This window comes from Pelobates fuscus, chromosome 3 (assembly GCF_036172605.1).
Source record: "Pelobates fuscus isolate aPelFus1 chromosome 3, aPelFus1.pri, whole genome shotgun sequence".
Taxonomy (NCBI): Eukaryota; Metazoa; Chordata; class Amphibia; order Anura; family Pelobatidae; genus Pelobates; species Pelobates fuscus.
The window spans coordinates 372,898,196-372,959,143 of record NC_086319.1 but is presented as its reverse complement, the minus strand read 5'-3'; the positions used below and the strand labels follow the sequence as shown (position 1 = coordinate 372,959,143).

General features: G+C 43.5%; 1 protein-coding gene across 1 annotated transcript; it reads right to left on the bottom strand.

Annotated features, from left to right (window-relative positions):
* Window positions 1–369: 369 nt before the first annotated feature.
* On the bottom strand, window positions 370–41,279 carry ETFA (electron transfer flavoprotein subunit alpha). Its single transcript, XM_063445918.1, has 12 exons — window positions 41,170–41,279; window positions 39,962–40,111; window positions 38,469–38,550; window positions 29,396–29,478; window positions 29,144–29,243; window positions 23,962–24,072; window positions 22,935–23,036; window positions 22,430–22,498; window positions 18,487–18,569; window positions 9,517–9,582; window positions 2,664–2,744; window positions 370–580 (listed from the first exon to the last, which is right to left on the bottom strand). The coding sequence occupies exons 1-12, from the start codon at window positions 41,203–41,205 to the stop codon at window positions 542–544; spliced, it is 1,002 nt and encodes a 333-aa protein (XP_063301988.1). The 5' UTR covers window positions 41,206–41,279; the 3' UTR covers window positions 370–541.
* Between the last annotated feature and the right edge of the window lie 19,669 nt (window positions 41,280–60,948).

Here is a 60,948-nt window from a genome sequence, read left to right as displayed (position 1 = left end):
AGCAAACAGTATTATGACATTCACAGTTAAAATGCCATGCAGAACTAAATTCTTTAAAAAAAGAATCTTAATTTCTCAAATTTTTCTAGATTTTATTCATAATGAATTATGTCTCCTAAATGAATAGTTCATGTGTAATGAAAGCCATGTTTCTCCTGAACAAAGTAACAAAATGATATATAATAAGTGTGGGTGCATTTAATATGAAAAGGGTGAATTACGCTTGAAGAGACATACAGCACAAATTCCAGGTTTTGTTTATGTTTTGTTTTGATCCCAACATGTACAACTGGCACAGGTCTGGAGCAAGAGTCAGTCACAGTTTATATACCAACTTTTAGGCAAACAATCTCGAAGACACACAGTTAAAAGTTTTTCGTTGTATTTATTGTTGACTATTCAGACGGACATTGTTGGTAAAAAAAAAAATACTTTGTTGCATGAATGTATAAACAGTTTTGCAGAGACCGTATGATTTTAATTTTCATTGTTAATTAGACTAACATTTACTAGGAGAGTGAATTTTGCCCATTAAAAAATTTCATTTTTTCTTTAGCAATTCAGTCATTTCTGGAACCACCTAAAAGAAAAAATATATATATATTTTTTAAAGTAAATCATAACAAAAACACAGTATTATCTGGTCATAACCTATTTTATAAAGTAGCATATAACAAACAGGTAATTATACATTTCTAGAAGTCCTCTTATGTTGCAATTATTGATACCACCTATTATTTATGGAATTAGTTAAGCACACAAGAACAAGTTTATGTGAGGTTTACTATATAATAATATCCAACATATATAAACGGCAACGAGAGGCTGGCTATGTGTGTATATATAGACACATTATAAATTTGGTCTAGAGACATTTCTGGGTGATAAAATAAGATACACCCCCTTTTAGTGCTAAATTTAACCTTTTTAAGTAAATACTACTATGTGGAAAAATGGCTCAACTTGTCACTCCAGATGTTTAGAAATGACAGATGTTAGACTGGTTCTGCCTCATATTAACCGTAGTGACCAAAGTTAGCCATCACTGCTCAAGGGGGTTTATTCACTAATCAGAGATCAGAAGAAAGCTGACAACCAAATAGAAAAAAAATATATAGGTCAGAGTGCCTAGGTTTTAGAATTCAGGGGTCAAACGCCAAGTCTTTCCTCACCCCCACAGTGTATGAATTCATAGCGTGGTTTGTGTGTGGACAACTGTACAATATTAACCAATATCTATACAGTGTAATAAAACAGAGTCTGTGTTCAGAGATTCTGTCCAAGCACTAGCATGGTGTTAACCCATGAATATCAATTGGGTATTCCTAAGGGGGGGGGGGGGGGGGGGAGAGATGAGGTGTCCCGCTGTTCTCGCTTAAAAATCCTCTCTGATGAAAACATTCCTTTAATTATTTACAATATCTACATTTCCATCAGGTGGAATTAATACGCTACTACAAAATTTATTGAGGAAGTTGTCTACATGTTGTATCCTGCAAGTGGCTCGGTCTCTGAATGTGCCAGCAGGCATCAGTTCAGGAACCGCATTAAGTGCTGGCACTACCACCTGATTTCCCTCAGTAGACTGACAAAAGACTTGTTGTGTGGGGCCAAGCAGCTCATCCTGAGCTTGCCATGCTTTGTACAAGAAAAACAAACAAAATGCAAACTACATGAAGATATTAAACATCACCATAAATGCAAAAATTCCAATTACTGTTTATAGGAGATCAATTATTTGGCTTCTTTGGCATAACACGTTCACTGGCGCATATTGGAAACAGATGTTCATTTGTTTGTATGGCAAAACATCTAGTACTAGGCATGCCACAGTCAAAGTAGTGAATGACTATTGTGGGAAAAACCATTAAAAATAAATAAATACGCTTTACCCCATGCATGCACACTGGAAACTAGTATGAGTGCCAGGCACTGCTGAGACAGTGTGATTGGCTAACAGTTTTAAATTCAATTACATGGTTACTTAGGCTGAAAAGAGTTCGGACTCTCTCACATCTGGTTTTGTTGTTGATCCAAAATCCAAAATATAGATCATATAGGTCATATTTTATTTATTTTCTAGGGAACCTTTGTCATTAAAACATTTATGTAGCTTTGCAGCTATTGTTAAATATAAAGGGATGCTCCAGACCCGTAAAGTGCCTTACATCTGAAGAATGTGTCCTTTTTTTTTATTTTTTATGAAGTGCAGATTTCAAAAGAAATTTGGACTTTTCATAAATGAACCTTGTTACACCCTCCTGGCTGCCAATCAGACAACCGGTTTGGTTAGTTCAGTGAAGTTAAATCGGCCAGAGCACCCGTCTTGAAAAGACTTCTCTTCAAGCTGCATTGGGAAGCCTGTGATTGGACAGCCATGGAAAGTTTGGATTGGGGAGGAAGGGGAGGGGATAATAAGCGATTTGCATATTTTGCAAGCTGTGTTTAAATATATCCCCACTGACAAAAATACATACACATAAATGTAAGAATGTTTTGTTTTTGTATTTGGACAGTGGAATGTTAATGGATAATAATGGATAATAAAAACTTTTTTTTTTTTTTTTTACTACGGTGGGAGCACTTTTAATCTCCGAGAATAAAATGAACAATGTGATACTTGCATAATATGACCCAAACAATCAGAGAATATATTATATTACCTTAAATAAATCTGCAACCAAACCGTAGTCAGACACCTGGAATATAGGAGCCTCTGGATCCTTGTTTATGGCAACAATAGTCTGAAAACATAGACCATGTGATAGTGAGTACTTGTGGATCAGAGAAGCAATGAAGGCAGGCTTAGAGAGCAGTAATTAAAGGGATTTTTTACACTAAAGATTAGGGAGGCAGGTACACAGTCAAAAATCACACACCTATGGCCTGCTCAATAAAATAAAAGCGGATACAAGCAATAAACAACTTTTACAAAGAAAATTGGATCATTTTTAAGTTTAAGAAGCTTTTTCAAGTAAAATGCAAACTCAAATCCTGGACTTCATCTATCATGGAGTAAGATAAAGGATCCAGAGCCACCTTTCCCAGGTGGGATTATGCTCCACATACATATGACAAGAGCTTCTCCAGCACAGAGGACCTGGGACGTAGTACCTAACTTAACTTTATTTGTAATTAATGCTGATTTACGGTTGGGACCAGTCATTCAAGATTGGGTTAACTGAGCAGGCATCCACAATGACTCACACAGTTATTTGCATTTTATTTTTAAGTGAATTTAAAGCGGCACGGTCACGCCGAACTTATCTTTCTCCTATTGATTCCTCTTCTCTTCCTCCCTCAGGATTGTTTTTTCTTTAAAACATAAGACAAAGTGGGGACTACGGGTGGGGGCAAATGTAAAAATAACCCCCTAGTCGTGTGTGTGTGTGGGGTAATTTTTTACATTTAGCCCCCACCTGTTGCCCATGGATGGGGGCTGGGGTCCTCCCCCTATTGCCACTTGGGGCCCCAACCCGCCACTCATGGGTTGGGGGGACTATATGTCCCCCCCATTGTAACTTAGGGCTCCCACCTACCGCTCATCGGTGGGGGCCAGAATAATAAGTTCTCCCCCTATTGTCATGTAGGGCCCCTACCCGCTGCACATGGGTGGGGGCTGGGGTGAAGGACAATAAGTCCTCCCCCCTATTGTCATTTAGGACCCCCACCTGCTGGGAGAGGAGATGCAGTAAGTCCCCCCCCCCCCCCCCCCGCCTATTGTAACTTAGGAAACTGACCTAACGGAGGTACGATCTTATATAGCAGTCCAGAGAACAATAACAGAAGGTAAGTGTAATCAACCTCTATTAACCCCTTAACACCGCAGCCAAATGTACAAGTTGTGAACGAAACAAAATGTAAACAAAACCTGGCATTTGCGCTATATGTCTGTCAAACCGTAATTCACCTCTTTCATATTAAATGCACCCCCCCCTTATTATATATCATTTTATTCAGGGGAAACAGGGCTTTCATTTAATATCAAATATTTAGCTATGAAACATAATTTAATATGAAAAACATGGGAGAAAAAATGATTTATTTTTATTTTTTTAGTTCTACGTGACATTTTAACTGTCAATGTCATAATACTGTTTGCTTTTACTGCAATAAAATACACATATTTGGTAGTATCTCGCAGTCAGTCCGTCCGGGCCTGGGCTTTTGCCTTTTGGCAGAGTTTTGATAGCGAGGGACAATTCATCTTGGGAGAAGGGCTTGTCTAGTGTGAGGGCTGTGTCAATAGGGATGGTGTGTGGGAGATTTGAGGCGACATAGTCCCTCAGGTCATTGGGCTGCTGGGCCGGAAGGACCAGATTGTAGAGGTCTTTGTAAAAGGTGCTAAATGTTGTGGCTATGTCTTCAGTCGTATTGCATTGTTTCCCTGTTTTGTCGGTAATTCTATCAATAAACGATCTCTGGCGTTTAGCTTTCAGTGCACGGGCCAGTAATTTCCCGCTTTTGTTTCCTTGTGTGTAAAAGGAACCTCTAGTCAGCTGGACTGCCCTGTGGGCCTTAAGGGATAGTAGTGAACACAGTTCCATACGTAGGGCCGTGAGCTTTTGGAAACGCTCGGCCGTAGGATCTCGTTTGTGTAGGGATTCAGCAGATTGTATATTTGCTGTAAGAGAGTTAAGCTTTTGTGTGCGTTCTTTTTTAATTCTAGATCCCCATTTGATTAGTGTGCCTCTCGTGGCCCCCTTCTGTGCCTCCCAAACCCATTGGTCAGATACGTCTGCTGTGTCATTATCTGTAAAGTAATTGCTTAGTGTCTGTCTTAGGTCGTCCATTACTCTAGGGTCGTCCAGCAGGGTGTCGTTCAGGTGCCAGTGTGTAGTGTGTTGGATGTCTTTCTGGAGGGTGATAGATAGAAATACCGGGGCATGGTCAGACCACGTGATGTTCCCAATGGATGCTTCCCTCAGCAATGGAAGGTGTCTATGGGTAAGGAGGAACATGTCAATCCTGGAGTAACTGTTTGCTACTTGGGAGTAATACGAGTAATCCCTCTCTTGTGGGTGTAGTAGACGCCAACAGTCCATTAATTGGTGGGTATGGAGGACATTAGAGAATAGTGCCCGTTGGTGGCGACGGGAGTCAGTGGTCTCTGATGAACTGTCAATTGAGTGGTCTAGTACCATGTTCCAGTCCCCCGCTGCAATGACAACCCCCTCAGCAAAACTTTCTAATTTGGTTAGGCAAGAGCGTATAAAGGGTACTTGGTCTGAGTTTGGAGCGTATACACTCGCCAAAGTTGTAAGCAAATACAAATCTACCCCTTGGGTCAGTTTTGACGCTGATCTCGGTAAAAGCAGCGCTGGATGTAATCAGAATCGCCACCCCTCTGGATTTTCGCTTTGTATAATTGCTATAGTAGGACATTTGAATACGTTTTGTTCTGAGTTTTGGCTTAAATTCTCCCTTGTAATGGGTCTCCTGCAGGAATACTAGGTCAGCTCCCTGCCTGTCTATTTCTTGTGCTAGCATCATTCTTTTCATCGGGGTATTCAGACCCCTAACATTCAGAGACATGAGCTTAGTGTAGGCCATGGTGTCTGTGCGTGTGGCCATTTGGATCAATGTGCAACCATAGGAGTGCGCTTTCTATTGTAGCGCAGATTATGATAGCGGAGGCAGAGGTGGAGTGGGCAGAGGGAACTGGGGTAAAACTTGGACTATATACAAAATGATATGAGAGTGTCATATCAGTAGAGAGTTTGGCGCTGCACGTGTGGGTGACGCTGTCGTGTCCACAGGCAGTGGTAGGTCGCCTCTCTGGGGGTGGTGACCAGGCGGTCTAACCGAGGGCTAGTGGGGATACTCCTAGGGTGGTTGGAAAGCTGATGACAATGCCCCCATTCTTCTAGGGAATAGGACAGTGGAGGGTCTGTGTGATAACATCAACCTCCCTAGGGGCCAGGTCTGCTAGAACATACATATAAGCGTGTTTCTAATATCTGGTGCCAGAGGGCCTGGTATCGGCATATTCTACATTCTATAACGTAATATTGGCAACAAGAAAATATAACATTCAAAACAGGTATACAGTTCAGTGCATGGTGAAGGCATTAAGTTGAGATTTAATGTAAAGGATATGGTAGTATAGCTCTGCCAGAGCTCAGGCCGCTCGATCTCTAGGTGAGGTAGGTACACTAGCACCGGAATTAATCCCCCACTTTCTTAAGACACTTAATGGCTTGACCCAGGGTGACCCGCTACCGCCCCCGATGCTGAATGCGTCGATCACAATTATCCCCAAACCCGGCAAAGACCCCACGCAATGTGGGAGCTACAGGCCCATTTCATTAATAAACCTAGATCTAAAATTAATGGCAAAGATGATCGCTAATCGGCTTAAACCCCTATTGCCAGACTTAATACATCCTGACCAGGCCGGCTTTGTCCCGGGCCGCGAAGCCAGGGACAACACCACAAAAATATTAAACGTCATCCACGGGGCGACAGTGAAGGACACACCAACACTGCTTATGGCGATAGACGCAGAAAAGGCCTTTGACAGGGTGGATTGGTCTTATCTGTTCATGGTCCTGGAGGTCCTGGGGACCGGTCCGAGACTGAGGAACTGGATACAAACCTTATACAGGGGACCGTCCGCCCATGTCAGGGTCAATGGCCATTTATCCACACCCTTTCAGATTAATAACGGTACGCGCCAGGGATGCCCTCTTTCACCCCTCTTATTTGTTCTCGCTATGGAACCCTTTTTAACGGCTATCAGAAACAACACTAACATACAAGGGTACAGGTACCCTGGAGGTGAGACGAAGGTTGCAGCATTTGCGGACGACGTCCTCTTCACGATCACCGACCCAATAAAAACCCTCCCGCAGATACAAACTGAGATAGGACTCTTCGGGGCCCTCTCTAATTTTAAAATAAATGCCGACAAATGCGAAATCCTAGGGATTTCTGTACGACCGGCCCTACAGACGCTCATACAACGCACTCACGCCTTCCCATGGACACGAACCGGGCTGACTTACCTGGGAATCAAACTAACCGCACCGTCCAAAGGCCTATACAAACTCAACTACATTCCCCTCCTAAACAACATCAAGCAAGACCTCCATAAATGGGACCTCCCCCACTTCTCACTCATGGGTCGGATCAACATCTTGAAGATGATGGTCCTCCCGAAAATACTTTACCTATTCCAGGCTCTGCCAATTCCACTCCCTAGAGACTTTTTTAGACAAATGCGAACACTGTTTCTCCACTATACCTGGGGCAACAAACCGGCTAGAATAGCCTACTCCACACTAACATCCACCATAGAGAGCGGTGGCCTGGGTCTACCCCACATATACAAATATTATGTTGCGGTATTGTTCACCCGTATAAAGGAATGGACAAACACTAGTAGGAAAAAATCATGGTACGACCTAGAACAGAGCTTTGTACAGCTCCCCCTCCATACACTACCGTGGCAAACATGTTCACTTAAAAGACTATCACCAACTCATCACCCACTCACACACAATATCCTAACACTGTGGAGGCGTTACAAAAACACATGGGGTCTATCCCCAGGACTCTCAAGATTTTTCCCCCTGGCAGATAACCCAGATTTCCAGCGAGGACAGGGCAGCCCCATCCTATCAAGACTCACGGGATCGCCAAATCCAGGCATCACAGAGGTACTGGAAGCTGGTAACCCACCTACATTAAAGGCTCTTGCCAGGCGAAACAAGCAGGACACGCTCCTCGACATAATGGGCAGAACACAACTTAAAAACTTCTTAAATAGGTCGGTCATCCCCTTCTGGCGCCCAAGGGAGGACACCCCCTTTGAAACCCTATGTAACCCAGAAGTCACCCAGGAGGAGGAAGATCTGCCGCGGGGGGGCTCCCTGGGAGTCCCCCCAACCGCGATCGCCGGCGTGGGACCACCGGCGACCGGGTAAGTAAAAAAAAAACGGCAGGCGTATATTTACGTCCTGCGGCGTTTAGAGCCGCTTTTAAAAGGACGTAAATATACGCCCGCCGGACTTAAAGGGTTAACGGGATACTGTAGTGCCAGGAATACAAAGCTGTATTCCTCCCCTCCCTGGTACATAAAGGGTTAGAACTATTTATTTACTTATCTTATTCCAGCACCGATGTCCCTGCTCCATCTAATGCGCATGAGCGGCAAATTGATTCAATGTTTTCCTATGGGGAAAAATCTGATTCTGGAGGACCTCATGCAGAGTGTGAGGACGTCCAGCATCAGATAACGGACCGAAAGTTTGTTTCGAATCAGGAAACCATCTAATGGCTGTATGTTAGACAGCCACAGAGGGCAGACTTAGAGCTGTAATGTAAACCGTGCAAAAGGGACCTGAAGTGGTCTGGGTGCCTACTGTGTCCATTTAAGCTTAGTGTACAAGCAGTTTTGCAGAGTGAATGAGGACATATTTTTCATTGCAAGGATAGAAGTCTCATACAGTTTTAAGAATTATTTGCCGATAGGGGCTATATTGAGAATCACTGCAAGAATAACCCAAATCCTTCATGATGTCCTATGAAATGTATGGAGGAAGAAAGTATTCATCAATGAGCAATACACACAGAACCCTAAACATTATTTATTAGTCAACTTTGAGCAGGCAGGATTAAAAATAGTCTAGCACTCTCTCATTACTTATTCATTATCAACATAATATTAAAGGGGAAATTCATAAATATTTATTGTAGAATGAGCCTCTAATGACATACAGACACGCAGAGACAAACACTCACAGAACAAACTCACAAAGTAAATAAAAATAAACATTAAGTGAGCTTGTATCCCATTTGGTTACCTTCTCATGTACTAATGTGAGCTCATTCTTTGCAGTATAGTGGGGGAGCCTAAGAACTAAGCATCTTTGTGTCAAAATAGAAGGAAAGTCGAGGCACTCCAAGATACAAATCAGGCAATTTTATTGAACCCACTCCATCTGGTACAATGTGGGGCCTTTAAGTTAGTAGAGGCTGGAATAGGACAACCAGCACATCATCCTCTTTTTGCAGACGTGATTGGCACGCGGATAATAAACTGAGCCAGAAAGAGCTCCTTTCTCAGATTCCCTTGCAGGGCACATCAGGACATAATCCCCTGATCTCCCTGCCAGTTGTAAAGTGCCTATTGCTGCAGGGCATTAGTGCAATGCATGAGCTCCCTGGCAGTGTTTGACACATGGTCACTAACAACTGGCAGCTGGTCAGCCCACAGTAAGGCGTACCGGGCTATCGTACTGAGCAGTGACAATGTGGTGGGTAGCCTTCTCTCTGGCACCCTGTGCATTTAAACAGGTCACACATACCTTGGATCTACCATGTACAGATTAACTATGAAATTGGAGAGAAATCTGTATAATAATCCCACAACAGATATGTTTGTTATCAAATGAAGAAACACAAAACAATGTTATTTTAGGTTCTACAGTTTGCAATATATTATCAGGGCAAGTCCCATTCCCATGCTTCTGTGCCGGTATTGTTAAATAGTTCAATATATTATAAAATTACCTTGCTATCCTTCATCCCAGCCAGATGCTGAATGGCCCCAGAGATCCCAACGGCAATATAGAGCTCCTGAAAGGAATACAGAATGTTAACATTGTAATACCAGCTGTGCACGACATGGCAAGAAAGGTAAGAGATCAGATCACATCCTGAAACCCAGAGGTACTGACACTTCACCGACATACATAACCCGCAAGGCACATTGCGTTACAGTGTTATTCACCGGTTTTGGGAGTTTGTTCCTCAAGAAGTAGACACAAGGAGAATGCAAAAACAGAATAGTAACCAGACATTCATAGAAGGAGGCCTCATTGTGATTACTAATCAAAGGTATACTCCAGTCCAGGTTAGCTTGCTGAAGCACTTAAAAGGGACGCTCAGGACCCCCTGAAGCGCTTTAGCTTGATTAAATGCTATATGTGTAAAGAGTGTGTCCTCTTTTTCATTTTACAAGAGGTGCACATGACAATAGACATTGGCACGTTTCTAAATTAACCTCCCCATGGATACCGCGGTACAAAACACACCACTCAAAATACCATTTACTATACTGAAGATCAACCGTTATTGCAATACCCTACCACGCAACCAGGATCTCCACAGAAAACCTTCCAAGTGCAAGTCTTTATGCTTACAGGGCGATAGACTGCATAGAGGCATATTCCAGCTGTACAAACAGTTGATCACTTGCAAACAAACCTCACCTCCGAAGTTTATGGTGCAGTGGGAAGATGGACTTGAGACAGTATGTTCGGAGAAACAGTGGACTAAAATGTCCCTGTTCCTGCACTGTTCATCATTTCAGCTCCACCATTCGGGAAACTAATGTCCTGAATGTCGCAGTAGTACCAAACGCCACACCTAATCCATACATTTTTCCAGTAGGTACCAGACAAAGGCTGAAGATGTGTCTCTGGAGTGGAGATGATGCGCCACAAATGGTGGGTTTGCCCAACCACAAGGCCTTTCTGGAGAAAAATTTATGAGGTCACGACGTTTATAGTTGAGAAGAGATCACCATTTGCTCCAGAGAACATGTTGTTTAACCACTTTCCCCTCTCAATTTCCAAATACAAAAATGGGGGGGCGGGGCCGGGCCGCCAAGCAGCATGGCAGCAGAACACGGAGGCTCCGAGCTTAAGCCCTAAAAAACGGCATAAAACTTGCTAAAAACCTGCCCCAGGACCGGATTACATGCTGCAATACAATGGGGCACTACCCGAACACCCATATGATACCAGATTACGGCCAAAAATTCACGGGGAGCACCGAAACTGATGAACCCGGCCTACACACCTGCATAAGCCTGCTTGAGGGCAGCTGCAGACAGAGAACAGATGCCTGATTGCCTGACCGGAAGAAAAAGCACACCAGCTATGTGGACGCTGGTGGAGATTTACACGGGTGAGAGCAGCGGCCCCGCTCCGCCCCCCCCCCGGCCGGTGGGGGTAATCCCGGCCTCATGGAGGATGCAAGCCCTGGGACGGACGCAGCCGCCCGGGGTACACGCTGGCCTCCTGTACAGGCAATGACTGCCTAACCGCGGCCGCCTGCTATCTCGACCCGAAGTCAAGGGACGATTATTGCCTGTGCTACAGGATCAACACACACCCTGGACTTAACGGCCTACAACAGCCCTGTCTTACCCTCAGAAGCTGTCTCGTGGATGAAGGAGACGCACCAGGAAGGTCTGGCATGGGCGACTCGCGCTGGCCCCGGCAGGACCAGGTACCGGACGGATCAACCAGGCCGTGACCTCGACCGCGGGAGAGGTGGGTGCCCGGGCATCAAGGTCTGGGGTGCCCGGGAAGCCTAGTCCCTGGCGCCGCGAGCCCGGTGGGGCGGGATTGTGCCGACCCCCTCGACGGACCGGTGGTCGTGGGGGGCGGATGCCGGCTCCAAGTATGTGGCCGGCGTCGGGTGAGACACAGGGACACACTCCTCAAGGGAACCACGCAGAGCTGGGGAGGTGCAGGGAGCAGCCGGCCGGAGGGTTTTTGTGGTGGGGCCCAACGAACAGCCTCAGCTCCTGAGTGCCCACGGAACTGTGGGGGACCCGACCGGTGAGCGGTGATCGGACTGGGGGTGAGGGAAGGAGGCCTGGCACCCCGGGGACAGTGTGGGGGTAGCACCATGGGAGGCCTTCCCAGATGGACATGGGAATTCACACAGCGGCCCTGCGGATCACGGGCCTGCATTTGCAAGCTACGTTTATTTCTTACTTATTTTATTTTTAAGTTTCCACATTTTGCATATAATATGTTATGCTAGTTGGTATATGCGGTATAAAGGCGACCCTCTTGATAGGGCGATCCAATCGACTGATAACTCGCATGTGTATTATCAAAGTTGCAGTTATATCGTGTGTCTTTGTACATGCCTTGGCGGTGTAGGCTGACTTGGTGGCGGAGAGCCGGCGCCGCATTGGCAGAGTGGGTAGTTTAGTCCATAGTGCCCATAGGGGCCATAAGTTGATACTGTTCACTAATGTATATTTAATGACTGACTGCTGCATAATGGTTTGATCTTAACGCTTTTTTAAATTCACGATTGATGCAAACATTTTCTCACTCTGTCATTTAGTCACAGTTTAAGCTGCTTAGAAACCGGCAGTAAGTGCATATATATATGGCTTAGAATGGCAAAAATTACACTAACAGTTTAGTCACTCAGCCTTATAAGTCACTGCTACATTGACATACTTGAGTGACTCTCAGCATTAGCCCCAGAAAGCATACGTCATCTATGGTCACATATTGAAAGGGCCGGACAACTGCAATGTACAACGTACACCATTACGCCTCATCCTAATTATAGACATACCTATGCCCATTGCGGCGTATATCTGAACACTAACAGCTCTGATGATATTGCACTCAATCTGCGACATGGTTATTCGTTTAACTGGCCGCTGCCATAATGCTTATAGATAGGATCATACACTACATTGTGACGCCTGCCTTTTCTAATACTGTTTTCATATATGATTACCGTACTGCACGCTGTATTAAACTCTCAGAAATGCTTGTTCATTCTGATTTATATGCCTTTGCGCAGGCAATTACATACTACATATATCGCTTTAAATTGTGCCTGCTCATGTTCTTTTGCGCAACCAATAAAAATATTCAAAACAAATACAAAAATGTAAGTATGGAAGTAGTGATACTTAAAAAATAATAATATCATAAAAAAATAATAATCAGAAGCATTGTACTGGCAATAGCAGTGAGTGCTGTTCATGTGCCCTTTATCGCCAGTGAGAAGTGAGAAGCGGTGGATTAGACCAATCATCAGTAATGATGGCCTGGACTAGAGAGCATAGACTATCTCGGCAGGGGGGTGGGGTGCATGAGTTTACTTGTTTTAATGAATAGGTGGGGGTACCTAGAACTAAAGTAAAAACGTCAATGTTAAAAATAAACATGTCTGTTTTTAACGTCAGATTGCTCCTTTACAGGGACATTTCAAGTTTATAATTCCCCATTATCATACCAGGGTAAGACATTATTCAATGACTGGGATTTATTATCTTAAATATAACAACTCTTATCGGGAAGACCGTAGGTGCCCGACAAGAAAAGGTTTGAGGATACTATGTGAGGATGATGTGTTTTGGGGTAACAGCATGTTAAGCGCCCAGGCGCCTGGTCGCTAATTAAATTATCTTTCTTTTAGTAAATTATACCAGGGCACCAGGATTGTGCAATGCATTGTGTTTGAAATGACTCCCTGTTGTGGACACTGTATAGATAGCCGCTTGTCACCAATAAAGTGGGTCTGTTCTACCCTGCATCAAGCCTCAGCTGATGATTAGGGGGAGGAGCTATAATCACTTGTGGGGACTTTGGTGGTTGCGAGATTCCAATAACTAGGAGCTGTCCACCACACAAACATAATACTGAAAATCCTTGGAGTGGCAGTTCCCCTGGGCAAGCATTCACAATCTAGTAACCACCGTCACTGTGTAAGATGGATGACACCATCATACAACAATATTGACAAACACTCCATTGGGTGTCGAAACGTTGCAGTGTTCCACTTGCCTGAAGACAATGGAGTGCCTGGACATTTTTTCTAATACTGGTATTTATTATCTTCTGGGCTTATGCTGGTCCTTGGTTCAGCTAAGCACCATGTCTTAAGTGAATTGAGTGCAATTCTTTTTCCATTTTTGCAATTTAACTATCATACAACAAGACAGCAATCTGTCACGAAGGCAATACGTTCATCCAATTAGGGATCAACCGATTATTGGTTATTCTGTATTTTCAGCAATATCGACCAATAAAGATACCGATATTGCCGATAATGCAGACCAGGGCCGTTATCAAGGTCCTGGGAGGCCCAGCAACACTCTTACCTTTCCAGCAGCTCCCTTCAGCTCGCCTGTCTAACTCTCGCGAGTCCCGCGGCCATCAGAGCGTTAGACAGGGGACAGGGAAGGTAAGTAAGTGTTGCTGGGCCCCCCCCCCAATTGAATGCCATACGCCCCTCCATGGCCAGGTAAGAAGCAGGGGGGGGGACTAAAACAAAATATTAAAAAATATATATATATATTTTAAAAAAAATTTGTAAAAAAAAAATAAAAAATAGAAATGCCCCCCCACCCCATTTTACACACATTACATAACTTCACAAACACTCACTGCACAAACACACACACACACACTGCATTCACTGCAGACACATTGACGAACATGCTAGAACGCCGAGTGTGTTTGTATTTCCTCCTACCTTCTAAACCTGGCTACTAAATAAGGACTTCAAATTTTAAGCCCCAGAGTAATATCAATGTAACCAATAAGAACAAGTCTCTAAATTAAACTGACAGATCTAAGGGCCAATGGGGTAAAAGTTTGAAAACTGTCTTTATGCCACTTCACAAAAAAAAGCACGTGTATAGAGAAATAATCATACAACATGATAAAACATGACAGCCTCCTGAAGCACTATGTATGGCTTTCCCTTCATAACATTGGCTCATTTAGGCTGTCCCTTCACTCCTTTTAAAATCCCCCTCCCCCAGCTCCTGACTCACAATCTCATTAGTCAAATTTATTTCTGGGAGCCGTTTATGTTTCTACTTTTCCTTAACTTTACTGTCTTGGGGAATTACCATTCTTTTACATTAGGATATTTATTCTGAATAATGGTTCAACACACTTTTAAACCCCCACAGTCAGACACAGCTTATATCTTATTTATTATTTATTTATTAGTGGTATTTATGAAGCGGCAACTGATTCCGCAGCGCTGTACAATTAGTGGAGAACGTACAATATACACAGACAAATACAGGAGGTAGAGAGAGCCCTATCGATAAGCTGATAATTAGCCATTTAAGCTCTTTTATACAAAGTGCTTCGCTAGATAGCCCGTGAGCTTACAATCTAAAGGATACCGTGAGGATTTGAGACATCTTGTTGTTTCGATGTGTGCATTCTATACCGTGTACACGATACGTCAATCAAATGTCTGATTGTGGCATTAATAAAGAATAGGGGGGGAAGAAACTATTTCACATTTGCCAGTTTTTAAATATATGATAAAATATTTGATTTAAAAAGTTACATCATGAGTGCAATTTCAGACTGGATTTTGTAATATTCACAGCTAAGATAAACGTTCTGATCAGTGCTTTGTTTCCCCTCATCTGTCTCCAGTACAAAATTGTCTAGAGGACAAATACAATTGGGGAACTGAATTTCCTAATCACAGTAACAATCAGAATGGGATGTCTCACAAAGAGTAATGCTATTGAGAACACAAGCAGTTCCCTGAATACTGTAGCCAGCACTCTCTGAAAACATGCTCCATACGTATGATAAACCACCATTCATTCAAATTTAACCCCCAAATGCCAATTGTATAAAAAAAATACACAATTTCCTTAATAGTTAGGAATTATACAATTTTAAGAAAGTCATCTTAAAGCAATCTTGGTTTAAATAAAAATTGCGCGAAGCTGGTGTAGGATGAGATAAGAACCTAAACAGAAATGTTTTTAGGACCAACAGAGTGTGAAAAAAATCCTATGCATAAAACTTTAAGCAGATGGGAGGAGGGGAATGGGCCTGAGGTGGGGTGGGTGGGTGGGTGGGTGGGGGGAGATTTTACTTTCTTATTAAGCCCTTTAAAAAGCTCTGGGCTGACAGCCTCTTTCATACTGAATTATCCAGCTCAGCCCATAACTGCAGGAGAACAGCGTTCACAAATTGATTCGGAAGTCCTTTGGGGAACCAGAAAAACATTAAATTGCTGTAAAATATTCATATGTCAGTGCATTTAGCTGAAAGCAGTTGATGTTCTGCTCCCTGGGGGTTAAATATAAAAGCAATTTGGCCAGCACGGTTTGTATCCCCCTTTAATCTTGCTCATTAACCCTTCTGAAGGCAGAATGACGACCTACTACACGGCAAGCAGTGTCTAAAGACACATACAGCATAATCTGAACTAGGGACTAACTACACACAGACTTGATCAAAGAGCCATACATTTAGCACAGATTCATCTCGACTTTTTGCCTAATAGATCATCAGTGAAGCACAATATACACCTTAATAAATCCTAACAGGCTTCAGCCTAGTGCCCGCACATGAAAAAGCAGGGATTAGACAACTTTCACAGGGTACACTTGGCAAAAATAAATATATACATAAATAAAATAAATAAGAATACTTTGACTTAAACAACATTACTTTTTTGAAATTATTTAGTAGATGATAGGCGTCAGAGCGGAGAGGGCGCAGTGAGGAGCAGATCAATAATCTGTCATAGCGGACAAATTAGGTGGCCGACTGGTTACCTTAGGGTGCCAACGAAGTGGGCACTTCTTCAGTGGGCACTTCTTCAGTAATGCAGAGTAGGCATCAGCTTATCCCACACGGCACTCTGCCGAAATAAACCGGGGAGGAGAAGAGGAAGGCGGCAGAGGCGGCAAGCGCTGATTATGTGTTTCCAGTTCCTCACTGCTCCCTTGCGTGCCCTCTGAAGTTAAACAGACAGCCAAACTATGATGCCACTCCGGCACGCATCACTAAACAGCATGAGGGAGCAGTGAGGAATTGGAAGACTCTTGGTAGAAGATCCCCATTGGGCCCCTGGGGAGAAGATCCATTCCCCATTGGGCCCCTGGGGAGAAGATCCATTCCCCACTGGACCCCGGGGAGAAGATCCATTCCCCACTGGACCCCGGGGAGAAGATCCATTCCCCACTGGACCCCGGGGAGAAGATCCATTCCCCACTGGACCCCGGGGAGAAGATCCATTCCCCACTGGACCCCGGGGAGAAGATCCATTCCCCACTGGACCCCGGGGAGAAGATCCATTCCCCACTGGACCCCAGGGAGAAGATCCATTCCCCACTGGACCCCAGGGAGAAGATCCATTCCCCACTGGACCCCAAGGAGAAGATCCATTCCCCACTGGACCCCAGGGAGAAGATCCATTCCCCAATAGATCACAGGAAGAAGATCCATTCCCCACTGGACCCTAGGGAGAAGATCCATGTCCAAATTCTATGGTGACATGACATATCTCCTCCTCTTCATATAATGTTTGCTTGAATTATGTCAGCTGAATTTGATTTATGTGTATGAAGCATTTATTGTGTATAGAACACCATTTATTGGACTGCATTCACTATTCCTGCCCAAGTTGGGAAATTATCATGCTTGCCCAAGCAAAGTCGACAAGCTAGCAATATTATCTTTTGGCTGAATGAAAGGTAATTTTGTTATGGAATAAATTGCAATTTACTGTGGTTAAGGTGGGGCTGAAGCTTTGTGGCAAGGTATATAGGCAACAAGCTGAATTTGTAAAATGTATTTTATTTTAATTGTGTATACCCGTGTTTGCACAGTTGTCCCCTATTGCTTTCTATGGACTGTCTGACAGACCAAAACGGTCCTTAGCAGAGAGGCTTGTCTGTCGCAATGGCTGCCATTACAGTAATACCGTAATGTAGTGTCATTAACCATGAGAGAGAGGCTTTACCAATATTATCAACAAACAATTTCAGGTTTACGTTCACATTTACAAAAGAAAATTTCTGCGCACGTCAACTACGAAAAATTAGAGGGAACACTGTAGGAGAACATTTAATTGTCCAAAAAAACCAAACCTTGAAATATGGCCAAAAAAATTAATAAAACTTTATTCTGCTCTTGTATACCTGTAAAATGCTGCATTGATTTAGAACTGTACGTAGGAATAATAGCAATCTTTGGCTAACAGGACCATGATTTCTCAAGGGTCTCATTTTATTTTGGAATTATTGTCCAAGGACACAAACCTCAAGGAAGAGGAGTATATTTTAACATGGGCCTGGTCTGTGTTTACATTTCACCACAAGTCCTATTATTAATCATAGACAATAGCAGCTGCAAATGGATGTGAGTAGTTCCTATTAGGACTTGTGAGCACCATGTCAGAGCTGGTTTAAGGAAGATCTTAAAATTTAAATGGCAGTGAAACGTTACTCAAAATGGGCGCATAATGCCTAACCACTTTTTTTTTTTGTTCTCGAGGAATACTGAAATTTAAAGAAGATTTTCTTTTACATAATCTGACAGCTAGCCAACCATTAGCTATCTGCTTTGTGGCTTTAATTCTGCACCATTTAATATTATTTATTTAAACTGAATGCCTCACTGCCATGGGGCAGCCAGAGCTTACGATACCAAACTGCTTTACCCCTGAGTTGCCACACAAGCAGTATGGCTCTATGGGAGGGATATCCAATACGCTCACACAGCAGATGCAGAGTCCAACCAAATAATCTTGGAGTGATGGCACTGCCATAGACACAGAGGTGTGTTTATTACTTAGCTCTGTAAGCGTGTCAAAAGCAGATACTGATTTAAAGGTGTAATGGCAGCGGCGAAACGGCCATTAGAGTTAAGTAAACAGATATTTTTACCTTTAAGTACCATAAATCAAAAACTAAAGTAAAAAGAGTAACATACTTACAGGAGCAACAATTTTTCCTGTCTGCCCAACCTGCATGTCATTGGGGACAAAGCCAGCATCCACAGCAGCACGAGATGCACCCACTACAGAAAGACATGTATTAATGAGAGTCATGCCCAACGGAATGATGGACCATACCAACATATATTGCAGGGGAGGGAGAGAGGTAGAGCAAGGTTTTAGCTGCCTCGGAAGGAGGAGGAAAAGGATATATGAACATGGTTGAACGTGGGAGAAATAAAGGCATGTGCCCTGCTCACTCCACTTACTGACCTACATGTATGACTGCTTATACAATATATGAAACCACATAATTATTATTATAATGCATATAATTATATTGTATATTTATACCCCTAAATATTTATCTGGATGTCCATGTTGAAAAGTGCTACAATAAATTAACAGGACTAACACTTTTGGAAGCCTCTCACGCATGATTCCAAGTCGCTACTTACTCGGGAGTTCCTACCAGATGTATCAAAGAGGAATTTAGCTTATTCAAAATACGACTTTTTTTATCCATATTAACTTTTCAATACCCAAAACGAGTATAAACATTTTGACGTATTTTGCAGAATGAAATCTAGTTCATTTAAAAAAAATGTATTAAGTGGTAAATGCACAAAATATACATGCCAGTCAGATTTTATGTTTTCAGGAATATTTAGTGTTCCTCTCCCATCCCCTCCCCTCCTTGTCCCTTAGTGTTCCTCTTCCCTCCTGTCTCTTAGTGTTCCTCTCCCCTCCCCTCCCTATCCCCATAGTGTTCCTTTCCCCTCCTGTCCCTATCCCCTTAGTGCTTCCTCTCCCCTCCTGTCCCTTAGTATTCCTTTCCCCTCCCCATCCTTCTCCCCTCCCTGTCCATGAGTGTTCCTCTCCCCTGCCTTCCCCACCCTGTCCCTTAGTGTACATCTCCCCTCCCTGTCCATTAGTGTTCCTTTCTCCTCCCCTCCCTTCCCTGTCCCTTAGTGGTCCTTCTTCCTTCCTCACTCTCCCCCCCCCCCTTAGTTTTTTTTTTTTTTTTAATTCTTTATTTTTGCTGTGCGAGAGTGAACATAACATCCTGCATCGTCACAATAACGAGTGCAGGTACATGCAAAATTCACAATGGAACAGATTACATCAGAAATTACATCCTAAGAGTGCTTACTTTGTTTCATTTTGCTGTGTATGCACAATTTTGTTAAGGTTAAAGTACAAAAGGTAACTTCGCAAAATAGCCAGGGCACAGGTGGTACATGCAGGTGCGATGAGTATAAGTGTATGTTTGAAGTAGCATTGGTGAGACACTCTGATGTGTGCGGTTATGATATAATGACCTTAAACATCTGACATGGCTATAAAACAACACTCGTTTGATAAATCTAGTTCAATTTCTACTACTGTAGTTGTGGCGTCTTAAAAGCTTTTGCGGAAAACGCTGCTTTTATAAATGCTGAACTGTAGGAGATAAACTTTTTTTTTAAAAAAGGAAAACATGGAACCAATAACATTATTAGGGCTGTCCCATACCCTGAGGCGGCGTCGCTACAAAATCCAAAGGTTAATACAAACAATTGTTTGGACAAATCTGCTACGACATTAGTTAATAATCGCTAATCAGACAAGCTTTACCTCGTTGGTGCTGTGAGTAGCCTAGTGCAATTGGACCGTAGGGTAGCAATCAATCTGGGGCAAGTCCATCACTTTAGAAGCTAGTGGCTGGTGAGCGTACATACGTATTGCCTAAAATCGGGCACTTGATAGTAAAAATTCTGGCACAACGTTTAGGGAAATAATATCGCTGGAGGCTACCTGTTATTAGCCCTGTGTGGCTATTTGTAGCCCTATGGTTCGGGAGGCCGGGTTGAAGTCACGGTCCGATGAGGGTATGAGCCGGCTCGGCCATTATAACAAGGTTGTTAGTGGGTGAGTGTGGGGTCGTGCCAGGCGAGATGCAGTGCGGGGGTGCTCATGTGTGTGCCTGTGTGCTCAGTGATGAGTGGGGGGTGGGGGGGAGGATGAGACGACAGTTATGTATGCCAGATCTAATTAGGTAGGACGTCTGAAGAATGGAAAAGTGGAATGATGTATCAGCAAATGTAATATAGTCTACACGAACAAAGAGAGAACAGATGTTAGTGAGACCATAAGTGCTAACTATGAAACCTTGAAATTGTTAAATAGTCCTGTGGGTCACTTGAGTCTCTGTTCAAGTAGTGACCGCTGCGTAGGATTCAGGTGTTCGTCCCTGTGGGATAAAGGTGGCAATTCTTGCTGGATCCCAGGTATGGGGCGGAGAGGTTGCAGCGGTGGGCCCTTGGTGCATCAATGAGTCCCTGGACAGGCCCATGTCTTGTAATAGAGTTGTCGCGCTCTGGAGGTCCTGGATGAGGTACGTTTCATTGTCTCGTTGGACCTTTAGGATGCGAGATTGGTGCCAGCGGTAGCAGGTTCCATGTTGTTGGAGTAAGGAGGTGAGTGGTCGCAGCGTTCGTCTCCATGCTAGCGTGCCGCTTGACAAGTCGGCATAGAATGAGATCGCCATGTTTTCAATATGAAGGGGTGATTTGTCTTGTAACGCCGTGAGGACCGTTGCTTTTTCCTTGCCGTTGTGGAAGGTAATGATCAAGTCCCTGGGGGCTGTGGTGGGTGCTTTGTTGGGTTTAGGGATTCGAAAGAATCTTTCCAGTGTGATAGCTTTTCCCTGCCTCTGTGGCAGTATAGCCGCCAGCATGCGTCGCAGGAAATGTGGTAGGTCCGTGTCGGGGATGCTTTCCGAGACCCCTCTAAGTTTAAGATTGTTTCTTCGCCGTGAGTCCTCTAGGGCCGCAAAACGGCGTTCATGTAGCAGATTCTGTTGCTGCAGGGTTTGTACGGCTTGATGAAGCTGGGTGATGTGTTGGGTATTCGTTTGGGATGCTCCCTCTAGGGATCCAATGCGGCCTGCCAGTCCCTGCAGATCGCTGCGTACTGCTGTGATGTCTGCCGAGAGATTCCTTTGCAGGTCTGCCAGCAATTCTTTTAGGACCGATATGGTCACAGGTGAGGTATCCGACCCTGATTTGGTGCATCTCGGCTTTTGTAAGGGAGCCGGTCCTGGGACGAGTGGATAGTCCTCTTCAGCGTCGCCGGACAACTCGTCCGAGAAGTCCGAGCAACCGCCGGATAGTGCGGCCATTTTGGGCCCGTTGGCGCCATGCGCCTGTCTCCACATGTCCCCAATGGTAAGTCCCGGTGCGGGTTTGTCTGCTGGAAATCGTTTGGTCTTTCGCCCCATGGTATTCAGGCTGACCTGGTGGGTATTTGTGGGCGAGTTTCTGTCAGATTTACCCCGGGTTTCAGTCGCTTTTACTATTGTCTCCCCCCCTTAGTTTTAATCTCCCTACCTGTCCTTTAGTGTACCCCCTCCCCTTAGTGGTACTCTCCCCTCCCTGGTACCTCTCTTGTAGCGTGGCCGGGCGGAGGGGACCGCGGTACATGAGCTTCAGTTTCCTGTACCCGGCCGGACTGACAGGAAGTGCTCTCTCAGTGAGCACTTCCTGTCAGTCCGGCCGTGTACAGGAAACTGGGTCACCGCCGCCTCTGACATTAATCGTCAATATCGGTATCAATAGTGGCCGATACCGATATTTGCCAAAATCTGGAATATTGGAACCGATAATCAATCTGTAGTTCATTTCCCCAATATTTTATGAAGTATAAGCAAATAAGAGAAAAATAAAAATTGTATACATTTACAATCTATAATTTGCAATCCATACATGAAATTGCTGCTAGGATAGGTTTACATGCTAGCAATGCATCCCTTTCTTCAATCAAAAAGTGCCCCGTAGTGAAAGTGTCAAGAAATAATTCCATACCTATATCAACTTATAAACTCACACAAATGTATTCTAGAAAGACATGCATGTACACATATTACAACACACAAACACACACATTTTATAGAGGTCCTTACCTGCTGCGTGCAGCTGATCTGCCAGGTCATATAACAATTTGAAGTTATCACCACTCTTCAGTCCACGGCCTAGAAGTAAATGCAGACAGGGCCATAAATAAACTCCAATGACCAAGTCAGTGACAGCAATGTTTACAACAATAAAAAGGTAGAATGTATTAGTAACAAAGACCACGGTCTATCCTAGGTATCGCCACGTAGTGATAAATGCTACAACAATCTGATGCTGTAAAGCTAAACAGTCATGATTAGAACAACATGAAAAAACACAGTTACCAGAGTTCCAATATTGATTTAAATCCATTACACAACATTAGGTTAGCTCTAGGAAGGGAGTAGAAGTACTGAAACTGGTAATACGTTTTAGTATATAGTTCTATGTTCTGGAATAGCTCCATGTGTACTCTGCTAGGATAACATGCTGTGTCTGACAGCTAGATGCACATATCTACACATAGTTTTGTATATTCATACTTAAGTTGTGCATTTCTACAGCCCATCTTACCTCCTGAAACCACAATCTTGGCACTGGTCAGCTCTGGACGGTCACTTTTAGTAAGACTTTGCTGCAGCCACTCTGAGAGCCCAACCGGTGCCGTGGCTGAAACTGAAACATATGAGAAATATATCAGTAATTACCAAACACACTACAACAAGAAATGCATCAGCCCTAACTGTGCACCTTATGTTTTAGAATAAACGTATATATGTTCTCTACCATGCAAACAATGCCGCTGATCTAAATCAGGAGTGATGGCATGCTCCATGGTGATAGCTATGAACCTATTCTGCAAGGTTGGGAGATACAGAGACTGCATTGTCTCTGGATTAAAGTAGACAGAGCACCAAAAAAAAAAACCACTAATTTATTTGCTCAATTCAAATTTATAAGTATGATTCTTTTCATTATTGTGTTCATTATTTGCTCAGGAGAACTGTGTGTCTATCCAAGGCATTCGTGAAAACTTTCTACCTGTTCGCTCCAACCAGTTCTACAGTAGGGCGATTACATACATTCATGATACTTTATTATTAATACTAATAGCTGGATGGCCCGTAATTTACACATATCAGAAAATCCCTCCAGAAGAGGTTATTGTGGTCTTTTACGATTTGATGTGGAAATAAAACTTTATATGGGGAGAATTTTAAATCGACTTCATATTATGGTAAGAAGACCTCTGTCTGATTACTGACTGGATGGAAAGATTAAGTGGGTTCACAGCTTTTATCCGTACACCAAGCTATTAGAAGGAGATTGTGTTAAAGAAAACAAAACAGAAAAAAAGGATCAGAGCCATGGGACATAGATACAATTCAACAATAAGTACATAGCAATCAATGTGCCATCCTACCGAAATTATCACCCACAGAATTTACAAACAACAACTTAGAGGTCTTTTTTTCATTTCTCCTTCCTTAACATCCATATTAAAGTAAATAATTAAACCCACACTTTATACCTGTATAACTATCTACACTGGACAGTATCCATTACCAGATGTTACTAATCCATTTAAACTGGTTCTCACCTGTTTCTGTGCTTGCACTTCCCCCCGATGATGGAGCCACCTCGAACGATGTCCCTCTTACAGTGAATACCTTCACAGACTCATCACATTTCACAGTGCACAAGGCATTTCCTACAGAATAAAATATATCAATAAAAATTATGATCAGGAGTCAAAAGGTAAGAAAAATTAAAAGAGGGAAAAAAAAAAAAAAATTGGTTGATGACTTTCACTCAGTCTCGACTCCTCTCCGAAAACATACTTCGTCAGGAAAGCATATCACGTAAAATGTTAGCAGGTTTTCATTCCCCCCACATGACTTTTTTCCTGCAACTGTCAAAAATAACCTAAGTTCTCAGTGATTACTTTTCTGGCAACCTATTTCATTACCCCTACTTATACCCTTTGTGTCACTATACCCCACTCCCTCTAGCATGTAAGCTCATTGAGCAGGGCCCTTAACCCTTCTGTTCATGTGTTCCATTTGCATTTCAAAGCAAACAGTATGACATAGGACTAGACTGTAAAACTTTTGATAAGTAAACAGGATGGTGCTATTCATGCCAGAAGATGAGCAAGTATGGTTAGTAATGAAAGGTCATGTTAAACTGGCATGTGTGGTAGTCCAACAAAAGTAATAATAGCATGCTTCAACTTTTAGCTAGCTTATGATAGACATACATGTTAGCATGGAATTACGAGTGAGTAGGGAGATGTTCAGGCCATTTGCTCAGACATCGCAGACTAGGAGCCTCTAGGTAAGTATGATTATCAATGTTAAAACCAGCTTGAGTTCTGAGCGGGGACCCACCGAAGGGCAGGCTATTTCAGCTGCTGTCCGTTCTCAGAATACTCTTGCGACCCGTTTTTTTCTCTCCATAAGTTTAAAGGGTAATCCAGACGTGGACCCCTTGCTCACGGTGCCTAGAGAGATATCAGCTATGCCTCACTGATGATGCCTAACAAGGCTGAAACGATCGTCTGGGGTTGCGGTGTCTCTCGTGCAGAAAGAACTTGCTGGCATTTCGGATCTGGACTGCCCGTATGGGTGGGACCAGTCTGATATGCTTCAGATATGTTCTCTCTGTAATGGCACAAGATGAGCTAAAACCAGCTTGAGTTCTGAGCGGGGACCCACCGAAGGGCAGGCTATTTCAGCTGCTGTCCGTTCTCAGAATACACTTGCGACCCGTTTTTTTCTCTGATTATCAATGTTAGGCTATAATAATTGTAGCTTCTGGGTAAGGCCACGTATTATAAAACGTAAAAACATCTAGGTCAAATAATACCAACAAGCTGTGATACCACTGGGTAGAAACTATAAGATAATGTGAAAAACAAAAAGAAGGAGCATGAATCTCTGCTCATAAGACATGAGCTCTGATCACACAGGTGCTTTGCCAGGCGGGAGTCACCCGACACCAAAGGTAGGCCAGAGTGTTAAGCCATTCTCTGTGTCAGGTAGATTTCTTCTCTCAATCTCTGCGCCATGCCCAAGATTTAGTTGTGCTTTATATAAGGGTGTAGGACTAAGTCCACAAAGCCATGACTCCGCTTTTCCTCTAGCCCAGGCATCGGTGGGGGCCTTTGCCCTTTGTCCAGGGACCAATAACTATACATATCAATAACTATACATATACACACACACACCTCAAGCAGTATTATCTGCATCACATCTCTTAAACTAACTCAGCGCAGTCCATCTCTCCATGGTTTTACATATACACCTACACATATGGCGCAGAGGTGAACAGAAAAGTATCTCTGGGAAAAGAAACACCATCCATACCTTCCAATGGCTCTCAGACAAACATATCTCCTCTCAACACCCTCATCTAACTCTCTCTTTAAGTGAATTAGATACAGAAGGGCCTCTCCACACCTGGAACCATGATATAGCAGATACTTGATACATTTCTCACATCCCACAGCAATGGGCAACTCATCTTCTAACAGAAAGACTAACCCACACATTACTCCTAAAAAGAACACCATAACGTGTATGCTGTAACCAACACCTTCATCTTGTGGGTGACTACTTTCTCACCCTGACACTCTGCAAAGTCAAATTGTGTAAGTGAGTGAGTGAGCCCTGAAGTCCGAAGAATCAGTCTATTCCCTTGTACAGCATGGGGCCAGGTCAAATGAGAACTTTAGACACATTCGTAGTTCTAGCTGCGGTAGCTGTGATGGTATGGCAAACTAGCACAGTACATTTGCTAAGACCTGTGGAAATCCAAGCTTCTTGTTAAGAGAGCTGGCAATCTGTATAACAATCCTAAAAACGGTTATGAAAAATAAGCAATTGCGGATCGAATTTCTAAAATTAGAGAAATCACCATGGAAACCAACTCAATGGTTCTGCCTGATTTCCCTGTCATTGGGGTTTCTACCAGCAGAGAATTTATACTTCCCTTGCTTGCCACATGTTAATCACAAAATTCCTATTGCAGTAAAATATAAGAAGGTGTGTTTTACTTTATATTTTCCTGCTAAATCAAAATAAAACCCAGTGAATGAGAGTCAGTTATGTCAAAATGCAACTAAATATGGCATTTTCTTGAGGTAGAGGCATAAAGGTGGATCTTCTGGTGAAGATAAAACAGCCCATAGGCAAACACTTAAAATCAACAAAAATTATTAAAGTGGGGTTTTACAACAAATATATAAACCTCGCATGGCCCAACATAAGTACCTAGAGGTCTATCCGTTTAGAAATATATTTAATAAAATTATACAAAAAAAGAAAAATTGAAAAAAATATATATTTTTATTTATTTCCAGTACACAAATCCATGGTCATTTTTGTAATAAAAAAAAATGAATTTTATTGAACTGTTACAGCTTGGTTGTGCCAGTAATCTTCCTGCCGTAACAAGCCCAAGTGCTCTACTCGGGCTATTGCTGGAGGAGTAGGAATGTATGTAATGGCGACCCTGAGGGATTTCTCAACCTGAGGACACAGATTTGTATGTTGTAATGACGAGCTCCCAGAACAGCAGGATGGATTAATATTTAACGGGACATGCAGGCAAGAAACCACTTGATATTGCTCTGTGCTAAAGTAGACAGGAAAACTATTTATCTAACCAAGGGTGGGAAAACATAGAGAAATGAATTCATAGATACAAAAAACGATACACTATAAAAAGTGGCTAAAATCTATCCAAATCATTGTGAGTGCTTCTAGAAATGCTGGTAATATATCTACACAATGAAAAAAAAAAAAAAAACATTTAAAGAAGATTCGAGGAATTTAATGTGCTGGAACCTATCAGGGTTATTTACGAAAAGGAGAATTTAAAGTGAATGTCAAAATGGCCAAACTGGAAAAATACATAAAAATAAATAAAAATTAAAGTCAGCTATTCTTTTAATCTGGCTACTCTGTCAGTCAGTGTTTTGACGGCCATTGGGATGCGTAGAGTAGGTCAGCATGGGCAGACACAAATTTACAGAGTAACCAGTAGCTTTGCACTGCACATCAGATGGGGTTTTAGCAGTCGATATGGTTTAAAATGACTTTTTATTCGCAAAATGAAATATTAAAACACCTGATTGAGCTAGACTCGGAACCGCTCAACCACTGCCTGAAAACCGTGAGAAAGCCTTTTGCACAGGTAGTGGGAGATCGGATCTAGGGATACCAGATCCACAATGTGTTCATGACTGCGTCACTTTTAATGCGAAAATTACAGTTCTGCAGAATGTATAAGCTGCAGCAAGGGGAGAAAAATAAACTAAATAACTAAAAAAAAATAATAATAATATATTAATTCATCAATCAAGGGAGAACCCATAAAGATTAGCCATGACTGTTAATTATAACGCACTGTTTTTGATTCATTTCCTCCTGCGGCAGAATAAATACTGTATACTGCAGAGCTGTACATCGGCATAAAGAAGTAATATCAATCATAAAAACCATGATGGATTTGGCAACTCTAGATTCTCAATACTGCAGATTATGCCGAATGAATGTCACCAGTGGTACTTTCTCATCTCACTGCAAATTCTGGATGGAAATTCACAAATGTCACGGCATTTTAATATGTTGAGGACTCCGAGAGACTGGTAAATCTTGAGGACTATCTTTTCCCATTTCCTATTGATCTTTAATTTAAAAACATGTGTTTTTAATGCCCACTTGAAGATACATCATAAAAAATAAATAAAAAAATAAAATAAAAAAAACACAGATCAATAGATTGACTATTTACTGCTAATAAAATAATAATAATTTTAAGCAAAAGTGTGTGTCCTGCAGCCACCTCACTGTATCTCCACCAAAGAAATCAATCCAAAAGCAAAGGAGTGGCATAGAGAAACACTTGTACCCGAGTGCAAAAAAAAGAAGAAAAAAAAGCCCCTCATTGGTTTGGGAGACTCACTACAATTATATGGGTGGGAGGGTATTTTTTTTATTTTTAATTATTGTTTTATATATAAATAATTATTTTTTCTTTTTATCTTGGGGTTTACGTATTCCTCTGAACCTCTCATTGGGCTAAATTCAAAATGCAGGCAATTGCTTAGAGCATCTCACTGATAAGTCTGTACTGGGGAAGAAAGGGAGCGTTTGCAGTAGCTGCAGATATTACATTTGCAGCTATTCCAAGCTGAGATTTCTATACTTCCAATGAAAACATGCAGAGAAAATTACATGTAAACTTATTTAAACTGTAAATATTTTATCTGATATTATTTCATGGAGTGTTCCTTTAAACATGGACGCTTACAATGTTTGCAACCCATCATTCTTCCACACCTATGTAAGCAGCTGTGGGAAGGCACAGTAACTGGGCATGCTCATTACTTGAACGATCTTCTCTGTAATTCAAATACAAAAAATATATACACACACACATTCAATTTAATACATAGATCTAAAACATACAGGCACTAATAAAACAATATAAAAAAAGCAGACAAAGGCTCTCTTGGCACTGGTATTCTGTTGTAATACAAGCGTCCGGGGCCCCTCACCCACAGGGACAACAGCCTCTATTAGGGGCCCCTGGGACCAGGCCCATATTCTGTGGGCAGGAGGCTAGCCTTTACGCTTCTCAAGAAGGCTGTGGCATGGGAGGTTCCGTCACAACGACCTAACAGTAACAGGTATGATGTAGCTACATGCACAATATACAAAACCATTTTCCAAATATAGTCAAAACATTTGATAAATACAACAAATATGTCTCACCTGCATATATTGTCCTGACAAATGTGTCTGGAGATTTAATTTCAATGATGTCTGAGACAGGAGCTACATCAAGTTTCGCTGCTACTCTGGGTAGAAGACTCTAGAAAAAGAGCGAGGTACAGATAATCATAACAGGCTACTGCTACAGAGAGGTCTAGAATTTGGTGGTTCTAGAATTGCTCACCTCAAACCTCACTGAAGAAGGGAAGGTGGCACTTGCAGATCAGACATTAACAAACAAATGTGTCTCACCTTGCCAAAAGCCGATGCTCCAGCACAGATGTGTGTGAAATTGAACTGCTTCTGTGCTTCCAAAATCAATGGTGTCAGCTCCTCTGGAAAAACAATAAAGATACTATAATCACCGGCACAGCTTCAAAATTCAGTCACAAAGAAAGAGACTCAAGCAACAAAAGTGACCAGGTACTGCTTTATTAAATGAGTTTACAAGGCAGTTGTGATTATTAATAAGTGTTGCTTTCAGGAAGCAAAATACAATTGTAGATTATGCTAGCTTTAGTGTACCTATAATCTTAATTTTATTAATGACAGGAGGCGAGTATTTGCTTAAGTCTCTCTTTACTAGAACTCCACAGCAGCACAGAAAAAACAACCAATCAGAAAAAAGTTAGGTACTATAAAACTCCCATCCCCATGCATCATTTCCTCTTTCAAGCTGCGACAAAACAGAATAAAAGGCAGAGAACATCATGGGGAAGAAACTAAGTCCTAGATACGATGAATATAACGATGTCCACCATCCAAGAGTAACTGTCAAACTAGATAGTGTTGATGGACTGTAAACTGAAACGAGAAAAAAACAGAATCGAACAGGTTGATTATCCAATGAAATGTACTCAGAATAAACATGTAGGTACCCAATGTAGCAACCAAAATTAACCTTAATATGTAGATATCCCAACCCTACTTATGAAAAGAAACACAGACATAAGGAACAAGCGACAGGTATCAGAGACAACAAACAGAGTTGCATACGTACCTGATAATCTAAACTATAACATTAAACAAGGGAGGGACAAGAATGGGTGGGAAATACTCGCCTCCTGTCATTAATAAAATTAAGATTATAGGTACACTAAAGCTAGCATAATCTACAATTTTATAACATGACAGGAGGCTTCGTATTTGCTGTTTCAAAGCTCAATTCACCAATCCAACACTGTTTGTGTCGCTGGTATCTATTCCAGGAAATACCAGCGTAATCCTAATTGGACATTCCAAGTACGATAACTGACAGTAGACGGATCAAACAAAATGCCAGCCGACGAAGGATCTCAATTACGGAAAAAAGTACCATCCACTGGTAAATCCATTGTATGTGGTTGCGATTTGTTTCCTAGCAGCCGGTCCATGAGCTGGCAAGCTGACCTATCAGCCACATTCCTGTAGCTGTAATATCGAAGGTCAAGTTCGGACTTGGGGACGCGAGAAGAAACTGTCACCATGTCTCAACTCATGATCCGTAAGGCGGCTCCTCCGATTGTGTCAGGGACATTTGGCGATGTGGCCTTGCAGGTAGATCTCCAATCTCAAGGAATGCGCCCAAGTCCACTACCAAAATCGCACTAGAAACCGAGGAGGATCTTTCGTTCCTTCCTGTCCTACCCGGTGAGATGTCTCATCCGAGGATAAATTCATAATGCAGGCAAGAGTGTGGCCAAACTAGCCGTATTCTAAGTGATTTTAAGATTCCAAATGGGCTGTGTAAACCTCGGACGCAGTAGAGAAAGACTCCAAAGGACGTCCATTCAGGGTTCCGAACTGAACTTGTGCGGAAGGACGGTGGTCGACTATACTGGGAATAGTGAATCCTGGAAACCTTCAAAGGAAGGGGAAAAGCCAACCGGAACGCAGATTTCCATCCAGCAATGCCCTCATCAAAGAGTGAAAGATGTCTGTAGGAGTCGGGGCACACCAGGTACCTCTGTAAAGTCTCGTAGATCTCCTCGACGGTAGTTGAAAAAGGAGGTTAGCGCGAATCCAAAAACAGACGGCTCCCGTGAGGGATGAATAGAGTATAGACGAAGGGTCCTCCATCTCCGAACCATGTTCACCAGGTATGCGCTCCGAAGAGACGGGGCAGTCATGCCATCTTATCCCAAGATCGTAAAGAACGGAGAAGTCAAGACAACCGGGGATTCCTGATTTACCATGTGACCCATACGTACGGTTTTACCTTCAGACTGGGCAATAGGCCTTCCTTAATGTTGTTACCCAAGCAAGGCAGTGCCTGTTTGCTCCATGAAGGTCTCCGTATCTCCTGACATCTTGACATGGGAGAAACTGTCTGCTCAGTTTGCTCGTAAAGGTCTGGATATCCAAAACAGAAAGCAAACTCTGTATTATACGGTGCAGAATATGCCAAAAAACCTGCACTCTCAAAAAAACGGAGGACCATCCGTTAGCGTACCATCTCCAGGAGTGTGTGTAAATAAATGGGAGACTCCCCCCGTCATACCTCTGAGTATTCCTTGTGTGTTTTACAGCGGCCCGGATCCAGTAGATCCATCACAGGAGATCCACATAGAGGGATCTAGTCTAAACATCTAATACTTGCATGACCAGGCAGTCCTCTAGAACGAAGTCAGTAGCGTGGATGTCAGCTCTAATTGAATTCCGGAGGGACGCCCCTCTATGTAGTCATCAATGTCTTGCACAGGCAAAAGCCTGTGTGATGAACAAATTGGAGGTACTGTAGAGCTTCGAGTGTATGAAAGAGCCGCGTTCTCTACTACTTTGATCGCATATCGCGCGAGCGTCCGGCTGCTAGCCTGAGCGGGCCGCACCCGTTAGTAACCAACAGCAGAGTCTACATCCGAGACCGGTTCTCTCTATGAGAATGGGTCCACCCGACTTGTCCTCTGTATCCAGCCCAGTATCTGGATGAGGACGAGTGAGGGGCTGCGCCCTCTAATAACAAAACAGTATCCGGTTCCGTACGAGAGGATTCGTCCTCTGTTCCTGAAAATAAATATACTCGGATCGAGGTGATGGAGGGCCGCACCCTCCCGTGGTGCAAACTAGAGTCCCTAGAGATTCAGGGTGACCAAAACTGTAGGGCGCACCAAATTATAAATGTCAGCATAAGGCTGAGGGCAATCTGGGAAACAAGGAATGGAAAACTATCAACCGACTATCAGGATCCCGTGCGCGCGCGCGGGGTCCTGGTAGGCTGCTGGTAGTCCGAGGAAAGCTGGAGACGTTCTCCGCAATCCACGAGTGCCCGGGAGGTCGGAGGAGGCCCAGTCAGGCCTCACGACGACCCGAGCGAATAGGAAAAGGAAGTCACGAAAAAACAAAAAAAGCAACAATAAACCTAGACAAGAGAAAATACACCCATTCCATCTCGGATAGAATGTAAACAGCAGGCCGGAAGGTAAGAAAAGTAAATCCCACTGGACAGGGCCAGGAGCTAACCTAACGCAGGAAAAAACTACCGAACCTATAAGGACTCCGGGAGGCATATACAGAGTAGATGGTAAAGACAAGGAAAAAACACCGCTTTCTCCTGAAGGAGTCTGAATACCGGTCCCTGCCGGTGCGAAGTTCTCCTTGGAGATGTGCCGTCGTCGGTTTTGAGTAAACCGTGGATGTGTCCGGGGTCTTCATAAGAAACTTTGCCCTTCAGGCATGAGGTTTAGGGCCTTCACCCTTGCCACCATATTCAGATGGCCGTATACTGGTGCCCTCTTGAACACTATGGCAATGGTGTTTGCCTGGACACCTGCCTATCTCCATGACACTGGTGTGCACTGGGTTTTCCTCAGTGATATTACCCCAGGCATCCGGCCAAAAGGGGTTCGGTACCAATAGCGTAGGCCTGTCATTAGGGCATAGGCTCCGCAGGTCAAACGAAGGACACAGAAAGGTTAGCCAAGCAAATAGTCACAGACATAGCCGGCCATTTAAATAGGCACCGACATGGCAGGCTATTCAATGGGGCACAGACATAGCAGGTCGTTTTAATGGGCACAGGCATAGCAGGCCGTTCTCATGGGCACAGGCATAGCAGGCCGTTCTTATGGGCACAGGCATAGCAGGCCGTTCTTATGGGCACAGGCATAGCAGGCCGTTCTTATGGGCACAGGCATGGCAGGCCATTCTTATGGGCACAGGCACAGCCGGCCAATCTTATGGGCACAGACACAGCAGGCCAATCTTATGGGCACAGACACAGCAGGCCAGTCTTATGGGCACAGACACAGCAGGCCAGTCTTATGGGCACAGACACAGCAGGCCAATCTTATGGGCACAGACACAGCAGGCCAATCTTATGGGCACAGACACAGCAGGCCGTTCTTATGGGCACAGACACAGCAGGCCGTTCTTATGGGCACAGACATAGCAGGCCGTTCTTATGGGCACAGACATAGCAGGCCGTTCTTATGGGCACAGACATAGCAGGCCGTTCTTATGGGCACAGACATAGCAGGCCGTTCTTATGGGCACAGACATAGCAGGCCGTTCTTATGGGCACAGACATAGCAGGCCGTTCTTATGGGCACAGACATAGCAGGCCAATCAATGGGGCACAGACATAGCAGGCCAATCAATGGGGCACAGACATAGCAGGCCAATCAATGGGGCACAGACATAGCAGGCCCATCAAAGGGTACATACAGAGCAGGCCAATCCCGGTTGCGCCTAAATGAGTAATAAGGGACCCCTGCATTTGGCACAGTCCCTTAAATACATGTCAATCTTCAGGGTGTCCTGTGACACAGGATTCCCAGGTGCCAACCCTATTAGAAAGCGTAATACCGTGTCAATAACGTATAATTGGGACTAGTAGTCCCGAAATGTCCAGCAGGCATATGTGGTATTCCAGCGGAAATGGTTATAGGCTGAAAATGAGCCAGAGATATAGTGGCCAGTAAATAATGATATATAGAGCAATTCATTTGAACTGTGAATAAGTCATGCACATTAATATGCTGAGGTTTCTTCATCAAAATCCTGTATCTTCAGCCTGCCACCTGAAGGTTATCGTACCCGTGGTATATATTCAGGAGTGAGGTAAAACAATTGCCAACTCAGTGTACCCTCTTATTGAGCTTGGAAGGCACCACCTTCCAACTCTACTAGCCACAGAACCTGATAGGATAGAAATAGTGTCAGCATGGACTGGTCTTGAATACCATTTTGAGCCAAAGCCAGGTCTCATTAGCTTTTTATAATTGCCATGGACAGTGGGTATCCTCCCAAATAGCCTCATCTCTGACTCCAGAGATGTATCAGGGGCGTATATACCGATGCACCAGGATATGCATCTAAGCCCACATGATCAATTGTGCACTATAGAGGTCATCACATGTGTATGGTTTTATTACAAATCCAAGGATAGGGGAACCCAAAGCATGTTGACCCCTGATCCCCCTGTCAAGCTGACTCTGCATGAGCTGTGTAATGGATGAAAAACGGATTACACAGGATAGTGCAGAGGCATAAAATGTATTATAAAAATAACTTGAAACTAACTCATACACCAACCAAAATTACCTATAGAGAACTGGCTTAATATATTAAGCCACTGTGCATGGAAAGGAGACTGCGGTCCGATCACCGCGTGTGGAGGAGGGGCCGCGAGCAGGCGCTACCCTCCTCTAGCCGGTCCGATGCATGCCGCTCTATGAGGAAGTCGGCCGCAGAGATGCGGCCACGTGTGTGAGAGGACCCGGCCGCAGGGTACTCGCGTCTGAACGCGAGAAACCCCGGTCGCCGGCAGGCTCACACAGGAGCTCGGGTTGTCCGAGGAGGCAGCCAAACGGCTAGTCTCCTGACACCCGAACGTGCGCCTGTAGCCCGTGGGGGGCTAATAGAAGAGCGCTAGGTAGTGGTATAGGGGGAAGGGGAGGAAGCAAACAGAAAGGAATCCCAAGGGACCCCCCCGAAAACCACCACATGTCAAGAAAAAACATCCCCAAAGACACAGGGGGAACGAGCAAAAAAACAAAAATGGGTAATAATCCTGAAGCAAAAATAATAAATATATAACGGAAAAAGAATATAAATAATATGTAAATAAAGATATGAAAAGTATAAAGGTTATAACTAAGATCATAGCATAAAATATAAATAATCAATATAATATGATATCAAAATCAGGATTATGACTAAATACAATAAACATAAAATATATACCTAATAAATATATATAATCCCAAACCTAATAAAGATAACTAAATACAAAAATAGATAATATATAAATAAGTTAAAACATCATGACTAAATATAAAAATATAAAAATATATATCCTAAATAAATCATAATAAATCCCAAAGCCACCCTAGAAGCAGGAGGCAGAGGTACTCTGACCTGTACTGTCTGCAGAGCAGCAAAGAAAGAGGAAATGATGCATGGGGATGGGAGTTTTATAGTACCTAACTTTTTTCTGATTGGTTGTTTTTTCTGTGCTGCTGTGGAGTTCTAGTAAAGAGAGACTTAAGCAAATACGAAGCCTCCTGTCATGTTATAAAATTATTCCACAACTTGCTTTGAGACTGCCACAGAAAACACTTTGTAAATTAATCTATTGGCTTTTAGAGAGGTTGGATGTTTAAGCCCTTCTACATATCCATTTTATGCTTTGTTTTCATTTTGAGTTATACTCTGAATGCAATCTAAAACAAAATAACATTGTGTAAACCAGGAGTTCACATGTCTGTAATGTTAAACTAAGATTATATATATATATATATATATATATATATATATATATATATATATATATATATATATATATATATATATATATATATATATACACACATACATACACACACATACATACACACACATACATACACACATACACATACACAGGACACTATAGGTACCCACATCACTTCATCTGTAAAACATTATAGTTACTGAGAAACTCAAATGATTATACTGCAGGGTTAACTACACCTCTTGTGGCTGTGTTCCAGACAGCCACTAGAGGCTCTTCCTGGACTGTCCGACATTGGATGTCCTAAACTTTTGCATGAGGACAGCTAACATCTTCTATGTTTCCCAAAGGAAAGCATTGATTGAATGCGTCCACGGTGCTGGCCAGCACCAAGACAGCCTCAGCATTGAAAAGAGGTTTAACCCCTTAAGGACCAAACTTCCGGAATAAAAGGGAATCATGACATGTCACACATGTCATGTGTCCTTAAGGGGTTAAAGAAAAAAAATTGCTGAGGGCTGTGAATCCAGTGCTTCTCAAGAGGAAGATTACCAATATTTAAATGAACACCATGACTTTAAATGGGGAAAAAAAGGGATTTGTGTACCTTGGGATCAATATAGTGAAAGATCCGTAGAACATAATGAAGGCTAATGTAATCCCTCTGATTAGAGAATGGACTCATTCTCTAAAACAGTGGAATTCTATGCAGTTATCTTGGTGGGGTAGGGTCAATTTTATTAGGGCATATGTTTTTCCTAAGTTTATTTATTTATTGAGGATGATTCCGTTACATATGCATCCCCAACGGCTCAAACTCATAAATAAGATATTTAGAGATTATTTAGAGATTATATTTGGCTTGATAAGAAACCCAGAATAGGGCAGGATCTCCTATATTTGAAGCATAAACAAGGGGGTATTGGTTTCCCAAATATCTTCTTAGATCATCAAGCGGCTCAGTTGATGCATACCCTTCCCTTAATTAAACAGGATAGAATCTCACAAAATTGGTTTAAAATAGAAGGGGAAGATATTACTGACCCATATAATAATGTTGGACTAATTTGGCCTATAATAAATAATAGTGGAAATAAAAATATACGGTGTTTAACCGATAATTTGATAACTAGACCTCTTGTAAAGTTTTGGACTTATTTTAAAAACCAACTATAATTAAGAAATAAAATATTACCAGCTTTGTCCTTTAAAAGCCTGGAGACGTGGTTGGAAAATTTAGATACGACAGAATGGATTGGGCATGGGATTAAAAAATTAGCAGATATATTAGAGGATAGGAGGATTATCCCCTTTGCCGAGATACGGAGAGTCTTTGGTATTTCATATTCACAGACTTTTAACTTTATTAGGATTAAAAGTTTTTTGCAAAGTTCCCTAGGAAGTATAACGAAGTCATCCTCAATATCTAAATTAAATGAACTAATAGACTCCGAGAAAGATACAAAAATATTAACCAGATGTGTTGAGATTATGAAAAGTATAAAAGGACTTGTTCAGCCCCTAGCTAAAATCAAATGGGAAAGAGATTTATCAATAAAAATCGATATAAAGGAATGGAACAGGGCTCTCCAAACAGTATCCTCTACGGTACATTGCTTGAATATCAGGGAAGCTCATTTTAAGCTTCTAAATAGATGGTACATGACACCAAACAAGATACAGACATTTTTGAAGGAAGGGATCTCTAGATGTTGGAGATGTGGGAATGAGGGGGCGAATGAATTACACATTTGGTGGGATTGCGCTCCAATTAGGGAAGCGTGGGATCAATTTTTGGGTCAAATAAATAACCTTTTGGATATCACGCATATCTGGACCCCAGATATTTTGCTCTTACATTTAAATCTTCCGCAATTAACTAAAGATAAGAAATGTTTGCTGATTCACGCTTTGATGGCTTTTAAGATGTCCATAGCAAAAAACTGGAAAAAGACATCAATCGGTTCATGGCCGCATTTTAAGGCAATCATTATAACCCAATGGAAAATGGAAAGGGGTATAGCCTCCAACTAAAGTATTAATATTCGCCAATATGAGATCTGGGATAAATGGATAAAGGTCCTTGAAAACCCAACAGTGGAAAGAATACTGTGACATTAAATAGGAATTTCCAGAAAAGGAGGAATCTAATATGAACTAAGAGCGGTATAAATTACAATATGAATGATAAAGAAAGAAATGTCACCTTTATTGTTTGTTTGTCTGTTTATTTGTATGAGAGTAGTGATGGAAGTGAGGGACATTTAGCTTCCGGCACTTTCACCTCTACTGATGATTGTATGCTTGAAGTATATTACTTGGAGAGCAGTAATATTGTTCAATATTGGTGCTGATATACATGTTGTGCAATATAATATATATACTTCTTTGTAATTATGTATGTATACAATATATTGTTTTTTTGTATGTTTTTTATGTATGTACAATATATTATAAAAAACACTAATAAATCAATTATTGAAAAAAAAAAAGAAGAAGAATAACGAATGCAATATAAAATAGTGATAGTGAGGAGATCAAGGCTAGTAGAAAACACTGAGGTGATAAGGAGGAGGAGGATGCAAATGTGTAAACCGGTGCAGTGTAAAACCCAATATAAGATACAATATTTACCTGGTAGCAATCCTTTGTACACATCATGCTGAGCTACAAATAGTTTGTTCACTCCCTCCACCTTTGCCAGTTCCTCAGCTACCTGTGAATACAAAAAGGGACATTTAAAGTAGGCCATCCTGCAATATTTACGGAACAGAGAGAAACTAAAAATACCAAAAATAGGCTACGTGTAAAGATCACCGAAAACAGTTAAAGGGACACTATGGTCACCAGAACAACTACAGCTAAATGTAGTTGTTCTGGTAAATATAGTCAGTCCCTGCAGCTTTTTGCAGTAAACACTGTATTTTCAAAGAAAATGCAGTGTAAACATTATAGCCTAGGGACATCTCAAGTGGCCACTCCTCAGATGGCTACTAGAAATACTTCCTGGGCCGCAGCACTGACATTCAGTGTCTCCACCCTCTGCATGGAGACCCTGAACTTTCCTCATAGATATGCATTGATTCAATAAATCTCTATGAGGAGATGCTGATTGGCCAGGGGGACGTTTGGATCTGCTCCCAGCCGCTTCCTTGGCTGAGATAATCAGAATTGACGATTGGAATCAACCAATCCAATGCTGTCTACAAAATTAATTTTAAATGCAAATACATACATATATATATATATATACACATATATATATATCCTTTTCATAGACTGTTCTCTAAAATGATACAGGTATATCATAACGTGAGGACGTCCAGCATCGTTTAACCCCTTAAGGACCAAACTTCTGGAATAAAAGGGAATCATGACATGTCACACATGTCATGTGTCCTTAAGGGGTTAAAACACTTTCGTGTTTTAAGAACACAGAAGACCCTCTAGTGGCTGTCTGATAGCCGCTAGAACAGGACTTAACCCTGCAAAGTAATTATTGCAGTTTAAGAAAACTGCAATAATTATACTTGCAGAATTAAGGATGATGGGATTTGGCACCCAGACCACTCCAATGGGCAGAAGTGGTCTGGGTGAATGGCGTGTCCCTTTAAGCCCAAAATGCATAGACTCTGGGAAAATAGCATGTTTGGAGCCTTTCGCTGCTACAATTTGTACTTTTATTATTTTAGATGAATAGAGAAATCTAATTTAAAACAGAGTTGCAATGGAGTGTGTCCTGTGATGGCATATTCTTTAGCTCCTTTTTAATAATGTTCCCTCATTAGCCAATCAGCACAGAGTGGATGGGATGCTGGGAACTCTCATTTAACATTAAAAATGGATTAATGCTGAATGGAAGCATGGCACCAGGGGACACTATAACTATGTATGTGTGCTGATGAGTCTCCATAGTTGTTTAATAGAGAATCTACAGTTGCAAAGTGTGCACGTACATTATATTTGGCTAATAAGGTTGACTAGGTGACTAGTTATGTAAAAGTGACTAATCACAGAATAACAAGGCCGATCCTGCCAGCATGGCAGACCTTTAAGCTAACCTGTTATTACACAATTTTACAGTAACAAAAGACATGTCAATTTACATTGAACGGAAAGTCACTTACCTTGGTACAGTTGGTCCCGGCAACCAAACAGGACACATCACCCCCTAGTTTCTTGGCAGCAGTGATTGCACTTAGAGTTATTGGTGTCACCTGATTGGTGTCATGTTCTGCAATAACCAAGGTACTGAGAAGCCTTCGCAGGACAGATGTCTAAGGAGAGAGGAAAAAAAAAAAAAAAAAAGGCTGGTTATACTGATGTGTAGCATGCAAACAAAACATAACTTTAAAGCAGCAGTGTCACTCCCATCCCCCTCTTCGAAAAATTAATATTTCATAAAGATAGAATCTTTATGAAATGCTCATTATGACCGTGTTGAATTTCACTGAAATTCCAAACCAGTAAAGAGAGATACTGAGACATGACTCCACCTGACTTTCATTGACACAAGACGGAGCTATAGAGTCAATCCCTGCAGCCATCACTGATTAATTGGCTGTGTCTATGGAGGCCACATGATCCACCACAAGACCTCAATGTTGTATTCTCATGCATGCGCGGGAGTACATCACTGACGTCCACGCTGAAGGTGTCCACGATGGCGGTGCCCGCAAGGGACAGGTTTAGGTAAGTAAACTCACCTTTACCTACCACACTCACACACCTCCCCCGTTTTACCGTGCCGCTTTATAAGGACACTATAGGCACCCAGACCACTTAATCTCATTGGGTGCAGTGTCCCTGTCCCACTGTGTCCTGCATTGTAAAACATACAAATACAGAAATCCAAACATAAACCAGGAGGCACACCAAATTCACTATCAATTTAAATACAGTTTTATTTACAAGACAATATAACAACCCAACACATCAAGAACAAACAGAAAGTGATAAGGCAAGAATATAAACACTCTATGTATAGAATATAAACACTATATGTAGAATATAAACACTATATGTAGAATATAAACACTATATGTAGAATATAAACACTATATATAAAATATAAACACTATGTATAGAATCTAAACACTATGTATAGAATCTAAACACTATGTATAGAATATAAACACTATGTATAGAATATAAACACTATATGTAGAATATAAAGACTATGTATAGAATATAAACACTATATGTATAGTGTGCCTGTCTGTGTCTTTATACATAAAGCTGCTGGGAATTGAATAAAGTTTGCTTGTTATCTCTCTGCATAATGCACATTTTACTCCTGTATTAGTAAATAGCCGCCATATATCCGGTGTCTCACCCCCTGCTGCCTGCCGGTGCTCAGAGCTCGGTACATGTCAACCTCACTGTCCAACACAGAGGTGACCGGAGGGGTAGCGAGTCAGCTTGCTGCGCAGGGAAATGACGTAGTTCTATTTCTAGAGCTCTATACAAAAGAGACATAGTGCCTCTTTAGCGCTTGTCTCCACCGCAGCAACTCTATGGTTGTAGAGGCTCCACTCTATCTGCAAGCTAAGGGTCTCCTGCTATAAGAACTGCTGCATGTTGCTTGCATTATTTTATTTTATTTTGTTTGGTTAATCTGAAAGCTTAAAAGCACTGACTATTTTTTGCTAATAAATATTTTTAAGATCTGTTTTTACTCATCACTTCTGTTTGCAGAGATTATATTCATTTTTAACATGAATTTGCAATACATTTATGTGGTTCATCAGAAATTCTAAAAAAAAAAAAGAGAATTAGTCATTTATGAAAACGACACAAATAATGTTCATATATATAAAATATATGTTTTCTTTCCTTTTTGCGTTAGTTTTGTGTGAATTCACAATTTTCCTTATATTACTTGACATTTTCTTTCTGCCTTTTCTGTAATTTGACAAAATAATCCATCTCTCTCACTTTTTAGTTTTCTGTATTTTTGATCCTTTTTTTCCTAATGATGTGACCATTGATTACATTCACATATTAAGAGGGAAAAAAAAGTAATATTATTGTGGTGGAATCTCGGTAAAAATAAATTTAGTAGGCCGAGATTACCACGTGGCATGTGTACGTGCATATGCTGACGTATCGATCAGTTGGTTGCACGAGGCAAGATACGATCAGTAGTGTACGGAGCATGTGCAAGAATACAGGATGTAGTATTCCCCTCCTCCATTGTGCTGGACAAGCCATGCGGTCAAGCAGGAAGTTAATTCTTATTTGTATTGATTGGTCAAGAGAATGTGCGGGTGGAGCTTAATATGGGAGGAGTTATGTGCCTATATAAGAAGCCTGCACTATTGTCCGGGGCTCAGAACTTGTTGTATTTTGGTGACGCTAGTCCCTCTGAGTCCCGATCGGTGATCCAATAAAGAATGTCTTCCTTCCTGAAGAAACCTGTGTCCATCTCTCTGTGCTTCGCTTCCGTCAGTTTCTCCGGTATCATTTGGTGCGTTGGCCGGGAAGCTCATCGTTCAACGGTAGCTGAGAGGCAGAGGAGTGAGACGGTCTATCTTTGCCCACGTTCTCTACGGCTGCACCCCTGAACTTCTGCGTGGACCTCCCTTCGTCTCGGCGCCACTGGTCTGTTGTCCAGGAGATCATCGGCCTCTACGTGAGAAGTGCTGGGGTGTCCCCGTCGATGAGTGTGAACTCAGGTTCAGGAACGAGGAGGTAAGACAACTGCTGTTTTAGACGGCAGACCCACTAGGGGTATACCGATTGTGCGGTAGGCCCATAAGGGGTTATTTGTGTATGGAATCTGCCCCCTCTGTCGGAGGGAAGGAGCGAAGGCGCACCGCTCAATCGAACGCTCTTTAGTCAGACCGTTTGATTTGGTTAGTCAGGCGGGGTCCTGTGTAAATAGCCCTAGCCGGACACCGGTGTCTTGTCTAGACTAGCGTTCTAGGGTGTATATTACGTTCGCTAGGTCGGAGGGACCGGGAGACTAAGCGGCGCCTGTGTAAATTCGGTTCGCTAGCTCTCAACCTATCTTGGCTAAGTGGGAAGGCGTGTAAATTTGGAACCCACTAGATTTTTGATAGTAATCGACTAAGAGGCGCCTGTGTAAATTCGGTCCTCTAGCTCGCTATATGTGGTGATTGGGCAGTGTGGCTAACCAAAACGGGTGTATATAGTTTTAGGTAGTCCATCAAGGTACTGGCCAATAGTTTAGTTGGGAATTGTAAATGTGATAAAGATTGTTTAGTAAAGTGTATATCTTGTTAGATAGCGCGAGCTCAGCCGTCTAGCGAGAGTGTTAATAGTGTGTTGCTGTATTATAGTGCACGGTACCATAACCCTGTATATTTACTGACACTGTATATAAGTACTAATCATTGTCGTCCATTGCATGTTTAACACCATAACCACTAATAATTGTATTGTGACCTTAACTTGTGCTTTGACCTATGCTAACCGTACTGTAACCGCTATTTGTAAAAGACGATGTTACTGGGGTGTGTTATAGACGGGTAATTCGTATATAGAGAATTATAGCGTGGGTGACTGTATAGTTTCGCCAAAGGGCATAATATTGATTATCTAGTGACTGGTGTAACAGCTGTGTGTGTACGGGAATTCCCTGACTGTTTATTGTGTTATTGTATACGTTTCACTTGGTAACTGTACCACGTGGTGTTGTTGCCAGAGGAAACGGGTGTGACTGTTGAATAGTACGCGTGCATAGTATTCGTTGTCAACGACGTTCCATTGATAAGTATGGGCGCGTCGCAGTCAACGATTCCGGATCCCTTAGGTTGTATGGTGAAGAATTTTAAAAAGGGATTCAAAACTTGTGATTTTGGGGTTAAAATGTCTCCTGTACGTTTGGTCACTTTGTGTACTAGGGAGTGGCCTACTTTGGTTGCGACATGGCCGCCACGTGGCAGTTTGGATCCAACTCTGGTACAGCGCTTACACGTGGCTGTATCGGGTAGGCCTGAACTTTACGGCCAGTTTCCTTATATTGATTGTTGGAGACAGGCCGTAAATGACTCGCCAAAATGGCTTCAGACATGCCACGAGGAGCAATGTCGCCTCATGGTAGCTAGGACTTGTTTGTCCACTAGGACTGGTGTTAGGCCCATTTTGGACACGCCCCCTGAGTCCGAGATCCCTTTGCCGCCCCCTTACTTTCCGTTAAGAGGAAGTGACGCAAATGCAGGAAGTCCTGCAACCCTTCCCTCATTACCCTCATCCACTTCCGCTTCCTCCTCCAGTACAGAATCCACCCCCTCTCGTACTAAATCTCCCCTTCCGGAATCAGAGCCAACCCCCATTAGATCCGAATATCCTGATTTGGCGCCACTTCAGACTTCCGGTCAAGCTTCTTCTAGCTCGACTCGAAGTGTTTTATTTACAACCTTTTCCCAAAACCAAGCTCCCACATCCCCATACCCTATTTCTCCCCGACTGGAACCCATAACTGACGCCTCTCCACGTAGCCCCATACAAACCCGACAACTGACCGGTACCCAACAATTAAAACACTATCAGATGCCTCTTCGTCTGAATCCTGGGCCAGCCTATATCGATGCCGCAGGCCAAATGGCACATGCTGACCCAGTCTTCGTATATGTCCCGTTCACGACAACCGATCTCTTAAATTGGAAGACCCACAATTCCTCGTATACTGAGAAACCACAAGCTATGACTGATCTGTTCACCTCAATAGTACAGACACATAACCCGACATGGGCTGATTGCCAGCAGTTATTAATGACTTTGTTCAACAATGAGGAAAGGACAAGAATTAATCAAGCGGCCATTAAAGCGCTAGAGGATAAAGCCCGTACTTTAAACCAAGCCAATCCATCAGCATGGGCCGCAACACATTATCCCAACACCGATCCCGATTGGAATGTAAATGGTGCTGATATGGTTCAACTCTGAGCCTATAGAGACGCTATAATTGCTGGCATGAAAGCTGGAGGAAAGAAAGCCATTAATATGTCGAAGACAGTTGAGGTGATTCAGAAAAGTGATGAAGCGCCCAGTGTCTTTTATGACCGATTATTGGAGGCATACCGCTTGTATACCCCCTTTAATCCGGAAGACGCAGATAATTCCCGAATGGTGAACTCCGCCTTTGTCAGCCAAGCTTACGGAGATATTAAGCGCAAGCTACAGAAGTTAGAAGGGTTTGCAGGTATGTCCATCACCCAACTAATGGAGGTAGCGAATAAGGTGTATATGAACAGGGAAACAGAAAGTAAGAAAGAGGAAGAGCGCAAGATGCGTAGAAAGGCAGACATGCTAGCGGTAGCGATCGCAGGCGTAGATAGACGGGGCCCAGATAGAGGCGATAGTAGATGGAGTAGGGAGCCTTTGAGTAGGAATCAGTGCGCGTATTGCAAGGAAGAAGGGCATTGGAGGAACGAATGTCCACAAAGAGAGCAGTACGAGAGAGACCAACCCAGGGCAGGTTACGGAAACTTTAGAGGCAGAGCGAGAGGTAGAGGAGGCCCTGGAGGGAGTAATGGTAATAGAGGGAGCAATGGGAACAGAGGAAGTGCTAGGGAAGATAGGTATATCCCAGCAGCGCAAAGGTCCCGCGATAGAGAAGGCAGGGACTTTGTAGGATTGGCTGACACGGTCATGGAGGACTATTGATACCGACCGGGCTCCATCCCCCTTGGTCGAGCGGAGCCTATGGTCGATGTATCAATAGGGGGAAAAAGGAGTGCGTTCATGATCGACACTGGTGCTGAACATTCAGTGGTGACTAATCTAGTTGCTCCTCCATCTGGAAGGACTATTACTGTAATAGGAGCAACTGGAAGAAGTGCTGAAAAACCGGTTCTTAAAAGTCGACTCTGTACATTGGGAGGCCACGTAGTAAAACATCAATTCCTTTATATGCCTGAATGTCCAGTCCAATTGCTGGGACGTGATATGCTATCAAAATTACAAGCGCAGATTACGTTCCTACCAAATGGAACAACATCCTTAAAGTTTAATGGACCTTCAGGTATTATGACATTATCCGTACCAAAGGAAGAAGAGTGGCGACTTTATACAGCGTTGACTAGCCAAAACCCTAGGAGTGATGAGTCATTATTCAACATACCAGGAGTTTGGGCAGAGAACAACCCACCAGGACTGGCCCGCAATATTCCACCTATTAAAATTGAATTAAAACTTGGGGTTTATCCAGTAAGCCTAAGACAATACCACATCCCGCAGAAGGCTAAGAAGAACATCCAATCTTATCTGGATAAGTTCATACGGTATGGTATCCTAAAATTCTGTACTTCCCCCTGGAACACCCCATTGCTGCCTGTTCAAAAGCCCGGTACAGATGAGTATCGACCTGTGCAGGACTTGAGAGCAGTCAATGATGCGGTTGTTAGTATACATCCAGTTGTACCCAATCCATATAACCTGCTTGCTTTAATTCCGGGCGGGGCTACTTACTTTACAGTCTTAGACCTCAAAGATGCCTTCTTTTGCCTCCGTATTGCCGCAGAAAGTCAATGTATTTTCGCTTTCCAATGGGAGAACGCTATAACGGGCTCAAAACGCCAAATGACCCTATTTGGTTCAGCTCTAAGTCAAGATCTACTGGATTTCGAGTCCATCCCAGGAGAGTGTGTATTGTTACAGTATGTAGATGACTTGTTGATAGCAGCAGTTACAAAAGAAATCTGTCAGCAAGCAACGCACGATCTACTACACATTCTCTGGAAGGCAGGATACAAGGTGTCTAGAAAGAAGGCTCAGTTGTGTTTGCCAACTGTCAAATATCTGGGATTCCATATCTCTGAAGGTCAAAGAATTATGGGGCCAGAGAGAAAAGAAGCTGTGTGCCAAATACCGATACCCAAGAATAGAAGACAAGTGCGAGAATTCTTGGGGGCAGCAGGCTTCTGTAGGATATGGATTCCCAGCTACGCGGTACTGGCAAAACCTCTGTATGCAGCTATCAAAGGTACAGAGCACGACCCCTTCTTATGGACCCAAGAACAGCAAACGGCATTTGAAGATGTGAAGAAGGCTTTGATGAGTGCCCCAGCATTAGGTCTACCTGATCACACACGACCATTCTACCTGTATGTACATGAGCAAAGAAGAATGGCTGTGGGAGTATTGACACAGTACTTGGGATCATGGCAAAGACCTGTTGCCTACATGTCTAAGCAATTGGATGCAGTGGCCAGCGGACTTCCACCTTGTCTAAGAGCCGTAGCTGCAGCCGCCCTGCTAGTAGCTGAAGCCGATAAACTCACTCTGGGTCAAGAACTTTATGTACGAGTCCCACATGCAGTACAGACGTTGTTGGATTACAAAGGAAATCATTGGTTTAGTAACAGCCGTATGACCAAGTATCAAGCAATGTTGTGTGAAAACCCAAGAGTGCATTTAGAGACTGTAAACACCTTAAATCCAGCTACCCTTTTGCCACAACCTACTGAAAGTCAACATGATTGTTTGGAAGTAATGGATGAAGTATTCTCAAGTAGACCAGATCTTCGTGATTTCCCCATCCAGAACCCTGATGTTCAATATTATACCGACGGCAGTAGTTATGTGAAAGAAGGGATCCGCTATGCAGGATATGCAGTAACAACAATAGACAAGGTGATAGAAGCTCGGCCACTGGCGAAAGGGACATCAGCACAAAAGGCAGAATTGATAGCACTGACACGAGCGTTACAATTGGCTGAAGGTTTAAGAGTGAACATCTACACGGACTCCAAATATGCGTTTTTAACCACTCATGCCCACGGAGCTTTGTATAAAGAAAGAGGACTACTGAATTCAGAAGGCAAAGAAATCAAGTACGCAGCTGAAATCCTACAACTATTGGAAGCAGTGTGGGAGCCGAAAGAAGTCGGTATCATACATTGTCGAGCGCATCTGAGAGGAGATGGTGATGTAACCAAGGGAAATCGGATGGCAGATAGTGCAGCTAAGCGTGCTGCTGAATCAGGAAGACAGGAATATGTGGGGCATATAGCTGCTCTTATACCAACTCCACTGTCCCAATGGACTCCAGTTTATACAGCTCAAGAAGAGGAGTGGTTAAAGACTGAACCAGGAAAGTATTTGGAGAACAAGTGGTATCAGCTAGAAGATGGAAGAATAGTCATACCAGCATCACTAGCGGTAGAAATTGTCCAAAATTATCACAACGGGACACATTCTGGGAGAGACAGCACAGAAGAATCTCTCAGAAAACATTTCTACATACCAAGATTGTCCAACTTGACTCAGGCCATTGTACGAAGATGTGTAACGTGTGCTAAAAATAATGCAAGACAAGGACCAGTAAAGCCACCAGGAGTCCAGTTTATGGGGGGACTCCCCATGTCCGATTTACAAATTGACTTTACAGTGATGCCTAAATCGGGTGGACATCGTTACCTGCTGGTAATTGTGTGCACCTATTCAGGCTGGGTAGAAGCATGTCCTACTCGTACAGAGAAAGCAGGAGAAGTTGTGAGATTCCTGCTACGAGAAATAATACCCCGATATGGACTACCCTGTTCTATAGGATCGGACAATGGTCCAGCTTTTGTTCATCAGTGCCTACAACAACTGACTCATATGCTTGGTATAAAGTGGAGGCTTCATACGGCATATAGACCCCAGAGTTCTGGTAAGGTAGAGAGAATGAATAGAACTATTAAGAATCAGTTGGCTAAAATGTGTCAGGAAACCCAACTTAAGTGGAACGTTCTCTTACCCATAGCTTTATTGCGAATCCGCAGTACCCCTACCAGAAGGATGGGCCTCTCTCCTTTTGAAATCATGTATGGGCGACCACCTCCCGTACTTGGTAACTTAAGGGGGGACTTGAGTCAGTTGGGAGAAGGAATTACCCGGCAGCAGGTTGTAGAGTTGGGTAAGACTATGGAGGAGGTACAGAAATGGGTACAAGATAGATTACCTGTGAATATTTATCCCCCAGTTCATAGTTACCATCCAGGAGACCAAGTGTGGATTAAAGAGTGGAATAATGTACCGTTAGGGCCCAAGTGGAGAGGTCCTTATGTTGTTCTTTTGTCTACCCCTACAGCGATAAAAGTAGCCGAAGTGACTCCGTGGATACATCACTCCAGGGTTAAACCAGCAGCAGTCGATTCTTGGCAAGTTACAGCAGATCCAGAGAATCCCTGCAAGATCCGGTTAAAACGCACGACTCAGTCGGAGTAACGAGGAACTATTGTGGATTACAAATTTTATTATTTTTGGGATTTGGTGCGTGAGTGAGAAGGCCATAATAAAGCGTGTCCGCCCACCGACATATAGTATATAAGCCAGGGAAAGTCTCGAAGGGACTCCTGTGAAGACGAGCAGAACTCCATTCCCTGCAGCCCTTACATCCTGGAAGCTGAGGTGCCTTCGCACGGACGAAGACTGAGGATGACGACGAAAGATGTGTTGATGATAATGTTTATTTAGGTGTATTTTTATATTCAGGAAGGTAGAGGTACCGACACTCCTAGCTGTGAGGTATGCATTAAGACTACAAGAACAGGTAACCATATTTCCCAAACCCTAATTTGGCATTCACAATACGAGTGTAAAGGAGATGTATCGAGATGTAGATATCTAAATATAGACTATAGTGTGTGCCATTTAGGAATAGGAGAACCTAAGTGCTTCAGTCCAGAGTATCAACCCCGTACAATTTGGTTGACTCTCAGGAATGGAGATCCTCAGGGGACCCTAATTAATAAGACGGTGTTAGAATCCGTACATTCTTCGGGTGTTCTGCTATTTGATGCGTGTAAGGCGATATCAAGTGGTAGAAAGCCGTGGAATGTATGTGGGGATCTTAGATGGGAGAGGACGTATGGGTCTAATGATAAATATATTTGTCCCAGTAGTAAAAATAAATATGTGAGTCCTAGATGCCCAAATAAAGACTATAACTTTTGCCCATATTGGTCTTGTGTGGGGTGGGCAACTTGGGGACAGACAGTAGACAAAGACATGATAGTGACTAAGTTGCCTACCAGCCCATATTGTAAGTCTATGGAATGCAATCCAGTCCATATACTTATAAATAACCCCGATAAGTTCTTAGACAAGTATGGCAATTTATTTGGGTTTCAAATATACGGGACGGGTTTAGATCCTGGGACAGTATTGTTTATAGGGATAGAGACTGATACGGTATCCTCCCAAACTCATCAAGTATACCATTCCTTTTATGAAGAGATGAGTATAGATAATAAGATCCCCCATAATGCTAAAAACCTGTTCATTGATTTAGCTGAAAGTATTGCCGGTAGTCTTAATGTTACCAACTGCTATGTGTGTGGAGGTACTAACATGGGAGACCAATGGCCTTGGGAAGCAAAGGAGGTAATGTCCGGTTCTGAGGCAGTTGACCAATTAATATCTACACAAGCCGATTATCATATGAGTGTTAGAGGTAAATCTGAGTGGAGATTAAAGACCTCCATCATAGGTTATGTTTGCATAGCAAGGAAAGGAATAATGTATAATACTTCTGTAGGAGAATTAACTTGTCTAGGGCAAAAAGCTTATGATGATGATACAAAGAATACAACTTGGTGGTCGGCTTCAAATGTCTCAGAACCATCTAACCCGTTTGCTAGATACGCCAATTTAAAGGATGTGTGGTTTGATTTATCCATCACATCTACCTGGAGAGCCCCAGCAAATTTGTACTGGATCTGTGGTAAGAAAGCCTATTCGGAGTTGCCACAGGACTGGGAAGGGGCATGTGTGTTGGGTATGCTCAAACCATCCTTCTTCTTGTTACCTATTGAAACAGGTGAGACTTTAGGTGTTAAAGTGTATGATGTGAATCATAGGAAGAAAAGGGGACCCATAGAGATAGGCGCCTGGGAAGATGATGAATGGCCTCCCCAGCGTATCATAGATTATTATGGGCCAGCCACGTGGGCAGAAGATGGTACCTTTGGTTATAGAACCCCTATTTATATGCTCAACCGTATTATAAGATTACAGGCGGTGGTTGAGATTATTACTAACGAGACATCACAAGCGCTCAATCTTCTAGCGAAGCATAATACCAGGATGAGGACAGCAGTCTACCAAAATAGATTAGCCTTGGATTACCTTTTAGCAGTAGAGGGAGGTGTATGTGGGAAGTTTAACCTGAGCAATTGCTGTCTTCAAATAGATGACGAAGGGCAAGCAATAGCTGAGCTTACTAGCCATATGGTTAAACTAGCGCATGTGCCTACTCAGGTATGGAAAGGGTATAATCCAAGTAGTTGGTTTGGTAGCTGGTATGAGTGGTTTGGAGGGCTTAAGGCAGTGGTAGGTGGAGTCCTACTGATTTTAATGTTGTGTCTACTCCTGCCGTGTCTTATACCCTTAGTAGTTAGGTCTGTGCAAAGCCTGATAGAAAATATAGCAGAGAGGAAGGCTGCTGCACAGATAATGGCAATTTATAAATATGAGGCTCTAGATCAGGGAGAACCAATGCAGGAAGATGAGTGTTGAAGATTCACATCATAAGTTAAGTCTGGTCTGGTTCAGGGTAACTTGCGGTGTATGCAAACTAAGGTTAAGTGATGCCTCAAGTAATTGTGAAATATCAAGAGGCATCAAAGGGGGGAATGTGGTGGAATCTCGGTAAAAATAAATTTAGTAGGCCGAGATTACCACGTGGCATGTGTACGTGCATATGCTGACGTATCGATCAGTTGGTTGCACGAGGCAAGATACGATCAGTAGTGTACGGAGCATGTGCAAGAATACAGGATGTAGTATTCCCCTCCTCCATTGTGCTGGACAAGCCATGCGGTCAAGCAGGAAGTTAATTCTTATTTGTATTGATTGGTCAAGAGAATGTGCGGGTGGAGCTTAATATGGGAGGAGTTATGTGCCTATATAAGGAGCCTGCACTATTGTCCGGGGCTCAGAACTTGTTGTATTTTGGTGACGCTAGTCCCTCTGAGTCCCGATCGGTGATCCAATAAAGAATCTCTTCCTTCCTGAAGAAACCTGTGTCCATCTCTCTGTGCTTCGCTTCCGTCAGTTTCTCCGGTATCATTATAGGTTTGATTGTTTTTTTTTTAATCATTATTCCTTAAAGAAAATGAAAGACCTGTCTCAGAAAAACGCGACTCTAACTGATGGGTGTACTCTTGCACCTCTTTTGTGAACAGCATCATCAGTGTCACAAGGTAAAACAAATAAAAGTGCAGGACAAAACGCAAACATGAAAAATGTGATGTAGACCAAGATAAATATGGGTACAATCAGAAAATGTGTCAAAACTTTGCAGAGAAAGTAGATACCCTGCACTGTCATCAAACCATAACCCAATCATTAAAGGGACACTATAGTCACCAGAACAACTACAGCTTATTGAATTTGTTCTGGTGAGTAGAATCATTACCTTCAGGCTTTTTGCTGTAAACACTGTCTTTTCAGAGAAAATGCAGTGTTTACATTACAGCCTAGTGATAACTTCACTGCCCACTCAGACAGTCTCAGCCAATCCTATGAGAAAGCACTGTGATTGGCTCAGACCACCACTTTTGATGATGTCATCAGACAGAGGCAAACAGGGCCAGGGCCAGGGCCAGAACCAGCAGCTGCAGGCTTGAATATAAGTAAAGAGGTGGTCAGGGGGGCTAGATGGTGATTTTAACACTATATGGTCAGGAACAGAGCCAGACTGGCCCACTGGGATACCGGGAAATTTCCCCATGGGCTGCGGTATCTAGGACCTGGCAGACAGCCCAAATCATGAGGCTACTCTAATTTAAATCATTTTCCCCTCGGACTGTGCCAGCCTGTGTCAGTTCAAGGGGAGTAAAGAGGTAGAAGGTAGGGGCTGGTGCGGCCGCAATTATGCTGCTGGCGGCCGGAGGGAGACCTGTTAGTCTCCCTTCAAAATGTATCTAAATTTTGGCAGCATGCCCCACCTCTGAATGCAAGCCCCGCCTCCTTAACGGAAGCCCCACCTCCAGCGCACAAGCTCCGCCCACGCACACACATTGCTGACCTCTCTGGGAGAAAGAGATCAGAAAATGTCAACTTCACCCACCAGTGCCAGGTAAGCGTCAGCCATGGCTGTGTGTGTGTGTGTGTGTGTGTCTGCTAGTGAGTGAGCTTGATCATATGCTTGTGCCAATTATCCTTTTTAATTCTTTATTTTTTATTGTGCAATGAGATAATGACATACAAGCTCGTGGTGCCCCAATAGCAGTCCTTGAGCGTATTTTCATGTGTTACAGTAGGTGCAATGGGTTAATCGGTGCAATGGGTTAATCGGCACAATGTTTTATAATATAATAACTGTAGCATAACCATCATATTTATTAAGCAAAATAATTGGTATGGATAGTCTTTTAGTGGTTCTCGCTAACCTTGCAGCAGATTATATCACGGTAACACAGTAAGACTAATAGAAGTCACGTTTGCGCTAAGCTATACTTTACAGCCACTGTGCTTGCTAAGACATTGCTAAGTTACAAACTATATCATGCTTATTTGTAAATATTAGGCTACGAGCTTTACGTTGGGAAATGACATCTAGTATACAGTTCTAGCAGATTAGAGCAGTAGGAGAAACTGGCTAAGTTAGAACTGATGAAACAAACTTTATATCTTGTTACCCCTCCTGACCGTCCGTTTTCACAAGGTGAGTGTGTCTGCTGTGTAAATGCGGACAGTTGGGGGTAGAGAAGGGCGCCTGTGGCGTCGGTCAGCCAATGCCCTGCAGGATCTTAGAGTCCTCCTGGTGTGGCGGTCTCCGCCCTCCCTTGGAGCCCCTGAGCAGGGTGTCGCTGTGCTGGGAGCCAGCTCCAATGGTGTCTTGAGGGGTATGCGGCTGCCCGATCTCTGTGTCTGTGTCGCTGGTGGCAGGGAGTCGGGCCATGCCGTGCCAGACACTGAGAAGCTGGTTTGGTGAAAGCTTTTTAGGTGCTGCTTTTGTGGAGGTCTCGCTGTAGTGTGGTTGCGGGTGGGTGCTTGCGCCGGAGGAGCGTGGCATATTTTCCCGCCTTGGGGACTGCAGGAATCTGCGCTGCCGGACGGCCGCTTTTGAGGCTCGCGGTGTGCATCTGTAATGGCTGTGCCGCACAGCTGGACGGATCCACGAGGCCACCAGGATTTCTGCTTGGACGTAGGTCATGCCTCGACTGTGCAGTGCATCCGTGAAACATTTGCAGAGCCTTTCGAAGGTCCCCTTTAGTGACGACTTGCTTTGGGCGCTCCGCTCTGGAGGTCTGTGTTGGGCAGCCATCTTGGCTGTGTTGTGGAGGCCTGTCACCCCTGTTTGCCATGTGGCTGGTTTGTCTGCTTTCTGTGCTGGTCGCTTCGTCCAGTGGGGACCGGGATATCCCCCACCGGTCCAGGGGGAGGAGGGGGAAGGTTAGAGGTAAGTTGCTTGAGGGCCTCTGCGTCGAGGAGAGCAGCCGTCTCTCCCCCGCTCCAGCCCCAGTAGGCCGCGCTTGGGTCTCCGCGCTCCTGGCCCCGACTGGCTCCGGGGTAGTGTCTATCGGGTCGGCGGGGCACCCCCGATGTGGGTGGTGCACCCATGGAGGGCCTTGGGTCATATTTCCCCCGCTTTTGCCCTGTTTTTTGCCCGCTTGGCAGGAGCTCGTGCTAGACACGTCTGCTCGGCTTGGTGTCCAAGCTCTGCCGATGCCAATTATCCTTTTTAGATACACATATATATATTATTTTTATTCGAACCTGGCCTTTTATTATTATTATTGTATTCACTTTTTTATTGGTTTTAATTCCTGCATCTAAAGAAATCCTAGGTGGGGATCAATCCACCTATGCTGATATCACAGAGCAGTCGGTCTGCTCTCCATTTGTAAGTACGTTTTAATTTAATCTATATTTACACTGTTATACAGTGAGCACTATTGGCTGTCTCCTTTCTTTTTCTGAGGATTGGACACCAGAGACGGAGAGATACTCACTACATATCCCATAAGCGGGGATTATACCACTGTACGCGCTTTACCCTAGAGCTGGATTAAAAGCTCTTGTAAATGTGAGTTCTCTACCATCATAATTTTTTACACCCAAATTTGAGCTATACTTATTGCACTATTGTTTGTACCTTTCTTTTTTCCATATAAGTGGACACGTCATCATATCTGAAGATCCCAAGATCAGACGTAAGGGTATACAAATTGGACTCTTTTTATTTGGACTTTGCCTACCTTTATTATTACTATTTTTTTTATTTTATTTTGTGGCGCAGCCCTTTTTTATTATTGTTCTATACCTGAGCTTGTGTGTGTGTCTGATAGTGAGTCAACTTGTGTGTGTGTGTGTGTGTGTGTGTGACTGCTAGTGAGTGAGTTGTGTGTGTGTGTGTCTGCTAGTGAGTGAGTTTTGTGTGTGTGGCTGCCAGGGCCGTTTGAAGGAATTTAGGGGCCCCAAGCAAAATGGATATGGAGGCCTCCCCAACTTCCCCCCCCTCCCCACATGCACGCAAAGCCTACAGGATAGCAATACTCAGTGTGCACTTCCTGTCAGTCTGGCTGGGAACAGGAAACTGAATCTCCTGTACCGCGCGGTACCCGGCCGGACTGACAGCCAGGAGGAAGAGGAGCTCGGCCACACTACAGGGAAGGGGAGGTGACGAGAGAGGAGTGCTGCAGCCGCCTGAGGCTCTCTATAGAGCACTAAGGCGGCTGCAGCCTTATAGGAAGCACCGGCTCTGCTTGGGGCCCCGGGCCAGCTCGAGGACCCAAGCAATTGCTTGGTTTGCCTGCCCGGTAGCGACGGGCCTGGTGGCTGCTAGTGAGTAAGTTGTTTGTGTGCCTGATAGTAAGTGAACTTGTGTTTGTGTGTGTGTGGGGTGGCTGCCAGTCAGTGAGTTGTGTGTGTGTGTGTGGCTGCTAGTGAGGTGTGTGTGCCTGATAGTGAGTGAACTTGTGTGTGTGTGTTTGTGGGTGGCTGCTAGTCAGTGAGTTGTGGATGTGTGTGTGGCTGCTAGTGAGAGAGGTGTGTGTGTGTGCCTGATAGTGAGTGAACTTGTATGTGTGTGGCTGCTTGTGAGTGAGCTTGTGTTTCTGTGCCTGCTAGTGAGTGAGCTTGTGTGAGTGTGTGTGGCTGCTAGTGAGTGAGCTTGTATGTGTGTGTGTGTGTGTGTGCCTGTTAGTAAGGGAACCTGTGTGTGTTGTGTATCTGCTCCTGAGTGATCTTGTGTGTGTGTGTGTGTGTGTGTGTGTGAATGGCTGCTAGTGAGGGAGCTTGTCTGTAGTGAGCATGTGTGTGTCATTGTGCTTGTCTGGTGGAAGCATGTGTGACAGTGAGCTTGTCTGTAGTGAGCATGTATGTGTTAGTTTGTCTGTAGTAAGCATGTGTGGCAGTGAGCCTATTTGTGTGCATCAGTAAGCTTGTGTTTTTATGTCAATGAGCGTATGTATATCAATGAGATTGCCCATCTGTGAGTCTGTGCATCAATGAATTTAGCAAAACCCTGCCCCCATTTAAAAAAAAAACCTGCCCCCCCCCCCCCTTTTTAAAAAAACCATGCCCCCTTCTACAAAATACCTGCCCTCCTTTTACAAAAATGACTCTGGAGCTGCTGCACTTTTAGAGGCCCTCAGTCACAGTGTATCCTTCCGTGACTGTGGGAAACACCATGAAGGCAGAGGCGGAGCACGTCAACATTACGTTAGTTTGTTGCGTTGCTCGCCCCTACGCTCCTTCTCCACGCTCCAGTCCTTCTCCAAAGGGCAGGTCCTGCAGAATTACTAACAGGAACAACGTTCCTGCTGTGGAAAAAGTGCAGGAATGCCGTTCCCACACGTTCCTGCAGGACTCGAGCCCTGCAGTTGATACACTGAAGGGACTGGGGGGGGGGGGGGGCAAATGACACATGGAAGGTACTGGCGGAAAATTGAGACCCATGAAAGGGGAGAATTAGACGCATGGGAGGGGAATGAGACACATGTAGGTGGCTCGGGGGAATTGAGACATATGGAAGGGTCTTAATTCCCCTCAGCCCCATCATGAGACACATGAATGGGGAGAATTAGACACATGGGGGGACTTGAGACACATGGAGGGGTTGTGGGGAATTGAGACACATAGAGGGGCTGTGGGGAATAGAGACACATCGAGAGGCGGGGTTGAATTGAGACACATGGAAGGGGGGAATGAGACACATGGGGGGATAATGAGACAAATGGAGGGGCTAGGGCTTTTTTGAGACACATGGAGGGGATGGGGGAATTAGACACATGGGGAAGTTGGGGGGAAGAATGAGTGACACGGAAGGGGGGCTGGGGGAGAATGAGACACATGGCGGGTGTGGGGGCATGCGACACAGGGAGGGGCTGAGTGGGGATGAGACATATGGAGAGTCTGGGGGTGATGAGATACATGGAAGAGCTGGGGACAGAATGCGACACATGGAGGGGCCTAGTGGGGAATTGAGACACATAGGCGTTCTGGTGTGGGATGAGACACATGGAAGAGCTAGGGAGGGGGGGAATGAGACACTTGAAGGGGATGGTGAGAATAGGACACATGGGGGGCTCCAGTGTAATTGCTCCGGGGCCCCGTGGTTTCTAGTTAGGAATCTGCAAATGGGTTTACTTGATGACGATAATGCACTGGAAGCAACATAATATTTGCTTCTATTGAGCATTGTATACAGACATGGATTAAAGCCATACATATAATTTGTCTTATGTGGGTTAAGAGAAAGATGGACATACATAGTATTGTAACATTTATTGCATAAATGCTGCATGTATGTAGAGCGGAATGATGGTTTTCTTTACATCATAATCCAGTAGAATAAGAGCTATTTCATGTTTTAATTAGGATTACCCAATTAGGGCAACAAAACGACAGGAGTCTTACGTATGTGCATCTACCTGGCTAAAAATGTTTGTTGGATTCACTGTTATTAGTGCAGTTTTCAGTTTCCCAGGATCAGATCAGATTGACTTTAACGTGTTCCTGTTTTGAGATCTCACGTTGGGGGAAGTGGATCACCCTCGCACCAAGAAATGCACTGTGCGTATATGCATGGGAATTGTCAGTGTACGCTGCACCTTTGGTGACACTAACCTGCACTGATTCAAAGCTATGCATTGCCTTTTGTAGTTGCCTTTTGATACACACAAAATCTGAATAACATGTACGCACCCATTGCCACCTGTTCCACAGCCAGCCTCTGAGCCACAGCGACCTCAGGCCTGTATAGAGCCATTGCTCCCTTAGATTGACATCTTATTAGTCTGACAACTGGGACAATTAGCCTTTTGACTACTTCTTTATTTCTGGTTATCTCTGATGGTTCCTGCAGAGATCATAGACCTATAACTGATTATCGCTGCATTGTCCTTTTGCCCGTTTCTGGTCATGCCTAAATGTTTTTTCACCCTTCTGTCTGAGTTGCAGTGTTTACCAAGAAAAATCTGTACGTCCCACAGACGCTCAAATCCAAGGATGTCACCACATGGGTAACTGGTCTAAGATCTCCATTTATGTTCTGTGCAGTGCATTCCTATGTAGTTTGATGAATCTTGCAATATCATTTGTCTAACGATCCTTTACAAAGGTTCCAAAAACAAATATGAATATCAATTTAAAGGAACACTATATTGTTAGAAATGCAATACGGTATAACTAACACTATGGTGTCCCTCTGTCTTTGCGCTCCCCCCTCCCCCATCATGAAAAGGTTAAAAACCCTTCTCTCACTTACCTAATCACTGCGCCAAAGTACTTTGGCACTGGCTCTGTCTTATCCTCCCACATGCAAGTACAAAAAGAAAAGTCCTGCACCCACTCCCATCACTCCTGGGCGCCTGCAATGACCACAGTACACATATAGTAAAAACCAAAGAAAAAAAGTTACCTGCGCTCTCTCCTTAATCCCTATGTATACTTAAACAAATGGAGGTCATTTAGTTACTCCATGGGCCATTGGAGGGAATGCCCGCCTGCCAACGTCAAGGCAGACCCCCCTAGACGGGTCCTACTCTGACCCTTCAGCCTGCTTCCTTGAGCTTCTGGCAAAAATATCTCTAATGAGACAGAGAGGGGTATTTTTTATATACACCCCTATATAACCTATTAACCCTTAATAGGGAACACATGGGATCGGCGGCAGCATTGTAACCTAGCTCCCACATGCAAGGCCCGCTCATTAGGGCTTTCCCATAGGAAAGCACTAAATCAATGCTTACCGAGGATGTCCAATGTTGTTTCACAGAGTTAAAATCCATATGAATTGGAGGACGGGGCCTGATCATCATTTATTTATTTATTTACAAAATATTTTACCAGGAAAGATACATTGAGATTTCTCTTGTTTTCAAGTATGTCCTGGGTCCACAAATCATTGCATTGTTACATTAGGGTACAATAAAATATAAAAACAATATTAATACACAATAAATACAAAATGTAACGGGGGCAGGGCCGGACCGCCAAGCTGGATAGTCGCAAGTCGGAGCAACTCCCGTAACTCGCTGAAACATACTCTCTAAAATTATGTCTTACCACCTAAACTCTGACCGACAGAGCAAATACCCAAAGCTGAGTGACTGTTGGACCCAGGGAGAGGCAGGCTCTGCAAACTTCAGTCCCCTGGGGGGAGAAATACGTTGCCCCGACTGGGGCCTTATCCGGAGGTGAGTGGGGCAGACGGCCGCTGCCCCACTGTCCTGCACCACAGAGCCCGGCCAAAGGTGTGAACCGGCGCGGACCCGGCTCCGTTCCCCCTCCTCTGGGCCGGGGGGGTGATCCCGGTCCTCACCCTGTGGCCCTGGCCGTGACACTGCAAAGGGGGTCGGAGAGCCCGACCGCTGCACCTAAAATGCTGTACGCCATGTGCGCGGATGGCAAAGCGAAAACCAGCTCCCATCTCACACTCACAGCTCCTGAGCCGGCTCTTGCCTCTCGATCATGCCGCACAGAGAGGTGGCGAATCCCATGCCAAACCTCGCAGCCCCTCAAGACAGCGCTGAGCCACACAGGCAACTCAAGTGAGCGGGAGACAACGGCTGCACTAAGCGGACGTAATGCAGAACATACTCGCCTGAGGTGACAGCACAAACCGCTAAGCAAGATGCCTCTGCTGGAAGACCAACCCGGCACTCACATTCAACCCAGCCTGCACCAGGACGGACCAGTCGGCGGCAGAGGTCCGCAGGAAACAACCAGCTCCCGACCATAGCAGACACCCAGCTGACCGAAGGTGGCAAGCCCAATAAAACAAAGCGGCAACACTCGGAAATCCAGCGAGGTTTACAACATACAACACAGACAAAATATGCTCTGATACCTGCTCGGAAGGACGCTTGCCCCCTGCTAACCAGACACAGCAGAGCAGGAATCGGGAAAAAACAGGACCACCCGCCATGATGCCGACTTCTCCCTACCAAGGCGGCCTGGGAAACCCAGACCACCCAGGGTGATAATTGCGCTGAACTTTTTGGTTTCACTAGAATGTCTTAACCAGTCCTAGCTTGCAGGGTATTCTCTATCTTGTTATCATTACTAAACACTCATCAGAGAATCGTATATGGCACTCACAACAAAGCTTACTCTTCTCACACCCACATGTGCATGCGGGATACACGATATGAGTCACTAGCATGACAAACTCTTGAGAGGGGCTAATTCGCTAAGTTCACAAAATCTGCGCACCCTTAGAAGCACCTGTCTTTACCTAACAAGTACCAATGTATACTTGCAGCATATGTGATGTAGCTAGAATGAAGAATGGACGTTCACAGATTAAACTTGTTTACATAACTATGCTTATTTTAAAGATCTTAAAAAAATGTGCATTGTCTACCTAGCTACAATTACTACATGTGCTTATTACCTCACAGCACATGTATTGTCTCACTATGAATAAGCTTGTTTTCCTTAAAAAAAATTTTTCAAAAAAAGTGCAACCCATCTTGAACTTATATGTTAACACATTGTTATTACCATTGTAACTCTTGTTGTAAGTCATAGCAAAAGTTTGTACTTAACACTGCACGCCTAAAATAAAGAATTAAAAAAAAAATACAAAATGTAACATAGAACATGTAGGAAATATCTAATCAACCATGACAGGTCTTTAGGCCTGGGGAAGATTTAAAAGTGTGCGCCTGGGTTAAGGGCAACCACTAACATGCAACCACACCTT

Coding starts and splice junctions, on each gene's coding strand:
- ETFA (XM_063445918.1), bottom strand. CDS start 41,205: ATGTACCGAGCTCTGAGCACCGGCAGGCAGCAGGGG. Junction 22,499..22,934: donor CAAGATTGTGGTTTCAGGAG/GTAAGATGGGCT, acceptor ATTTACTTCTAG/GCCGTGGACTGAAGAGTGGT. Junction 18,570..22,429: donor AGATCAGCTGCACGCAGCAG/GTAAGGACCTCT, acceptor GTCTTTCTGTAG/TGGGTGCATCTCGTGCTGCT.